The sequence below is a fragment of the Erithacus rubecula genome, assembly GCF_903797595.1.
Source record: "Erithacus rubecula genome assembly, chromosome: Z".
Lineage (NCBI taxonomy): Eukaryota > Metazoa > Chordata > Aves > Passeriformes > Muscicapidae > Erithacus > Erithacus rubecula.
This window is the reverse complement of record NC_136661.1, coordinates 849,303-921,391: the sequence shown is the minus strand read 5'-3', so window position 1 is coordinate 921,391 and position 72,089 is coordinate 849,303. Positions and strand designations below refer to the sequence as shown.

General features: G+C 42.2%; 2 protein-coding genes and 1 long non-coding RNA gene across 6 annotated transcripts; all 3 read right to left on the bottom strand.

Moving 5' to 3' along the window:
* Window positions 1-33,368: 33,368 nt before the first annotated feature.
* Window positions 33,369-34,970, bottom strand: HAUS6 (HAUS augmin like complex subunit 6; the record flags this gene model as incomplete). The annotated part of the gene is given in 10 exon segments (XM_079329881.1): window positions 33,369-33,521; window positions 33,525-33,698; window positions 33,702-33,749; window positions 33,755-33,797; window positions 33,799-34,058; window positions 34,060-34,146; window positions 34,150-34,164; window positions 34,168-34,216; window positions 34,218-34,377; window positions 34,952-34,970. Coding segments are annotated over 10 exon segments (951 nt in total). The 3' UTR covers window positions 33,369-33,425.
* Window positions 34,971-38,812: 3,842 nt separating this feature from the next.
* On the bottom strand, window positions 38,813-46,952 carry LOC306814272. Of its 2 annotated transcripts, XR_013777123.1 has the most exons (4): window positions 46,615-46,952; window positions 44,884-45,781; window positions 43,047-43,195; window positions 38,813-39,014 (listed from the first exon to the last, which is right to left on the bottom strand). It is a non-coding gene; the product is annotated as an uncharacterized lncRNA (long non-coding RNA). The 2 variants fall into 2 exon arrangements; XR_013777124.1 differs by lacking the exon at window positions 46,615-46,952 and having other exon boundaries at window positions 44,884-46,082.
* Window positions 46,953-47,034: 82 nt separating this feature from the next.
* On the bottom strand, window positions 47,035-60,125 carry PLIN2 (perilipin 2). 3 transcript variants are annotated; one of them, XM_079330174.1, is made up of 9 exons: window positions 59,979-60,123; window positions 57,913-57,970; window positions 57,637-57,832; window positions 56,866-56,948; window positions 56,088-56,373; window positions 55,586-55,770; window positions 54,689-54,823; window positions 53,666-53,956; window positions 47,035-48,271 (listed from the first exon to the last, which is right to left on the bottom strand). In XM_079330174.1, the coding sequence occupies exons 2-9, from the start codon at window positions 57,940-57,942 to the stop codon at window positions 48,137-48,139; spliced, it is 1,341 nt and encodes a 446-aa protein (XP_079186300.1). In that variant the 5' UTR covers window positions 57,943-57,970; window positions 59,979-60,123; the 3' UTR covers window positions 47,035-48,136. The 3 variants fall into 3 exon arrangements, with proteins under 3 accessions (XP_079186300.1, XP_079186301.1, XP_079186302.1); XM_079330175.1 differs by lacking the exon at window positions 54,689-54,823 and having other exon boundaries at window positions 59,979-60,124; XM_079330176.1 differs by lacking the exons at window positions 47,035-48,271; window positions 54,689-54,823 and having other exon boundaries at window positions 52,685-53,956; window positions 59,979-60,125.
* Between the last annotated feature and the right edge of the window lie 11,964 nt (window positions 60,126-72,089).

The following is a 72,089-nucleotide window of genomic DNA, read 5'->3' as shown; positions in this document are numbered from 1 at the left end:
CATAACTCGTTTTAAAGGGCAATAATTATTGCAACCTACCTAGTGTGTATAGGAAATACAGGAGAGAGGCAACAACAGCCTTCCCAGACAACATGTTGGATACCAGATCAGCCAGGTTGGGGAAGTAATATCAGAACAGTTTTACAGAAGAACACCAGTTGGGCAAAGAAACACCAGCATGGATAGATAGTCAGGTTTTCTCAGCTATTGCTTTAAAAGAGCTGCTTAAGATACTGGGGTAGTGTTACTTAACTCTAGGACAACCTTGCAGAACCACAACTTTACCATCCAACATTCAGTGTCCTGGACCTATTTCACTGCCCAAATCCTTTGGTACAGGGCAGAGAGTCTGCTGCCTGGCACAAGAAAATTCACTTCCTTACATCAGAAGTATTTGTCCATTGGTATGCAGATCTGTTTAGACCATTGGCAGCCAGCCAGGAGAAACAGTAAGTATAGCAGCTCTTGTAATATTAAAACTGCACTTAGCTTCTGCAGAGATGCTGAGTGGGCAAAAGCCTGAGCCTCTGAACACACTGTATTAGTGATACATTTCAGCAAAACATACAATGATCTCAAAAATCTCTGTGTAAAGCAGAGAAAAAGAGAAATTACATTGCAAAAGTATTAGGTACAGTGCTAAAAACAGAAACGCAGAAGTTAAAAATAACCAAGAACATCAAGGAGTGCTTAAGTAGATGTCATGCAGGATCCAGCCCTTTGGCATACTGTTTTCAGCAATCTAAAGCCAATGTATTTTTTAAGAAAAGACAAGCTGGAACACAACAGACATTCAGCATCCTCAGCAGCAGGAAGAACCCTGTAACGGAGAGCGTCTTTTCCAAGCCAGTCACTGTAGTGTGAAACAGTCAATATGTATCAGAGCCAAGTAACAGATCATAAGGTAGGCAATACTTCACCAGGACGATGAAGTATTTTCTGGGAGTAGGTATAAGAAAGGGAAGGAGTTAGTAGAGTTTTGCATCAAGATGGTACTGTCAAAGTTGGAAGAAGTCCCCACTGAGCCACTCTCCATCATTGACCAGTTGCCCTGGCTAACCAACGAAGTTACAAAAGACTCAAAATTAGTAAATATTACCCCTGTCTATAGGAAAGGCTAGGAGGAGGATATGGGGAAGTACAGGCCTGTTAGCCTGACCTCGGTGTCTGGGGAAGTCATGACGCAGATCATCTGGACTGTCATTATAAGGCAAGTGCAAGGCAACCAGAGGATAAAGCCCAGTCAGCACTGGTTTATGAAACATAGGTCTCAGATCCTGCTTGACCAACCTGACTGTTTTCTATTACAAGGTAACCTGATTAGCTGATGAAGGAAAGGCTCTGGATGTGTCTACCTGTACTTTTGTAAAGCCTTTAACACCATCTCCCAGAGCCTTCTCCTGACAAAATGGATGCTCCTGGCTTGAACAGATACTCAAGATAGGTAAACATCAGATACTCTTTACTGGGTAAAGAGCTGCCTAAATGGCTGGGTCCTGAGCGTGTTGGTGAATGAAGTTAGATCCAGCAGGGGCCCAGTGGCCAGTGGTGTTCCCCAGGGCTCAGTATTGGGATCAGCCTGATTCAGTATCTTTATCAATGATGTGAACGAAGCAATTGAGTGTACCCTTACTCAGTTTGCAGATGACACCAAGCTAGGCAGGTGTGTTAATCTGCCCGAGGGTGAGAAGGCTCTGCAGAGGGATCTGGCCTAGCTGTCTCTATGGACTGAGGCCAATTACATGAGGTTCAACAAGGCCAAATGCCAGGTCCTGCCCTTCAATCATGTGAGACACTGAAAACCTGAAAGACTTCATGTAAACCTGAAAGAAGTAATGTCTCAAATATTTGACAGAAGAGAAAAGGAATGTTACCATGCTAACTAGATAAGCTGTGGTTACAAAAGAAGGTTTTGCAAAGGCAGCATAATGCTTCTCTGGGACCAGCATCCTTATCTTGGGTAACTATTTTTAAATACAAATTTGAAACTATCAGACTGTACAACAACTTCTGAAAAGTTCTAGAATAACAAAATGTACATTCAAGGACTAGTCTACAAATAGAGAAACAGAGAGAGGCCAGGGTGTGCACCCATCATCTGTGCACCTGCCATCCAGAGGAAAGACACTAGGGGCAGTACGGGAGCCCTGGGTGGTGACACAGATCTGTTCTCTACCTCTGTTTTCCTATCTTTCCTTCTTTCTTTCTATCTTTACTTAAAAGTTCAAATCACTGCTGCTGCAGGCTGCTCAAAGGTCACTATTGTCACATGCTGTTCAGAAAAGTTTAATCTGTGGCCATCCAGAAAAGTTCAAATCATTGCTGCCACAGACCTTTAAACCTGCCATGAGATTTAAATTATTCCTACCATAAATAAAACTTTAAATTAATCTCATGGCATTGTTTTGCCATAATTCAGCCCATGGGTGCCCAAACCTGGGCTCTCTCAGAGCAGGCAGTGTGGGACTGCCCTTTGGGGACCCGACATATTACAACATCCCCAGGGAGTGCTGCAGGCTGAGGGCCGAGTGTCTGCAAAGATGTCTGAGGCAAAGAACCTGAGGATGCTGGTCAACATTGGCTGAACATGAGCCAGCATGTGCCCAGGTGACCAAGGCCAATGCCATCCTGGCCGGGATCAGCAATAATGGGGCTAGTAGGTCCAGGGAAGAGATCATCTCCCTGTGCTCATGACTGGTGAGGCCACACTGTATTCACTTTTGGCCTCTCACTCACTACAGGAAAGACACTCAATTTCTGGAGTGTGTCCACAGAAGGACAATGGAGGTGGTGACAAGTTTGAAGCACAAATCCTGTCACACTCTACAGCTACCTGGAAGGAGGGTGCAGCCAGCTGGGGGCCAGTCTTTTCTCCTTGATAGGAAGACAAGAAATGGCCTCAAGTTGCACCAGTGGACTTTTAGAATGGATATTAAGAAGAATCTCTTTATGGAAATGGTTGTTGAAAAGTGGAACATGCTGCCCAGGGTTGAATCCCCACTCCTGGAGGTATTTAAATGCCATGTAGATGTGGCATTTAGGAATATGGTTTACTGGCAAATTTGCATTTAATGGCTGGACTTAAAAACTAGGGTTTTTCCAGCCTAAAGGACTCTCTGAGGACAAATCGGTGCTGTTAGCTGGTAAGACTTCAACAGCCATTGTCTTCTCTTTGGTCTTCAATCCAGCAAGGGCAAGAGTGATATTACTCAAGATTGTGCCTCTGCTGACGAAGTAAACATCAAGATCAGGCAACAGCCACCATCTGAGGAAAGGAAAGCTGTCAGATCTGTTTTAAAGGATCAGATTCCTACTTTCCATTAGTTGCTTCTATACACAAATACTTGGAATATCATTCTCCAAGGAGCAGAGAAAAGCCTCAGAAGTAAATTCCATCAGGGAAATGATCAGAGTGTAAGTACAAGGACTTCTTCTAAACATCCAGACTGAGGAATAACATGGATGAAAAAAATAAACAGCTCAACAATCCATAGTGACTGCCTTGAGGAAAATATCCACATCTTTTTTCCAATCATCAAAATCTACCACACTAAGACCTTCCTGAAAATCAGGCACTAATGTTACAGTACACAAAGTACCATACAAAACACAGGACAAAAGGAAAATACTCCTCCAATATCCTCCAATATAAATACTTTCCCAGACAACATTCCTTTTGGTTCACCAGAAACCTTCCCCAAAACAGCCAAGATATTGATCGTGCTTCTATGGTCCCTGTATTCTTTGATTAGATGGCATCTCAACTTTCAGGAAGTGCCACACCCAATAAACAACTCTAATAAACTGGTGATAATTTTACTTTTAAGGAAAAAGCTGAGATAGTTTATTTTGCCTCATTCTTCAATGGCAACCTCTTTCCCTACAGCATTCAAGTGGACAGACAGCAGGATAGGGACTGGGGAAGCAAGGTGCTTCCCACTGTAAGCAAAGATCAGGTTCATGACCATCATGAATATCCATAAGCAATTTATTGGACGGTGACATCCAGAGGGTAGTGGTCAACAGTGAAAAGTTGTATTCCTCAGAGCTCAATCACACCTTGGCCTGTGGGGGACTGGGGATGCCAGTTTTATGTTCCACTCCCCACTGCTGGATAAACTGTAGGAACATTTTGGATGTATACACTGGGCCATTATCAGTTTTGATTTTCCTAGGGATCCCCAACACTGAAAAGGCTTGCACCAGGTGTTGTTTGGCATGCACAACCTTTTCTCCTGCATGGGCAGAAGCATAAACCGCACCCGAGTATGTGTCAATGCTTACATGTGCATATTTGAGGCGACCAAAACTGGAAATGTGTGTGTTGTCTGTCTGCCACACTTCACAGCTGCCAAGGCCTCGGGGAGTAACCCCCATACCCAGTGATGGCATGGCCTGGAGCTGGCAGCTGGGACAGGTGGCCACAATGACTCGAGACTGACTTCGTGTTAGCTGGAACTGACGGATCACACCTGGCACATTCTGGTGGTATTGCTGGTGACTCAGCTTTGCCTGTTGGAAGATGTCAGGGAGGCGCGCTTTCTCAGCTGGGGCAGCAACAGAGTCTGTCTTATGATTCTCTTCTGTGATTTCACCTGGCAAAGCAGTGTGTGACCTTACATGCAACACATAGAACAGATGCTCTTGATGTGAAAAAAAAAAATTCGTTTTGAAAGCAACCTGAAGAGATGCTCATTCTCAATGTCTTTGAGAACTGCCTGCTTTGCTCTGAACACTACCCCCACCACATAGGCTGAGTCAGTTACCAAATTAATTGGCTCCGAGAACTTCTCAAAGGCTGCGGCCAGTTTGGCTACCTGGGGCGAGCCATCCACAAACTCAACATCAGCTTCCCAGTGCTGAGTCTGGGAATTTCTCAAGTCATCATTGACTTGTGGGATGCCCCCAGATGCATCCATGAACCTTGTGAGAGCTTTAAGAAGCCTATGGCTTCTCTTCTCATGAGGAATGAGGTGGAATTCCTCATTTAACAGTTTTTGAGATGGGGCGTGGACTGATATTTGTCCACTGTAGCTGTCTAGAGATTCCTGGAGGTTGGCATTGCTCTGGAGGAAGCGCTCAAACATCTCTTTGATCAGCATTCAGGAGAGTTCCTTCCCTCCTCAGAAAGTTTGACCGGGAGGTGAATGCATGCAAAGTCGCAACCAGCCAGCTCAGGCACCTCATCCTTGCCCTCCAAATCAGCTGAGCTATCAGCTCTTGTGGCTTGGTGATGGTCTTGGATCTTTGGTGGGAGAAGAAAACCCATTTTGTGATTAAGAGTGGATCTTTCTGCCCCTCGATACATGAAAATATCAAACCATGCAAGTCTGGCAGCTTTCCCAGGACAATGAATTTGGAAGGCAGCTCAGGCTGATAATGGTGAGCCTGCCTCTCAGCCAAGGCCTTCTGTGCTTTTTTGATTGCAGCTTTTGCCTCTGGGGTCAGTTTCCTGAGAGAAAACAGCTCTTTCTCCCCCTTCAATAAATTGAGGAGGGGGTCTAGGTCATCATTGGTAGGCTTAACCAGGGCCTGACCCAGTTCAAAGGTCCACACAAGGAGTGGAGATCTGCTAGGGTTTTGGGATCACTATGGATTTCCAATTTCTGTGGAACAATGGTCTGCACAGTGATCTCCAAGTCCAGATATTTCCAGAGTGACATCCCTTGGACTTTGTCCTCCTGTAGTTGAAATCCAGCAGAGGTTAAAACTTCAACCATTAGGTCAAGTGTGTGTTGGAGTATAGAGTCATCAGGGGCACACCCCAAACATGTCATCCATGTAGTGTAAGATGACGACCTCCCTTTTTTGGGCATGTGCAGGGGACAGCAATGAGGCCACATACCACGGGCAGATGGAGAGACTAAACTTCATTCCCTCCAGGAGTACTCTTCACTGGGGCTTCTAGGTTGATTGAAGGAACCAAAAAGGCAAACCGTGGGTGGAGGGGAATTTGGAAGAAACAGTCTTTGATATCCAGGACAACCAATTGCCAATTTTGTGGAAGCATCATTGAGGAAGGCACCCCAGGTTGGAGTGACCCCATGTCCTCAATTACTTTGTTTAACTCCCAGAGGTGGAGCAGTCACCACATACTTCCCTGGTTTCTTTATTACAAACACCAGGGAATTCCAAGGGCTAGTTATCTCTTCCATGTTATTTTTAGCCAATTGTTCCTCCAAGAGCACCTCTAGCACCTTAAGCTTTTCCTTACTCAATGGCCACTGTGCTACTCATTTTGAGGTGTCATCTAGCCATGTTAATTTTTGGGTAGGGTGCTCCACAGTGGATGCTTCTAAAAATCCTGGGGAGTCTTAGGGATAATTAATTTTACTCCCCAATGGCACATGGTGTCTCTCCCCCATAGGTGGCACTTATAGTCTGTAACAAAGGGACAGACACCAGCCAATTTTACATCAGGCCCCTCAATTTGCACGATGCTTTTTGAGATCTTTGCCAATTTGTTCCCTCCTGCACCTTGGATTTTGCCAGCTACGGGTTTCAACTCCCATTGTGAAGGCCACATCCTCTTGGGTATGACTGTCACATTTGCCCCTGTGTCAAGCACCCCTCCCACATGGAGATGGTCTGATCTATGGGTTAGGTTGCATGCTATAGATGGTTTTTCCTCACTCACCACTTCTGCCAAGTAGACTTCAGGTGATTTTCCATCTACTGTGACCTCCTTTGGAATGGAAATGGCCTGGGCAAGGATTTGCCCCTCAGCCAGATAGAAGGGTGGCTGAGGGCAGTGCATCAAGAGAATGAGGCGAGTTATGTCTCCCTTGATGGTCATGGGAGCCACCTCAGTCTCCAGGGCTGTGTGTGCTGTGTCCCCAGTAACAAAATTCCATGAGTTCCGTGAGGATTGTCGTCACGTCCAGTAAGTTGTTTGGCAGGCCCACTCCAATGACTGTCCAGTCAGTAGACCTGAAATGAAAGCCTTTGGTAGTCATGAACCTAAAACAGCCACAAGGTTGCCAAATCTTGTTAAGCAGACATTTGACATTTTCATTTTCCTGCATCCCCACACCCTGCTTCCCTTCCTCCCCCTTTTTTATTAAGAGAGAGGCTTTTGCCAGTGTGGAGCCTGCTGCATTTATATCTTTGCATGCAATTGTCAATGGCAGGTATGCGCTGTGGGCTCAGATTTTTGTTTGTTGGTCCTCTTCTGTTTCTGGCTTCAGGACAGTCTCTGGCAAAGTGTCCTGGCATTTTGTACTGGAAGCAGATGACATGTTGCAGCTGCTCTGGTGACATCGGTTGCCTCCTCACCCCTGGTATTATTACAGCAGCAGTCTTTGGGTGTGCCAGTCCCAGATTCCTCTCATGTGCACCGAACAGTTCTGCTTTTCTAGTGCAGGTTTCTCTCATCTGTACAATACTAGGCGAAGGCTCAAGGGGAAGGCTCAGAATGACCCTGTGGCAAGTTTCATTAGCATTTCTCTGAGCCATCTCCTTAAACAATTTGCCCTGTATTGTTGAGTCATGCACTTGCCTCTCCACCTGCGTTTGAAGATGATCTACACACTGCAAGAAATTCTCTGAGGCAAACTGTTTAATGTTAACAGAACTACCCTTGACTTCAAGGGTACCGTTGGTTGCTGTTGGTAACTGGTTAGAAATCTTTTCTCTAATGTTACAGATCTTATCCAAAACAGACTTGGACAACACCCAAGTTTCTGCCTCAGGGCAATGCCAATTTCCTTCACCATATAGATGTTCATAGGTAATGTCATTCCCATCACTATCTTGTGCATTGTCAGAGCTTTGCTGAAACTCCTGTAGTAGTACTCTTAGACACCTTCTCCACATGTTCTCCCACAAATCATACTCTGAGGAGGTTAACAAACACCAGAAAAGATCCTTAATATTAGTTGGTACTCACTCATTTGAATTAAAGGTGGCTCTCATTATTCCTTTAAAAATTTCACTCCTTGGACTTTACAAGTTTCTTTTTTATCTTGAGAGGACAAAGGCTGATAACTTCTCTTGCCATTTCTCCTACCAATATTAAATGACAGGGACTACTAATGGAAAGTCTTCCTTTTCCTGATTCTGACCTCGAGGTGATGCTCCTGTGTTTCCACCCACCTGGGAGGTGGGAGGCAATCCACTCTCCATCCCACGGGCTCCGGGGAGGGGCTGGGGTTTTGGGAGGGTCTGGCTTCCCCCTTCCTCCTGGGGTCCTCGGAGGGTCTGGTCCCCTACTCCACCCTGGAGGTTTGGGAGGGGCTGGGCACCCCCTACCCCACGAGGCCCAGGTGCTGCAGGGACTGGGCTGGGGCTCACCCCCTGGTTGGAAGGTAAACCACCCTCTTCCCTGCCTCCACGCCACTGGGGAATGGGGCTTGGGTACCGCCTCGCCTGCAGGGGCTGTGAGAGAGAACATTCCCACCCCCACCGCACCGCCGCTGGAGCCCGCAGGGGGTCCACTCCCCTCCCCGCTCCCATGGCAGCTTGGAGGGCAGGGTCCTTCTCTCCTGCCCCCATTCCCGTGGCAACCCTGAAGGTGGACATGAGAAAATGGAGAAGGGGAGGGGGCAGAGCCACTTGAATGGGAGGGACAACCATGGGAACCAGGATTGCAACATGTGGGGGCAGGGTTGCAGGGTGATGTCATACAGGCCGGGCACTTGCAGGAGGGAGGGGCAGGGCGGCTAAGGGCTGAATGGGTTGTGGGAGGGGAAAGGGTTGAGGGTGGGGACGAGAGGGTAGAAGAGGTTGTGAAGACAATAAACCCAGGGGTCTAAACACGTGGCTGGCACCACTGTAGACCATCCCCATGCAACCGCGACTGCCAGGGGATCTGCCACATGGCCAACGCCATGTTTCCCATCTCCCTCATAGTTGACCATGCGGCCACCACTCTGAGGGGAGGAAGGGATCATTTTCAAAGCCACCAAAACACTGTTCTTCAGGGAAAACAGCTGGAATAGAAAGATATTGGAAAGTTTCTCTGACAATCTGCAAAAAATTGTCAGAGCCAGGGTACTGGGGGTGACTCGAGGGCCCAGAAGAGTTACAGGCAAGCTGGGTGCTCTGTGATTCCAGGGATGGCCCGTGGGTCTCTTCCAGCTTAAGGATAGAAGGGCTCAGAGAATGGGGAGGGGAAGCTGAAATACTTTGCTCCTGTTGTGCTCTGTCTTAAGTAATTGTTTGCAAATTTGCAAAAAATATTGGAATGAACAGGAACGCTGCTTCATCCCCCTTTTTTGCTTGTAATCTTAATAATTCTATTTTATCCCAGAACATTATTGACTCTATATTTGGCATGTTAAAGTCTGAAATTTCACCAGACAACCAGCAGACAAAGTATTTCAATAGTCTTTTAGAAACTGTAACATCTCCGCTATTTAAGATTTCCCTAAATTGGGAAAATATTCTCTTGCTGAACGGAAAGCTGCATGCTCATTCTGATGTTTCAAGGCAAATCTGCACAGGCTATCTAACTCCTTCCACAGCAAAAACACAAATACACACAATTTCTCCTCTCCCCCCAACCCCAGGTTGGCAAGAAAAGGCCATGTAACTTTTGTGCTGCATCAATGAGTCTGCATTACTGCAGCTTCAGAGTGCCGATGGTCTGGAGCTGTGCTGGCACCGGCCACATTGCCACAGCTTGAATCAGGCACCACTTCAAAATGCAGGCACACAAAATTGTGGCTTTGGCACTGCTGCTGTGGCGCTGCGGCAGGGCGGGTCATCACTGCCAGCTCAGCACGCCGTGCCGCTTTTTGCAGCTCCATTCACTACACCACCGGTCGGGGCTGCCCCTGCTACTTGGCACGCGCTGCCACTGTGACCACGTGCCCATGCGCTGCTGCCACTGCCGCTGCGTCCCCACGTCACAATGCCGCCTGTGACCACATGCAACCCGCCCCGCAGCGCTGCTGCACGTGCCACACCACATGCTCTGATTGGTCCACTGGGGAACCTTCCCCGCATCACTGGGGCAAATTCCTGCCAAACACAACACAATCTTACGCTTGTCCCACGGACCTTGGCTGTCTGTGAAGCTGTGTAAGAAGCTCTCGTTCCCAAGCTGACCCGCTTTGGCACTGAAGCGACCTCCCGGCCTGTTCCTCAGCCACTGAGGCAGCACAGAAAGCAGCTCTGAGTGACTAAGGTAGCTGAACAGTCCAAAAGACTGAATGAATCCCTTAAATGGGACTCCAGGCACGTGTGAGGCTCTCTAACGTTGAAAGCCACCACGTTGCACGCCAACTGAGGTGATTTCCTGTGCCTTCCCTCTGGTCCCTCGTCTAGCTCAATACCAGGAGGAGGCCTGGGAGTCCCATAGGAACGAGATAAAAGATCAAAGTCTCCTTTTCCTGGCATAATCCAAGGTTTATTCCCAAAGGAGTCCAGCGGAAAAAGAGGACAAGCATGGATAACACGGGGAATTTCAAACCTTGGGTCAGGGGAGGGGAAACTGAACTGCAGCCAATGGGGTTGCACCAGTGGGGAGGGGCTAAGGGAGGGCTGAATCAACTTCACAGAACGTCAGGGGACAAACCATTTTTCTCAGTACAAAACATAAAACAAATCAGTGAAATACAACAATATATAGTACTTGGACCTTATAATACAAAACCAGACGTGTGAAATGTAAGCTCCAGAAGCAAAAAAATACTGAAATTAAGATTGTCTATAGCAGATCAGTCTGCTGTCAATATGGAGTTTGGTACAATTTAATTTGCACAACAAACATCAAATTTTTCACAGATGAAGAGAGACACTTGAGAGCCACAGTTTAAAAGCAGTTGGATTTTTTACTTTTCTTGAGTTTTTTGGTGAGGCTATCATGTTTTTTTGTAAAGAGGTCATTAAAGACAACTGCAGGCACATCACTCCTTTGGATGTGGATAGGGGATCTACAGGTAGTAATGAATGGCAGCTGCATGAAACACTTAGACTGCAGCATTTTGGACTCAATCTGTAGTTTGTTAGCAGACAGGTGGGTCTGAGTAAGAGCAAGGGACCTTAACCTGGTTACCTCTTCATACATGCCTGCCATTGTGCAAGTTTAGGACATATTTGGGGAAAAAGAGCTCCAAAGGGCCCCCCCCCCCCTTTTCTTTTTCACAATTCCTTCCTTCACTGAGCTCAGAAAGAATTGTTCTTCTGGTGAAAGTGGAAAAAACATTTTTATTAACAAAAATACAAAAGAAACACTCCCCAACCCAAACCCAGATAAGACGAACTCAGCCGGTCCTCGCCGGGGAGAGCGGCAGAGCCTCCCAAGCCGACCTCCAGCAGCGGCCCCCGAAGTCCAGATCCTCGTCCTCTGGAGTCGGTGCAAATCCCTGGAGCAGGGAGAAGGGAGAGAGGGGGAGGGGCAGCCGGGAGCAGGCCCAAAGCAAGCCCAAGACAAGCTAAAGCGAGCCCAAGACAAGCAAAAGCAAACCCAAGACAAGCCAACACAGGGGCACAGACAAAACAGCTGGGGGAAAAAGGAAAAAAAACGGCCAAAGCAGCCAGGGGAGGGGGTTAAAGCTGAGCAGACGGCAGAGAGCAAGACACAGCCCACAACCGAAGCGCAGCAAGAGAGAGAGCCGGAAAACACCAGCCTAGATAAAACCGTCCGAGGGAGGGATCGGCAGCTGCACGGGGGAAGCAAGGAGAGGAGCCAGTCCAAACATCAGCCCATAACATTCCACCCCTTATCCCACATCGTGATCATTGACACACGAATGGGATACACACTCATTAAACATGATATGAAAATTTCCTCTGACTTGCTTAAACCTTCAATACTTACACATTTCTTCCTATTCATAGAATCTAGTATACAATGGTGGCAACACTCAACAATAACATTTGTCTATACTTCATCCTATAGTCAGATCTCCCTGAGGTACACAGCGGGTTGTTCCATCCTTCTGCATTATCCACCAAGTACATCCTGGTCCTTGAGCAAAGGCAATCCCACGAATGGATTTGCCTGTACTTGGGGCAGGATGAATCCACACTGTCTTCCCTAGCAACTCTCTGACATGAGCTACTGGGACTTTGTCTCCGTCTACTACATTAAGGCCCTCAGACTGGGCGGGACCTGCTCAGTTGGTGGAACCTCGAGTGTTGACTAACCAAGTGGCTTTTGCCAGGTGCTGCTCCCAGTTTTTTAGAGATCCCCCACCTAATGCCTTTAAGGTGGTCTTCAACAATCCATTGTACCTCTCCACTTTACCTGCAGCTGGTGCATGGTAAGGGATATGGTACACCCACTCAATACCATGTTCCCTAGCCCAGGTGTCGACAAGCTTATTTTTAAAATGCGTCCCATTGTCTGACTCAATTCTCTCAGGGGTACCATGCCTCCAAAGGACCTGCTTTTCCAGGCCCAGGATGGTGTTGCGAGCAGTAGCATGGGACACAGGGTAGGTCTCCAACCATCCAGTGGTGGCTTCTACCATGGTCAGCACATAACGTTTTCCCTGGCGGGTCTGAGGCAGTGTGATGTAGTCAGTCTGCCAGGCCTCCCCATATTTGTACTTGGACCACCGTCCACCATACCAGAGGGGTTTTACCCGCTTGGCCTGCTTGATGGCAGCGCAAGTGTCACAGTCATGAATGACTTGGGTAATGCTGTCCATGATAAGATCCACCCCTCGGTCTCGTGCCCACTTATAGGTGGCATCCCTACCCTGATGGCCTGAGGCATCATGGGCCCATCGAGCCAGGAACAACTCTCCCTTATGTTCCCAATCTAAGTCTATCTTTGAGACCTCTATCTGTGCAGCCTGATCTACCTGCTTGTTGTGCCTATGTTCTTCATTAGCCCGACTCTTGGGAATATGGGCATCCACATGACGGACTTTCACGGGGAGCTTCTCCACCCGAGTGGCAATGTCTTTCCACTCATCAGCAGCCCAGATTGGTTTTCCTCTATGTTGCCAGTCAGCCTTTTTCCACCTTTCCAGCCAACCCCACAGAGCATTGGCTATCATCCACGAATCAGTGTAAAGGTAGAGCTTTGGCCATTTCTCTCTCTCAGCAATGTCCAAGGCCAGCTGAACAGCTTTGAGTTCAACAAGTTGACTCGATCCACCTTCTCCTTCGGTAGCTTGTGCAACCTGTTGTGTGGGGCTCCATACGGCAGCTTTCCACTTCCGGTTCATCCCCACAATGCGGCAGGAACCTTCACCTTCTGGCCAGTTTGTAATTATCTCTAAAATCCCAGGGCGATTTGGGTTACCAATACGGGCGCGCTGCGTGATGAGGGCAATCCACTTGCTCCATGTGGCGTCGGTGGCGTGGTGGGTAGAGGGAACCTTTCCTTTGAACATCCACCCCAGCACTGGCAGTCGGGGTGTCAGGAGAAGCTGTGCTTCTGTGCCAATCACCTCTGAGGCAGCTTGAACTCCTTCATAGGCAGCCAAGATTTCCTTCTCTGTGGGAGTGTAGTTGGCTTTGGACCCTCTGTAGCTTCTGCTCCAGAATCCCAGGGGTCGGCCTCGGGTCTCACCAGGCACCTTCTGCCACAGGCTCCAAGACAAACCATGGCTCCCAGCTGCCGAGTAAAGTACGTTCTTCACATCTGGTCCCCTCCTGACTGGGCCAAGGGCTACTGCATGGGCAATCTCCTGTTTAATCTGAGCAAAGGCTTGCTGCTGTTCAGGGCCCCAGTGGAAATCATTCTTCTTGTGGGTAATAAGGTAAAGAGGGCTCACAATCTGGCTGTACTCAGGAATGTGCATTTTCCAAAAACCGATGGCACCTAGGAAAGCCTGTGTCTCCTTCTTGTTAGTAGGTGGGGACATAGCTGTAATCTTGTTAATAACATCAGTAGGAATCTGACGCCGTCCATCTTGCCACTTCACTCCCAGGAACTGAATCTCCCGAGCAGGTCCTTTAACTTTACTCTTCTTGATGGCGAAGCCGGCTTCCAGGAGAATTTGAATAATATTTTCTCCTTTCTCAAACACTTCCGCTGCTGTGTTTCCCCATACGATGATATCATCAATAAATTGTAGATGTTCCAGAGCTTCACCCTTTTCCAGTGCAGCCTGGATCAGTCCATGACAGATGGTAGGACTGTGCTTCCACCCCTGGGGTAGTCGGTTCCAGGTGTACTGCACACCCCTCCAGGTGAAAGCAAACTGAGGCCTGCATTCTGCTGCCAAAGGAATGGAGAAAAATGCATTTGCAATGTCAATGGTGGCATACCACCTTGCTGCCTTGGACTCCAGCTCATACTGGAGTTCCAGCATGTCCGGCACGGCAGCGCTCAGTGGTGGAGTCACTTCATTCAATGCCCGATAGTCCACAGTCAGTCTCCATTCCCCATCAGATTTACGCACAGGCCAAATGGGGCTGTTAAAGGGTGAGTGGGTTTTACTGACCACCCCTTGGCTCTCCAGCTCTCGGATCATCTTATGAATAGGAATCACGGCATCTCGCGTTGTTCTGTACTGCCGGCGGTGCACTATTGAAGTGGCAATTGGTACTTGTTGTTCTTCTCCCTGCAGAAGTCCTACTGTAATTGGATTCTCAGATAGTCCAGGCAAGGTGTTCAATTGCCGGATGCGCTCTGCCATCACAGTTGCAATTCCAAATGCCCATCTTAGTCCCTTTGGGTCCTTCAAATATCCACTCTGAAGGTAATCTGTGCCCAAAATACATGGGGCCTCTGGACCAGTCGCAATAAGATGTTTCTTCCAATCCTTTCCAGTTAAACTTACTTCAGCTTCCACCAGGGTGAAGTCCTGCGATCCACCTGTCACACCAGCAATTGAAACAGATTCTGCTCCTACGTGTCTTGATGGAAGTATCGTACACTGTGCACCTGTGTCCACTAAAGCTTTATATTTCCGTGGTTTCGAAGTGCCAGGCCATCGAATCCACACGGTCCAAAAAACACGGTTCTCCCTTGCCTCCCCCTGGCTAGAGGCAGGGCCCCTCTAAGCCTGTTGCTCCTTCTTTTCTGAGGCATACATCTTAGAAGTTCCCTCAAGAGGGTCAGACATGTCATTATCAGTATCACATTCAGCACTTTGGCTGCGAGAAACAGGAGCGGCTTTCCTTTTGGAAATTTTTTCTTCCTTCAAATCCCGCACTCGTTTTGCCAGAACAGCCGTAGGCTTCCCATCCCATCTTCTCATGTTCTCTCCAGAATCTCGCAAGAAGAACCACAACTCAGCTCAGGGAGTGTACCCTCTCTCCCAACTGGGGGAATGTCTGCGTTGGATATCAGGATTTCTCATCTGTACAGCTGAGATTTGGAGGAGGTCCTCCTTAATCTCCTCCCTGAGTTTCCAATGATTCTTTTTTATCTTATCTTCTAAGTCTTGCAAGCGTGTTTCCACAGCTGCAATTCTAGCATGGGTCGGGCCGTGTACTGAATCTGCATATGCACGAAGCTTCTTTGCCGTATCGAGTACTGTCTCATACACCTCATCTCTCTTCATTATCGCTAGGGCAGATGCATACTCAGGTGGCCCAAGCCGCATGAGCTTTCTCCACATCACCGGTGTGCATGGTACCAGGTCTGGATTTCTAGTTGTTACATCATCCGAAAAAATAATTTCTGTCACTGCCATTTCCCTGAGGCGTTGGACCCCCTGCTCTATGGTTTTCCATCGGGTCTGCTGCACATACAGGTCATCTGCACACAGATATCTTTGTGCCACACTATCTAGGACCCGTTCCCAGAGACTTTGAGGGTTAGCCCCTCTCATCACGCCCTGGTCGATAACAGGATCATGGGACAGAGACCCCAAATGTCTCGCTTCAGAGCCATCCAAAACCGTAGCCTCACCTGCCGCATCCTAGAGACGAACCAGCCAGCTGATAATAGATTCATCAGGTCTCCGGGTGTAATCTTTTCTTAATCCACGAAGATCCTTCAGGGAAAAGGACTCATTATTGGTCTCTGCTCTCCCACCAGTTGTCTTGACTCCTAATTTTACATCAGGAGGTGTCGAGGGTCCCTCTCCAGCATCATCATCATCTTCCACCGGCCGATCGGTCTTCTTGGTGCGTTTCCCACTTCTTGTACTGGTAGCCACAGCCATTGGTTGGGGCTTATTCTCCAGTTTAGTTGCTGGGTTTCGGCCTAGGGTGTTGGCAACAACCTGCGTAACTAGGATAGGAGACAATTTATCTCCCTGTTCCCTCTCCTCTGTCTCCTGCTCTATAGTGCCTAGCAGGGTGCGATATGCATGTGCTAGGGCCCAGCTCACTGTAATAATCCTTTTCTCTTTAGAACCATCCTGGCACTTCCCTTTTAAGTAGCTTGCAACCTCGATTGGATCCTGAATCTTTTCAGTTGGGAATTCCCAGATTATGGGGTCGGAAAATTCCTTTAAAATCTGGCCCATTTTCTCCCATTTGCCATTCCACTCAAGATTCCTCCTGGCCAGCTTGACTCCCAAATCAGGAGTCTTCCCAGCCCCTTTAGAAATCTCAGCCTTCATTCTATATAGACTGCAAATGGTGCAACAAAGACTTACTAAATTAATTGCCATAAAGATGATTTCCTTAATACTCAGGGAGATCTGAATGTTTTCTAATAAAGATGTAACCGATTCAGAGGAGAGGAAAGGAAATAAAGGCAGGAAATCTTCTTTGCCTGCTTCTCCTCTAATAAATAACACAAACCATGATTTATACATTCCTGAAGCAGATTCCAACATTCTCATAAATCTCCTGTAAGCCATTGCAACCAAGCCTAGCCCGATGAGCATTTTCATCAATATCCCTTTCATACAAAAACTACGCATCAAAGACAACACCGGAGCTATCTCCGGATGAGTAAACAGACCCATTGACCACAAAGGCATCAAAACGTCAAAGAAACCTAATGAGCCGACATACAAACAGGCCCCCACAACGAAAGACATTATGGATTTAAGAAACTTAGCCATGCCGACAGCTGAAACCAACATAGTATTAGATAAAAGTTTTTTCCACTTTTTTTCTGGTGCTGGTAATCTGAAGGTCGTGAGTTCGATCCTCACATGGGGCACCAAAAAGTATGTGCAAGTTTAGGACATATTTGGGGAAAAAGAGCTCCAAAGGGCCCCCCCCCCCCCTTTTCTTTTTCACAATTCCTTCCTTCACTGAGCTCAGAAAGAATTGTTCTTCTGGTGAAAATGGAAAAAACTTTTTTATTAACAAAAATACAAAAGAAACACTCCCCAACCCAAACCCAGATAAGACGAACTCAGCCGGTCCTCGCCGGGGAGAGCGGCAGAGCCTCCCAAGCCGACCTCCAGCAGCGGCCCCCGAAGTCCAGATCCTCGTCCTCTGGAGTCGGTGCAAATCCCTGGAGCAGGGAGAAGGGAGAGAGGGGGAGGGGCAGCCGGGAGCAGGCCCAAAGCAAGCCCAAGACAAGCTAAAGCGAGCCCAAGACAAGCAAAAGCAAACCCAAGACAAGCCAACACAGGGGCACAGACAAAACAGCTGGGGGAAAAAGGAAAAAAACGGCCAAAGCAGCCAGGGGAGGGGGTTAAAGCTGAGCAGACGGCAGAGAGCAAGACACAGCCCACAACCGAAGCGCAGCAAGAGAGAGAGCCGGAAAACACCAGCCTAGATAAAACCGTCCGAGGGAGGGACCGGCAGCTGCACGGGGGAAGCAAGGAGAGGAGCCAGTCCAAACATCAGCCCATAACAGCCATACTGAACATGTTAATGTAACTCAGCCTTCAGCACACAGGAAAATACAAAGGTTTGACAGCAGCCATCATCAACCCATGGTGCAATGGATCACATCGGTTGGATTTGCTATTTTACTTCTAATCTAAGAAAAACACCTGCATTTTCCTGTTTACATTCTTGAACAGGACGGGTTCACAATGGTGAATTTATTCTGCCATATTTGAATATATTGAAAATAGAATATTCTTAAGTGTATCTAACTCTGACATTTTGACATTAAACATGTACTATTGCAAAGATTAATCTCTCGCTAGGGAGTAAAACCCATCTTTCTTTCTCTGGCTAACCTAGCTTATTTTTCATTGAAGATATCACAAAACAATTGTGAGCATTGCTGAATTCCATGTACTTTATCATTATTTACATAGGCTTTTCACTGAAAACAGTAATTCTTTTTGCACCATCCAATATCAGCCCTAGTCCTTTCTCCACTTTTGCTGTTTCTGTCCCAGAAAATGTGCATTCCCACTTAACTGAAGTTTACTGTCAGAAAAATTAATTCTAGGAACAGGATGAGTTATTTTCTTGAGCTGAAACGCAATATGTAACAATTCAAACTACTTAAAGCAACAGTTTTACCTGCTCTGATTTTTCTTCTAAAATAAATGCTCTTGAAAAACTGTCAAGTGAAAGGACATCATTGAACAATGGACAGGACTTGCAGAGTACTTGCAGGCCAGTAGCCAGAAGAGCTGGAAACCCACAAAAAGGCTTAACATTCCACACTTTATCATGTCAGCTGTCAGCTCTGATAAGTTATTCGGTTTCAAGTATCTAGCACTATATCCAACTTTATTATTATTATTATTATCCACACTTTTCCATTAATAAGCGGTAATATTTGTGACTAACATCAGCCTACTGCCATCTTCTGGTGAAAAGTTCAGAACATTAAACAACAGCAGGTACAATTGTTTCCATTATCTTTGGACTTTTATCCCACAGGAAGACAATGTGATGTTAGTTGTGGAGTAATTACTTAGAGAGAAACAAGAAGGTTAGTGATCTCACAGGGATTAAGGATCATTTTCATAAATTCCCTGTAAGTGACCCTTTTACCATACATGGCAATAACCTGGACTGTCAGAAGGACAAGGTGTCTTCAGCATCCCTTCTTAATCCACTTGCACTACAATTTAGTAAATTTATTTTTCTATTCAGTAAGTATTTTCAAAATTTATATTTTGAAATAACACATTAAAAATATTAATTTAGCCCTCCTATTTATGCAATAAGTTTAAAAATTACTGCCAGAGCATTGAACTGTAAGTCCTTAATAAAGTCAGGATTTTTAACCACTAGCACTTCCCACTAACTGAAAAACTATGGTTGCAAGAAATATTAACTGTAGAATAATACAGGCTTCCAGATTTATACCTTCTAAGCAGCAAGGAGAGGACTTAGAGGCAACTGGTGAGTAAATAATCCTGGAAAATCAGTTCCAGACATTGGCTGTCAAGTCAGCTGGAGGAGATCATTTGGAGTGGTCAGCATGAAGGGGAAATCCTGCTTAAACCAAACTGAAAACCTTCTACAAGAAGACTGGGTTGGTACAGTCTTCTGTAGGATGAGGGACAGAGCAGTAAATACTGCATATCTTGAGTTTGGTAAGGTTTTTGACACTGTCACCCACAACAACCTCATAAAAAAACTGATGGAAATACAGGCCAAGTAAGTGGACCGTGAGGCAAATATCAACTCTTTAAACAATTACTAATGTCCCAACACCATGGAAATGATTGTGTCACTGGCCCCTGGAGTACTTTATAATAAACATGAGAAACTTATCTGCAGCTTTCTCTGACTGATATTTCTATATGCAAACTAGTAAAAGTATACAGCTATAAGAGACAGACTGCCAGAAATACATAAATGAGTGACTATGGATTAGATTCGCACCTTGGGATGACTGCCTACGTATAAATGAATCAGAAACCAGTGTTCATGCCACTGAAAAATACCATCCAAAGTAATACCTTATTTAGAAATTATAAAATGCTCACAATAGAGACAAAAAGGTACTCAAACGCTATGCAGTTGTGCTTTTTCCCAGTTACACACAGAATGTCCCAGCTATAAGTCCATGCACAATCCAGCAGACACAGCTGAACGGGTCCACATTGACTGGAGTGTGGGAAAGATGGTCTGAAAGCATTCAGATAGAGGAGCTACCTCCAAACGGTGCCCACCTGGAGTTAACCCAGCTGAAGACAGGCATTGCAGAGAATAAGATAGAGCTCTCCTACAGTGCTTTGGCATTGCTACCAATAGAGTAGTTTCTGCCAAAGTCTTTCCAAATTATGCAACACAGAAGACTGAGCCAGAACGATCAAGCCATGAATGTAATTCAGGCTTGCTAAAAGATTCTTTGTCTGAACTTAATCTAAGTATTCATATTTTAAGTCCCTATTCATCTCATCTTCTCCCAATCTGTTTTGGCTGGGGTAGAGTTGATTTTGTTCACAGTGGCTGTTATGGGGCTCAAACCACTAATGTGTTAGTTTTTACCCTTCTGATTCTCTCCTATTACTTGCAGAAATTCATGATAGGACTGTACTTGTGTTTTTCAATGTTCAGTGAATTAGTGGCATTCAAATGTTCTTTCAGCTTTATTTTTCAATAAAAATAGACTGATGTATGCTCAGTACAGAACATACAAAGCATAAGACTGCAAAGTAATGTGTTATCCTGTATAGAAGTTTAGAGCAATTTATGTTCAGCTACAAACTGATTATTGCATATGCTACCAGACACCATGACACTTAATACAATCACAGAATGGGTCAGGCTGGAAGTGACCACAATAGGTCACATAATCCAACCTCCCTGCTGGGGCAGGCACATCACAGAGCACATTGCACAGGATCACATCTGGATGGGTCTTGAGTAGTTCCAATGAGGGAGACTCCACAGCCTCTATGTGCAATCTTTTCCAGTGATCTGTCACTGCACAGCAAAGTTTTTCCTCATGTTCAGGGAAAAATAATTGCATCAGTTTCTGCCCACTGACTGTTGCGCTATTGCTCAGCACCACCAAGCAGAACCTGGATCCATCTACTGACACCCTCCCCTCATATGCAAACACTGATGAGGTCCCTTCTCAGTTGACTTTTCTTGATACTGAACAGGTCCAATTCTCTCTGTGCATCACATTGCTCATACAATATAGTCCTTGGAGGAAAGATACTCCAGATACTTCCTCAAACCTTTGTGAGCAATACATATAACTGCTACAAACTGTAACTTCTTTCTATGTATCCATAAGAAGGAGCTAGGCTTAGCATAGAGATAAGCATGAGGTTCAAAAGAGTGACTCCTTACGTTTCTTTATTTCATGGTAGTGCCAGGGCAAAAGAGACAGAGGATCTCAGGTCTTGGCTTTTTCTAGGAAAGGGTCAGGGAGGGGATTTTTGGCTGTCTGCCAATAGGATAGGGACAGGAGGGAACAGGTAAGACCTTCCTTATATTTCTGGTATCAGATTACAACATCTCACTATTTTCTGTTTATTAAGTGAGGGTAAGATATTAAATTTATTTTGATTGGGATTATGATTTTGCCCACCATTTGTAATTGGTGGGAGAATTAGATTGTTTTATGTTTTGCATTTCTATGTAATTGACTTCAGAGGTAGAAGGAATGATACCATTAATAGCTTTGAAACTAAGTGACGTAGGATCCCGAATGACATTATTACAAGGAAAATAACGAAGAATAACAAAATTATTTTAACAATAGAAGCCCACCACCCTGAGAACCCCCAGCCTTTGAACGGTTCATTGAACCAATCTTCTGATTCTTGTTAAGAAGAAGACAACTTGGAAGGGGTTCTTTACGGGGTTGAGTGGAGGGTAGATTTTCTCTAAAAGGAAAAACAAACATTTTAAAACACATTAAAAGTCTGTCTGCCGGAAGGCCCTTCTTTATGAAGATTTTTCCTCTTCTTTCCAGCGGCATCTTCTTTTTGAAGCAATGGCAACTTGCTTCTCACCTTCTTCTGCTGGAGCTGGATTTTTTGGAACAAAAGGTTTCACCCACTTTTGGGGAATCCACCGAGGGCCTGAGGGAGTGGATATGCACGCATAACCATGTCCCCAGGTAACAAGCTCATAGGGACCTTTGGTTTCCCACGTTTCTGGGTCCCTAATCAAAACTGGTGGATGCTGAGACAGTTTGAACTGTTTACTGCTGTTAAAGTGACATACCACAGGAGGACTCATGTTTTCAAATGAACAATTCAAGAAATTGATAGTGAACAGGGCTTTACAGAGCTTTTGCTGTGGAGACATCCACACAGTGGAACTGCTCTGTCTAGCAAGAACCTGTTTGAGCATCTGGTGGGCACGCTCAATCACAGCTTGACCTGTGGGGGAGTGGGGGATGCCAGTTTTATGTTCCACTCTCCACTGCTGGATAAACTCCAGGAACTCCTCGGATATGTATGCTGGGCCATTATCAGTTTTGATTTCCTTAGGGATGCCCAGCACTGAAAAGGCTTGCACTAGGTGTTGTTTGGCATGAACAACCTTTTCTCCTGCATAAGCAGAAGCATAAATTGTTCCTGAATATGTGCAATACTCACATGGACATATTTGAGGCGACCAAAACTGGGAATGTGTGTAATGTCTGTTTGCCAAACTTCACAGCTGCCAAGGCCTCGGGGATTAACCCCCATACCCAGTGATGGCATGGCCTGGAGCTGGCAGCTGGGACAGGTGGCCACAATAGCTCGAGCCTGACTCCGTGTTAGCTGGAACTGACAGACCAAACCTGGAGCATTTTGGTGGTATTACTGGTGGCTCAGTTTTGCGTGTTGGAAGATGCCAGGGAGGCGTGCTTTCTCAGCTGGGGCTGCAAGGGAGTCTGCCATTAGATTCCCTTCTGCAATTTCTCCTGGCAGCTCTCTATGTGACCTTACATGCATCACATAGAAGGAATGCTCTCTGTGTGAAACCAAATAGATTAGTTTTGAGAGCAGCCTAAAGAGATGCTCATTATCAATATCTTTGAGAACTGCTTGCTCTGCTCTAGATACTACTCCAGCAACATAAGCTGAGTCAGTTACCAAGTTAAATGGTTCTGAAAGTTTCTCAAAAGCTCTTACAACTGCAGCCAGCTCGGCTATTTGGGACGAGCCCTCCACAAATTCAACATCAGCTTCCCAGTGCTGAGTCTGTGGGTTTCTCCAAGTCATCACCGACCTGTGAGAGGCCCCTGATGCATCTGTGAACACTGTGAGAGCTTCAAGTGGTCTCCAACTCCTCTTTCCACGAGGAATGAGGTGGAATTCCTCATTGAACAACTTATGAGCTGAGCCGTGGACTGATATCTGTCCACTGTAGCTGTCTAGAGATATTTGGAGGCTGGAATTGCTCTGGAGAAAGTGCTCAAACATCTCTTTGGTTATCCTCTCAGGAGAGTTCTTTCCTTCCTCAGAAAGTTTGACCAGAAGGTGGATGCATACAAAGTCACAACCAGTCAGCTCACGCAGTCTCATCCTTGCCTTTTGAATCAGCTGAGCCATTAGCTCCTGTGGCAGAGTGATGGTTTTGGATCTTTGATGGGAGAGGAAGACCCACTATATGATTAAGAGTGAATCTTTCTGCCCCTCAATCCACTGGAATATTAGACCATGTAGGTGTGGAACTTTCCCCAAAACAATGAATTTGAAAGGCAGCTCAGGCTGATAGCAGTGAGCCTGCCTCTCTGCCAAGGCTTTCTGTACCTTTACAATTGCAGTTTTTGCTTCTAGGGTCAGTTCCCTGGGAGAAACCAACTCCCTTTTCCCCTTTAATAAATTAAAAAGGGGTTGTAAGTCCTCATTTGTGAGGCCTAGCCAGGGTCTTACCCAATTCAAAGACCCACACAGGGAGTGGACACCTGCTAGGGTTTTGGGATTACAAATAATTTCCAATTTCTGTGGGACAATAGTCCGTGCAGTAATTTCCAAGCCCAGATACTTCCAAGGTGGCATCTTTTGAACTTTGTCTTCCTGCAATTGAAATCCAGCAGAGGTCAAAACTTTAACCACTAGGTCAAGTGTGTGTTGTAGTATTAAGTTATTGGGAGCACACAATAATACATCATCTAAATACTGCAAGATAATCGCTTCCCTTCTCTGTACACGCACTGGGGACAGCAATGAGTCTGCATACCACTGACAGATGGAAGGACTGCACTTCATACCTTGTGGAAGCACTTTCCATTGGCAGCGCTTCATTGGGGCTTCTCGATTCATTGAGGGAACTGAGAATGCAAACCTTGGGGCGTCCTCAGGGTGTAGGGGGATTTGGAAAAAACAATCTTTAATGTCTATCACAGCCAATTGCTAATCTCAAGGAAGCATTGTTGGAGATGGCATACCAGGTTGAGGAGACCCCATGTCCTGAATTACTTTGTTTATTCTCTGAGGTCATGTAACAACCTCCACTTGTTCTTCCCTGGTTTTTTTAATTACAAAGACCGGGGAATTCCACAGGCTTGTTGTCTCTTCAATGTGGTTTTTTGCCAATTGTTCCTCTACTAGCTGCTCAAGCGCCTTAAGCTTCTCCTTTTTCATTGACCACTGTGCTACCCAGATTGGGGTGTCACTTAGCCATGTTAATTTCTGAGTAGGGCACTCCACCACAGTGGCCATTTCTAAAAATCCCGAGGAGTTTTAGGGATAATCATTTTAATAACCCACTGAGACATGGAGTCCCAACCCCATAAGGGACACTTGCAATCTATAACAAACGGATGGACACTGGCCAGTTTTCCATCCGGTTCCTCAATTTGCACAATGTTTTTTGATATTTTTGCCAATTTAATTCCTCCTATACCCTGCATTTTTCCAGCCATGGGTTGCAGTTCCCAGTGTGAAGGCCATATCCTTTTCGGTATAATTCTTACATCTGCATCTATATCAAGAACACTTTCCACATGGAGATGATCTGATTTATGTGTAAGGTTGCATACTAACGAAGGTTTTTCCTCACCCACCGTTTCTACCCAGTAGGGCTCAGGTGATTTACCATCTGTGCCCTCTGCTGGAATGGGAATGGCCTGGGCTAAAATGTGCCCTTCTGTCAGGTAGAATGGTGGCTGAGAACAGCATGCTAATATTGAGGCAGGATATTTTTCCTTTTATAATCATAGGAGCTATTTCAATTTCTAAGGGTGTGTGTGCTGTGCCTCCCACAACAAAATACTCACTCTCCATTTCCATGTGAAATACCGTCATGTCTAATAAGCTGCTTGACCGGGCCACTGTAATAATTGTCCAATCAGTAGACCTGAAATGAAAACCTGTGGCAGTCTCCAGCCTGACATGGCCACAAGGCTGCTGGACCTGGTTAATAAATCATTTAATTTATTTTGTATACCCACACCTTTTATCCTGTCCTCCCCCTTTGTTTTTGAGAGGCTTTTGGCAAGTAGTGCTCGCTGTATTTATGTCTTTGCGCTGAATGTTAATAGCGAGCTCGCGCTTTGTACTCAGTTTTTTTGTTTGTTTGAATTCTTTTGTTTCTGGTTAAGAGGGCAGTCCCTAGCAAAATGTCCTTGCTTTTTACACTGGAAGCAGGTGACATTCTGTAGCTGTTCAGGTGGCACTGGGTGCTTCCTCACTTGTGCTTCAGCTGCTGCAGGCTTGGATGGTGCTGGCCTTGGATTCCTTTCTTCACTGAACAGTTCTGCTTTGCTTGTGCATGCCTCTATGATTTGTGCTAAAGTTAGTTCTGGATACAGAGGAAGGCTTAGAATAACTCTGCGACAGGCTTCATTGGCATTTCGCTGTGCCATCTCCTTTATTAATTCTGCCTGGATTGCTGGATCATGCACTTGTCTTTCAACCTGTGTGCGAAGTCTATCTACGAACTGCAAAAAATTCTCAGAAGCATATTGTTTAACATTAATATAACTACCAGTTACTTCAAGAGTTGGTATTTGATTAAAAGCTTTTTCAGCTATATTGCAAATTTTATCTAAAACAAATTTTGATAACACTCGAGCTTGTCTTTCAGGGCAATGGAAATTCCCTTCACCACGTAAATGATCTAACGTAATTTTATTATCATCAGAATCTTTGGAATTGTCAGGACTTTGGTGAAGTTCTGTTAAAAGAACCATTAAAGAACATTTCCAAATATTAAACCATAAATCATATTCTGAGGGAGTTAGCAGACACCTGAAAAGATCCTTCAATTCATGGGGAACTAATTCATTTGAAGTAAGAGTTGCTCTCATCATGCCCTTAAAAATTTCACTCTCACGGCTGAAATCCCTCTGCATTTTGCAAATTTCTTTCTTATTCTGGTAAGACAAAGGTTGATAAACTCTATTACAATTTTTTCTACCCATATAAACAACAGGAGCAACTGAGGGCACATAGTTTTTCAAGTTCTGAGCTGTAGAGCTAGGTGTATCTTTATCTATCAGCGTGGGAGACAGGTAGTTTCTCCCTCCGGAGAGACAGAGACACTGCTGTTAACTGAACTTTTTTTCCTTCACTGTCTGCAGCCTCTGGGCTATCACTGTCTGTCTGGCACTCGCTGTAATCAGAAGGATTAGAAACTGTAACCTGAGCCAGGAAGAAGCGACTAGGTAAACCTGTAGGTGTAGAGTTACACGGTAGCAGGAACAGGTTGGGAGTGGGGGAAGGGAAGGGGATTGAGGAGAAGAAAGGGTTAAGAGATGAAGAAGCCAAAATAATGGTTGCCGCCATGAGCCATGCGGTACCCCCCGTGAGACAAAGGAAAGTTTCCTGCCAAACTATTATTGCAGTGGTCCTGAGGTAAACTGAGGGAAAGAGGCGGGAATACAGAAAAGTCTGTAGCAGGCTGTTCAAAAGTTTCAGAACTTGGGTATATGGGAGGGGGGAAGCTTAGTATTTTCCTGAGGTATTTCTCATTTTTCACTATTTTCAGGGACAGGGGATTTTGGAGGAGAGGAGGGGTAGTTTAAAGAATTTGTTTGTGGCTGTCTTTTATTCTCTGTTTCTAATAAGCATTTGTGTACTTGTAAAAATATTGGAAGAAACACAGCAACATTAGAAATAAATTTTTCTACTTTAGATGTTAATAAATTTCCCACGTTATCCCAAAATGAAACTGAATTTATATTTTACAATTCGCAGTCTGGAATTTCAGAAAACAGCCAAAAAACAAAATACTTTAACCGCTTTTCAGAAACTGTAATTTTTTCAGCATGCAAAATTCTTTGAATTTGAGAAAACACATTCTTTTGATGTGCAGTTAACCTTGCGCCCATTGTTGTCTTAAAGAGATCTGCACACTGCCTCTTACTTCCATGCACCCCACACAAACACACACGACTCTTTTCTGACCCGAAATTTAAAAAAAAAAAAAAAAAACAATACTCCAGGAGAAAGTGAACACGGGGGTTTTTGTCACGTGTCCCACGTCCAGCGCTGAACCTGGGGAAACCCTGCAGCCTTGCACTGCTTTTGGGGGGCTTCCCAGTCACTGCACAATGCTGGAGCCGTGAGCAGCTACTCTCCGAGCGAGTTTATTTTTGCGGTTTCCGCAGAGACAGCGGAGGAGCTGCTCCGCTGAGATGGCAGCCACTGCTGAGTGACGCCGCAGGATGCTAGCCCACCCTCCCGCCGCACCGCTACTGGCCCGCGTGGGGAACCCCCCTCCCAGGGGCAATTCTTGGGGTTCCCGCCTCCCACGAGGGACTTTACCTGTCCTGCAGACCTGGCTGTTGTGTGGTTCGTGAAAGCTGCTTATCTTCGAGCCGACTTACTTTGGCGCTAAAGTAAGGTTACCGGCTCTCTCCTCCCTGCCTAGGTCTGTACAGAGCTACCAAGCATGGAGGCACTCGATCGAACGAACGAGCGTAAAATCCTGAAACTGAGATTCTAGCTACCTGTGGGTTCTTAATTTAAGCCCAAGACTGTTCGGCACCAACTGCTATTAACTGTTAACTTCTTCCTATGTATACATAAGAAGGAGCTAGTCTTAGCATAGAGATAAACACGAGGTTCAAAAGAGTGGCTCCTTGCCTTCTTTACCTCATGGTGGTGCCAGGGCAAAAGAGACAGAGGATCTCAGGTCTTGGCTTTTTCTAGGAAAGGGTCAGGGAGAGGATTTTTGGCTGTCTGCCAATAGGATAGAGACAGGAGGGAACAGGTAAGACCTTCCTTATACCTCTGGTATCAGATTACAACATATAACCTCTGGCACGAAAACCTAAGTATAATCTTCCAAGGTGGGGAAAAAAAAAAAAATCAAGGAATACAGAAGTTCATAAAGCTATCCTTTTGGAGCTTACCTGGTAATAATAGGCAAATCTAAAGTGTGAAACACTGGCTGCTCTGCAGTGCTGCACAAAATTACAGCATATTGTCCTCTGGAAAGGAAAGCAAGGTACTCCACCTTGTACTGTATTTCAGCTAATGATAGTACAGTGCACTTAACTTCAGAAGCCCAAATTACATACTTTTAGGATGAATCTTTCGATTAGGAAGTTCATGAGAAACTGGATTTCCCCAGGTTTAATGGACAAGAACTTCTGATAGGTATATTAAGATACTTAACACAGTACATTAGGAATACTGTGCTCACCTTCAGCAGCTGTTGATGTATCATACAGATGTTGATGCATCATACAGAGAGCTGTATTTCTGGCTGCTCATAATACCCTGCTCTTCTCAACTTCCCCTTACTAATCAGGAAATTACTGCTTCAAATGAGAATTTTATCTAGAATTTCAAATTAATTATGATGGATTTCCAATATAAGCCTAACCAAAAATGACCTAAATATCCAACAAAAACCAGTGGACAGGAAAGCTGCTACTTATAAAACAAAAATCATAGTGTTACATTTATGTGAAAGAATGAAAGATTCTGCTTTTACACATAACTCAATCAAGGCCAGGTCTTCACAGGAAACTCACAATTTTTGGTTGCCTTTTTAAAAATCCCAAATGGTCAATGCAGCAGCAATACAAAATGCAGTTTAACATTTCTTAAGATAGGCTACAGTTTTACTAGCCACCTCCTTACATGTAGCTAGCCTACAGCCTATCTAGCTACCTGGGCAATGTTTGTGAAGTCACCAGTGCCAAGCTCTAGAACCCAGGCCTGGACAGAACACAACTGGGCCTGCCAGAGCTAAGGTGGTAACAGGATCATAGTACTTACATTGGAAAAGACCTTTAATATCAAGTCAAACAACCAACCTAGCACCACCACGACATCCACCATTAAACCATGTCAAGTGCCATATCCACACTTTTTTCAACACTTCCAGAGATGATGACCTCACCAATTCCCAGGCCAGCCTGTATCAGTACTTTATAACCCTTTCCATTAAGAAATGTTTCCTAATATGTAAACTTTCTCTGTAGAACTTGGGGCCATTTCCTCTCCCCTGTCCCTTGTTATTTGGTCTCCCATGACTGATGCCCACCTGCCACTTGCCAAAAACAGCTGATTGATTCACTGTCTGACCAACATGTAAACTGGCTATTAAGCAACACTTCTCTCTTACCTGCTAATGTACACTGCTACATTACACATACTACACCTTCCGCAACCACCTATACGCCTTTTCATAGAGTCTGTCAAATTCTGCTTTATAAGGAAGATGTCAAATACAAGTGGAGCTTCTTCTTAAAACCCAAGGAACCTGTTTTGGAAGAAGGGAGGAAGACAATCCAGAAAATAATAACAACTTTATTTAACAATGCCTCTAAACTTATTAGGCTAGGAGTCAGTACTTTTACAAGAAGTTTACCTCTTGGAATCTCAAGTTGTACTTTCTCACCTTAACACAGGCTCTATTTCCTGTATTATTATTACAACATAATGAGTGCATGTTAGTTGTTAAAATCAAGTAGCATTAACACTATCACAACCAATTAATTTTCATCACTTTAGTGTAAAGCATTTATTCGGTAATACAGCTAAAGAAATATGTACTTCAGCAAAGTTTAGAAAAAGGGAACAGCCTCTATCAACAGGTAGCAACAGGTAGAATTGATGGCAATACAGACCTGAAGTTTCAGTAAGAGAGATGAATGCAATGGAATGTAGGGCACCAAATTTGTTGGGTATGAGATGTGGATTAGGAGCAAATTAAAAGATTTCACTGTTTCTCCTTTGACATTTCATTTTTTCATTTTCTAGGGTTATGCCATTTACTCAATATTTGCTGTTTAAAATATGCTTGAAAAAGAAAATACAGTTCTGTATATAAATGATGGGCTGTACATAGCCACAGTAGATGATATTAAATTGGCACTGTCAGTGATACTTTTAAACAAGGAGACTGAAACAGTCTCCACCAAAAGGAGTGCAACTTCCCAACCCAGACAATGCTTGGAAAAGATGCTACATGCTGAAGTGAACCATAAATGCACTGCTGTGGTTACGCTGCTGCTTTAAAGACTCCATCCTGATGAAGGTTCCTTCGTGCCCAGCTTTTAACTCAACTGTTCTTATCTGAAAGAGGAAACATACTAGTTTGCACTCTATAATATTCAACTATTAAGATAGAAATACTTAAGTTGTTTCACACGTATTAATAAAGCATATATGAAATGGTACTCTAATTTTGATAAGTGCTCCAATCAGTTCCTATCAACCCATCTAAAATTCTAAATTAAACCTATGTTGCAGAAAGTTTGCACAAAGACGTAAATTTCATTACTCTTGAGACTAGTTTATGTTAAATTCCAACTACTTCATTAAATCACAGAATCACAGCATAGTTAATTGAAAAGGACCTCTGGTGATCATTCAGTCCAACCCCCACACCAAGGAAGAGTCACCTAAAGCAGGTGACACAAGAAATGTGTCCAGGTGGGTTCTGCGTGTCTCCAAAGAGGGAGATTCCACAACTTCCCCAGGCAGCTGGTTCAGTGCTCTGCCACCTCAGTGTAAAGAATTTCTGCCTCGACTGATGGTGGAACTTCTTGTGCTTTAGTTCACAGCCATTGCTCCTTGTCTCTTCTCTGGGCACCACTGAAAAGTCTGGCACCATCCTCCTGACACTCACCTTTGAGATATTTCTATGTATTGATGAGATCCTCCTCTCAGTTTTCTCTTCCCCAGACCAAACAGACCCAGCTCCAGCTCCCAGAGTCTCTCCTCACAAGAGAGAAGCTCCAGACCCCTGATCATCCTTGCGGCTCTCCACTGGACCCTCTCCAGCAGCTCCTTGTCTCTCGTGTGCTGAGGAGCCCAGAACTGGACACAGCACTCCAGGTGTGGCCTCACCAGGGCTGAGTAGAGGGGAGGGATCACCTCCCTCCACCTGCTGGCCACACTCTTCCCAGTGCAGCCCAGGATCCCCTTGGCCCTCCTGGCCACAGGGGCACTGACAGCTCATGGACAGCTTGTGATGCACCAGAAGCCCCAGGTCCTTCTCCACAGAGCTGCTCTGCAGGAGCTCAGCCCCAGCCTGTGCTGGCACTTGGGGCTGCTCCTCCCCAGGTGCAGGACCTAGCACTTGCCCTTGTTGAGCCTCATTAGGTTTCTTTCTGCCCAAACTTCCAGCTGATCCAGGTCCCATGGAATGGCAGCAGAGCCTTCAGGTGGATCAGCCACTCCCCTCAGTTTAGTGTCACCACTTGCTGGGAATGCATTCAATCCTTTCCTTCAGGTCATCGATAAACCAGTTGAATAAGATTGGTCCCAGTATTGATCCCTGGGGTGTACCACTGCCTGCAGGCCTCCTGCTGGACTTTGCTCCACTGATCATGACTCCCTATGCTCTGCCATTCAGCCAGTTCTTGATCCACCTCACTGTCCATTCCTCTAACCCACTTTTCCTGAGCATTACCTACGAGGATGTTGTGGGAGACAGTATCAAAACCCCTGCTGAAATTAAGGTAGTACTGATACCATCTGATCCATGAAGATGGACACCCAAGCTGATGACTGAGATGTAATCTGAGCTCTGGGTGGGAGCCTGAGACAAGAGGCTGTGAACTGCCAAACTTTAGGATATCAAGGGGCGTGAATATGGGTAACAGCAGCCATGTGAATGGACACTGAGACACATCAGGAGATGGGAATCGCCTATCTTCTAGATAACAAGAGATGAAGACTGGTGACACCATTCAGATGGATGGACACACAGTGCAGACAGAATATGAATACTCAAGAGGAAGAACAAGACTTCCATGCAGGGAGAGTGAGGATGTAAAAAATCCGGGGTTCCTTTGCTGGGGGTCCTGCTCAGAGCTACCAGCTCAAGCTGCTTCTGTGCTACTGCACCAAGAATAAATGGCTTTAGGGACTGAGATGTCTGAGATACATTAAGGGAAACCTGGGGTCAAGCCTGAAAGGAAACCTGGTCTGACTGCATGTGAGTGTGGCCTGTGTGAGGAATCAAGCAGGCACTGGAATCACCCACTGCAAAGGGGCTTCACTCCCAGCAGTGAAAGTCTCTGACATTGGGAATATCACTGCCAGAGAGCATAATGAACGGCCAGACTGGGAAATTTCTCTAACAGTAAACAACATCCACTGCTCTTCCCTAGCCAACCCATACTGCTATTGATAAAGTATTCCTTCTACCTGTCTTCTCCCAATAGCCATCCTGACTACTTGGTGAATCCCTCCGGACTGTTCCTGATGACCTACATTTCTTCTACATACTTGGTGATGATCTTCAGAGTGATCTGTTCCAGGGATGATGGTGAGGCTGACTGGCCAGCAGTTTCCTGGTTCCTCCTTGCTGCCCTTTTGGAAGAGGGATGTAACACTGGCTCTTTCATCCAGTCATCAGGCACCTCCTGTTCTCCATTTTTCAAGCGTAATGAAGAATGGCTTAGTAGCAGTATCTGCCAGCTCCCTTGGCATCCACAGGAGCATGCTGTTGGAGCCCACAGGTTTATGGGCATTAAGTCTGTCTAGCTAACCTCTAACTGAACCCTGTATGATCAGCAGCAATTCTTCCTTTCACCAGCCTTCCTCTTTACCTCTGAGGTCTGGGATTCCTGAAGGACAGCCTCAGCAGTAAAGACTAAGGCAAAGAAGGCATTCACAAATTCCACCTTCACTTTGTCTTTTATCACCAGGACACCCATCTCCTTCAAAAATGGCCCCACACATTCCCTAATCTTCCTTTTCCTGCTGATGTACTTATCATTGACATACCTTGCCAGAGTCAATTCCAAGTGGGTGGTGGCCTGCCTCATCACATCCCTGCATACCATCTATTTTCATGGAACTCCTTCATTACTAGCTCCTTTTTATCAATCCATGTCAATAATTTAACCTCACATGTAACTAAATACTGCAATACAGGTTAAACACTTGACCCTTACGTTGGAATTGGGATAAGGGGATAGGCATGCTGGAATGCAGGATATCAACACCTTAACGAACTCACAGAAGTTTCAATGACCATGACATTTCTAAATAGCCAAACACAAAACTTTAAACTACCTTTGTGAATTCTAAAAATATAACTTCAGATTATTCAAAATCTAACTGCAGATTACAGTTAATACACCTTAAAGCATTTTTCTTTTTAAACTGGTTCAGATTATGGCAGAAAGTTAGATGAAAATCTTCTCTCATACTTGAAAGATGCTGGTAGAACTCTATAACTAAAGGAAGCATGTTCCCTTTATTTTAGTGTCTCATCCTCTATGAGGAAAAAGCATATAAACAATTTGTTTCCCTCCACTTCAACAGCACAGTTCAACTACTCAAGGTAGTATAACCAGTGATTATTGCCAAAATCTTGATGCATAAAGAACACAGACACCCTTCAATTTATGTATTAGGTCTAATGTGACTTCATATACTATTCCTCTGTTGAAAGGATACCAGCAAAGTTGATAGGGAGTATTTGCTTTCATTAGGAGAGGTGGGCAATGCCATCTTGATAAATCCTTAATCTATCAAAGGATCATCTAAATTTTCCTCTCTTTTTTCTGGTATCGTGCTTAGTTCAGCTCTTTCATATTTGTCTCTGTTATGTGTTTGATACAGCTCCTCTTCACTTTTAGATTCAGTATTTTTTAGCACTTCACATGAGTTGGATAGGTACGGTATACCTAAGTCCATTTTTTAAATAACCTCATCCTTTTCTGAGTCATCCATTGAATTTTCACTGTCCATTCTAAAAAGTCTGAGCATGCAGATATGCTGCAATCTGTATCGTATTCTGAAAGTCTCATCCAATATCCTCATGCCAGTAGTTTCATGACTGACATAATTTAATGCAGATGCATTCTGGCATAGCATCTCTTTCACTAGAAAACTGTAACAGTGGTAAGAAGGTAGTGTATTTGTTCTATTGTCACTTTTCAAACAAGTATCTGGAATATTCATGCTCTTCTCTAAATTTTGCAAAGTCTGGCTTGGATCTTCTACAGAACTTCCACTTAAAGCAGAACAACCTAGTTCCTCTGAGTCAGTTCTCTCACTTTTCTTGAATTCCAGATGTTTTTGAATCTGAAGACTCAAATGTATGACTTATGGTCACCTGCTCCTCAGAACTAGATTCTTTAGAACTTTATTGAGACTTCTTTTCTTACACAGGAGGACCCAAGTCAGATACAGGAGATAGATCTTCAGAGCACAGAGGTAGAGTCCACCTCCTCCTGTAAACTAGGTACTGCATTCGTTGAAGATTCTTCAGTTGAGGACAGCTTTAGGTCTAATAAGCCCTCAGTCTGAATAGCTTTTCTCCACGAACTTCTAGTTTCAGTAACTAAATGGAACAAACCAAGGTAAAATCTTAGTACTTTCAATCAGTCTGTTTTTATTCTGTCCCCTCAGTGACATAAGAAATTCAAGAGGGAATATGTATAGCTGCTTTAAAAAGTTTATGTTTCCTCAACACAAAGGGGATTCTACATATCTCTTAAATCAAATTTACAGTATTCACATCTTACTGGGTCTACTGTGTTGTGTTACAGAGTGAGCCATTAGAAAAACATGCAACATCACTGAAATAATTATCTTTTTCTTATTGTGTGACATGTCAATGAACTAACCAAATGTTTTATCAATGAGCATTTAAAAACAGAGTTTCAGATTCATGCAGATTTTCTGGAGTTTGAGGTATTTGTTTCCTCATTAAAAATAGGTTAGAATGCAGTGAGCTAATGAGATCATCTAATGCCATTCCTTTTTCTTCACCACTGTCACTTGACTCACACACTGATTTTGCAATCTGTAGGATGGTGGAGAACAGTAAGTTCTGAGAAAGCAAAACTATAACCTCTTCATTTCTATCAGTTATGGTTCAAAATAAACCTCATTCTCCAAATCATCTGTAGAATTTGGAATATCCTAACTTTTCTGTTATCTACTACTTAGGTTCACAATGACCATAGTATCCTACAAACACAAAATGAAGATAAGACTGAAATCAGGTTCTGTTCTCAGTTCACTTATCTATGAATCCACCATTCAAGTAAGAAAGTGTGCTCAGACAGAATATATTCTAAGATATTAGCCAAAAACTTCATAACCATTAAGAGATATATTCAGATATATCAAAAACTTTAGCACATGAGAAGTAACTATAATTTCAGTGAAAAATGCAATTTATTTTCCAAAATAAGACGTGGCATATTTTACAGTAACTCTTGTGAAGGAACTCCTTCATCAAATATTAAATAAAATACCTTTAAGGAAAAATACTTTGATTCCTGCTTAAAATTACCAAATCCCTGTTAAATATTAACTTGTGTAACTTAAGAATTAAACAGCTGTTTTTGTTTCTGAATATATGCAGTGTACTTTACAGACTGAAATGTGATCATACCATGATTCTACTGAACATGTTATCCACTTCACTATGATTTTAAGTATGATACCTGCACAAACTTCATGCTTTCAGTGTGTACTTTATCAATCCACTCTAAAATTACATGACTCTGATAACTAGCTAGCAGAGAAAGGTAACTTTCAATGTATGCGGATTACAAGAGATATTTTTTTTTGTTATAATTAGTGATTTGTTGCCTGAACTTAGAGATCATTTACTTAAAAACAAACAAAAAAAATTTACTAACCTCTTCTACCAGTTCATCTCTTGCTTTCTCAAGAAGGTCATTGTTTTCCACAGGAAACTTCAGCTGGATAACATTTTCCCCTGCATTTTCCTCCATTTGTGAAGTGGGGAATTCTTCCTTTCCATTCTTCAATATTTTTGAAGGCACAGGCTTTTTATTTCCCACACAAGTATGCAAGTTCTACAGAATACGCAGGAATTATTAGTAATTTTAAAATCAAGGATATTAGTATGAACTGCTGTAAAAATTCTGAACTGCAATGGCCCCAGTATTTAGTCAACAAAAATACTTTCTTCTTAAATTCTAACTAAATACAAAGTATTTTTACAACTGTATTCAAAGTAGGACCTAAATAGTGACTAGGATAGATATAACATACAAAAAAGATGATTCATTTGCAACTACCTTGATCACAGTACAGTGAACAGTTATGCAATGGACAACAAAGTACATCCAAGTTGCTTTTACACCACATTTTAACCCTTAAATTTCACTTACAACATAAAAGAAACAAAGCCTGACCACTGGTTACATCAAAAAGACTGCTTCAGCAAACAGGGAATCAGTCACACACTGTATGTTATACTGGAAGTCAGATACAAGGGCACCTCCTTTCTACTGCTCTTCCCTAAAACTTAACCAAGTTATCAAGAGTTAGCTATTACAATTTTGCCAGATTAATTCAAACGTGTAAGAATATCACTCAAAAAACAAAAATATCCCCAAAACAAACCAAAGTCCCCAAAAAACCACCCCAAAACCCTTTTCCACTAAGTCCAAGTTTCACCTAATATAAAAAGGACACGTCATAAGTTTAACTTATTTCAAAAATAGGTTACATTTTCAACAGGTCTCCATTTTCAGACGCTTCTGATGATGATGCCACTGATGAGCACCCCAAGAAGGGAGAGAGGAAGTAATTAGACAAAAAAATCCAACAATTTTAGAGATAAATTAAACAACTTTTAATGCAAATCTTAGAAGGCTGTTATATATTGTGTGCTCCGTATCTGTCCGTTACGATTTCTCTCAATTCGTCCCGGTCATCAGAAAGCAATTTTTACTATAGGGAGAACAGTGTGACAAATAGAGCAGCTTTAGCCCTAGTTGTGTATCAGCCTCCCAAAAATAGTAAATTAATAAACTCTGCTATTGATTAGCACACAGAAAACCAGATTGTTTTAATACTCTTGTAAACAAGTTTTCTGCATTCTGCTATAAAAGAGAAGTGGAAAGTATTATGCAGACTTGACAACATTCTTTTTCCTGGGCTGTCTGACTGAACCATTTCTGGCATATACAGGTCTGTTCCTATATAAACTTGTTGATACTTAACTATCACCTGGCTACCAAAAACTTCAGTCTTATCACTTCTGGTAAGTTTTGTGCTAATTGCATAGCTCTCAAAACTGCACAGTCCTCACTTGCTAGGAAATGCACACCTTAAAATGTTTTTGATGTTACCTGTCTATTCTCAGAAGCAAACCAACATCCATGCTGTACGAAGTCACTGAAAGAAACCTATGATTTAACTCTTAACTACTCTCACAGCCTCTGAGACTTATATGCAACAACATCTACTGATGTCTAAGAATGGATAGCATTTGCTAACTTCCCTTGATGTCTTAGTAGGTAATGTTGAAGCATTTGTAGGAGTCATATTATGAAAGACAGAATTATTCAAAAGGTCATAAAGTATTCCTGGACTAAACAAATGACAAATGGGAAAAAACTTCCTAGGATACCATTGTTCTGTATTTAACCCTTTGATGGTATTGTAGGAAGAGCAGCTACAGAAAAATGTGACTATAACTCTCAAGAAGAGTAATAAAAAAAAACAACTTGTAGAGAATGTTTAGCTTGAGAAACAGAAGTTCCTGTTCTCTCTGTCTTAGAATATAGTTAAAAAGCAAGGAAAAAACCTTCCAATTTGACTGTTGCTCCTCCTATTCAGCAGCAACCAATTGATCAATCTGTCATCAGCTGGAGAATGAAGCTGTTACTTTAGGACTATATTGCTAAAACAAATTGCTGTGATATAAGTGGGCTACTGAAATATTTCACTTAGACTCAAGAGATGCAAAATACTCAAGTTCAATAAACGAACTTCTACTTTTCTACTGCTTTTTTATCAAATTCTCATTAGGCATACCTTTTTGAGAGTATTAATGCTGTATCCTTCATGGTTTCTAAAGCCCCATCATTCTTCTCATGGCATTCTTCATTACAAGAGTCATAAATAAGTATCTAGAAAAGCAACTCAAAGGTTTTAGTTTTGCTTGCATTTTCTTCACTTAGGTTTCCCATGTAACACAGCCCACTTACACTACTTCTATAACTACTCACTGGATGGATTGAGGTAGAGCAAGCAATTAAAAAAGTAATTAATGAAAGTTATGTCTTCTGTAGTCAAAACCAGGACACGGTATAAATTATACTTAGATTTAGGTCCTGAGAGTTTCATTTTTCAAAACATCCATTCTATGTTAAAGCAATACAAGCCAAGAAAACTTCAACCAATGAGGTCTTCTGTTTGAACACTGCTCCAAAAGATACAGCACAAATAGCACCAACTCCAAAACTGAACACCATCATATACTACAGAATGGAAACAAAAGCCAATTAGCTGAAGCACCGGTTAAACCAATCAACAGAATTCTAATGTCTTTTTTGTCAACAAAAAAGTCAAATACTCTAAATAGATAGACTTATCAATGTATTTACTATTTGTTTAGTATTTACTAAACTGAAAAAGTTAATCAGTTAGACATAACAAATACAAAACAACATTATAATAACAAGACATTTTTGCATACAAATTCTACATATTTCATGCATTTTTCTGCATTCATCTCTAATAACCTATTAAGTACTTGTTTAATTTTTTAAGGTATTTAACTGCATCCCTGGGGACTGATGAAAACAGTTTAGCAATTTAGCAAGGACAAAAACCACTTATCCCATATTTATTACTTTCAATTGTGTAAGTCAACAACACTGGTACACTCAAAACAATATCAGTTCCATCTAGAATACATGGGTTAACACAGTCTTCAAGTACAGAATCCACAACTTCCTTTTCCTTTTTCAGTTTCCTTTTTCTAAGTGTCCACATGCTGTGGACCTTAATAGGAAAGGACAAAAGCATTATGTTAAAATGTTTGCTGTAATACCTATAATGGCAGAGTATGAAGGCAGATAAAAATGCTAGCATAATCACGGATAAAGTGCAAATAACATTAACTGAGAGTAGGTGTTAGAGAAATGTTACAATTCAATAGACTGCCACAACAGGAACAAAATGCTCACCTGAATTTTCTCAGTCGTGTCACTTTTGTTTTGACCATTTTATTTCATCCTGTACGCACATGCAAAACAAAAGTTCAAGTGGGCTACTCTGAAATTATAGTTCATATTTCATAAAAATGAGCATCTATTTCTTACATCCTAACTTAGTTACAAGGAAAAACACCTGCGTAACTGCTTCTTCACAACTTTATATTCAGTTTGTGTGTTGTATTTCTCTAACTAAAATCCTAGGAAAAAATTCAACAGCTAGTACAGGCTTATCAGAATTGCTTACAGCCACTAACCAATCATGTCCATTCTTTCAAAATCTACATACTGAGGCAGTTGCTTCTTATAACCAGCAGCAATAAGTAAGTTACTGTAAGTATCTATCGACAATATGAACTACAAATATATTCAGCAATTCTACAGCACCCAAACCCCTCACTTTTAAAAGACCAGAGAAGAGAATGCTGAAGTACAAGCAGCTGGACCACAGAACCTCTTTTGTCAAAGTGCTTTCATTGACATTTTAAGCATGTAAAAACATAGTAGTATTTTCAGGAAGGCTGGGTGCCTGAATCATGCTGCATTGAAAAGGATCTTCAGAATTTTGATGCATTGTCAAAGAAAAAAAACTACATAGAAATACATTTTTGAAGACTATCACTCAAACAGCAGTAACATTTTATAACCTTTCCTAAACAAGGGCATAGGAGACAGAGAATTACAGAAATCAGAGAAGTTCAGGAGACTTTGACATCTGAAAACTGTATTTTTGAACCTTCCATTGAAAGCAGAGCCTTTAATTACGCTATTCAAAGTCCTGTCAAACCAAGTCTTGAGTATTTCCAGGAACTGAGATTCCACTTCTGATGGCAACCTTTTTCAGTTTAATTGTTCTTACAAGAGATTTTTTTAAATCTAGATGAGTTTTTTCCCTAAACACCTTGGGCCTATTGCCCTGTCTTGTCAGGACATATTCTTGTGAAGAGTACCTCCATGTTCTCTACAACTACTTTTTAGATACTAAAACTCTGATTAAATCCCTAGCATTGCATTTTTCAAGCTAAACAAACTGAATTTCTTCAGCTTTTATTTACACATTTCACACTCTGCAACCCTCTATCCATTGCAATCTTCTGCTAGCATCTCTCCCATCTTTGACTCCCAACCTCCCAACTGAACACAGTATTCTACATGGGGCATTAGAATTGCCAGCCCCAGCCAGCAATTAAGTACCACACAGCTGTCCACTCACTTCCCACCTCCTCACCCTTGGTGGAAGAATCTGAAAAATGGTAAAATTTATGGGCTGAGGTAAGAGCAGTTTAATAACCGAAATAAAAATACTGTAACACAAATGGTAAAGGAGAAAGAGAGAAAATAATAAAACTGAATAAAAATGGGTGATGCATAATACAATTGCCCACCATCTGCTGACCAGTGCTCATTCCATACAACATGGTATGCTGCTGGTCCATTACCAGGACACACTGTTGACTCATGCTCAGCTTATGGCCCCACAGTACTTGCACTTCTGATTCTTATCAGAGCTACTCCCCAGCTATCACCCACAAACTTGTACTGCTGCTGGGGACTATTCTCTCCCAGGTGCAGGACCTCACACTGGCCTTTGTTAAACCCCACACAATTTTTGTTCTCCAAGTCTCCAGACCCAACAAGACTCTCTGTGAAATGTTTCCCCACTGCAGTGTATCTTACTTCCTCATAGTTTGGCACATCTGCAAGTTTGATGGGTTTGTATTCAAGCCTGTCATATATATTCCTTAAGAAGACACAGCACTAGCCTCATAGGAACTCCACTCATACACCAGTTAAGACTTTGAGGCACTATCACCCTTTGGGCTCACTTCTTTAACTGGCCTTTTATCTTTCCAAATATGTCAGATTTGTTCTGAAACAACCTCAGGTAAGTATCCCTGTACTCTTGAATGAAAGCAATTAAACCTTTGCTTTATCCTCTTTTGCTATCAGTGTTTTGTTGCTGCTTTCACCCATTGCTTCTTGGCAAAGAGACTGGGCTACTGATCTTTGCCATGCATCCTGAGGCAAAGTACATACTGCATAATAATTCCAAAATTACGTAGTGGCTTTCCTAGCTACATCACTGCACACCCAAGAAATTTTTCTGCATTTGTGTATTGGAGTCAGTTCCCTCTTCTATATTCCATATGCTGCTACACTGTCTTAGGCTGAATCCCTATTGCACCAGTTTCTTTTCTGACTTAAGGAGATGGATCACACATGAGCTTCAGCAAGGATCTCTGAAAGTATTCTATCACTCATGAGCTTTCCTGCTTTCCACAAGATGCCTTCTACAGTTGCCCAGGCCAGTAGAAATACACTCTAATTATAAGGCCAGTGTTATCAGTTTCTTCTTGTCTTCCTCACATTCCTTTGGATTTAAAGTTTTACAGTCTTGACTGCAGTGACCATAAGAGCCCTGTAACATCTCCAGAGAAAAAGTTTCTCTCATTTACATGCAGTGAGCTCAAAAGAGTACTGCTCCTACTCAGCATACTCAGTGATTGCATTACAAAGTCATCTTCTAGGTACTCCCATTTCCTACATCATTAACGCACCACTGAACTACTTTCCCAGCAAATACCAGGGTAAGCTGAAGTCCTCTGTAAGAATCAGGGCTAGCAGAAACATACTATGAGGTGTACATCTCTGGATGCTAAACCCTCATCCAAAGGCATGAAACATTACTGGTCATCCTCTATACTACATGCTATAGTATATACTATCCTATAGCATACTACGTGCGCTGACACTGCTCTTTTACCTACTGCAACCCCTTGCCCTTTTCTGCCATATACTGAACAACCCCCAACTGTCCATAACAGTGCTCCAGTTATGTAACTACCCCACACAAATTCTGTAAATTCCACTGACACATAACACTCCGCTTGGAGAGAAAGTTCCAACTCTTGACACCTCTCAAGTTGGGAGTGTCTGCCATAAACATGAGCTAAGAATAGCATACTTTTGGTGAGATAATTAAGGTTTAAGTAAATAGAATATGTCTCACAGGCAATAAACAAAATCAAAGGTTTCATCCTGACAATGTTATATTTTAGGATATGACCCTTCAAAAGAAATCGTACTACTATGCATGTAGAATTCCCTATTTCTATGCCTAAGTAACATATATCATCTCCTAAATGATTAATTTCTTTATGCTTCACAAAAGATCTACAAGCAGTAGAACTGTTGATGAAGGAAGGTAAAGGGAGGAGCTCAGCACAATGAGTTCTGTGACATAAAGTATATACAGACTTTCTAAATTCTTTTAAAACACATATTGTTGGGGGTTGAGTGTTTTTCTGTTACTGTGTCAATTGAAAGAATTTTTCCCATTATCATGCCAATGGAGCTGGCCGGGCTACACCCAGGATATCTGATGAGTCCAAACAAAAGGGGTGGGGGGGAACGGCTCCCAGAGGGGCCTCTGAGGCTTCCGAGAGGGCACTCGTGTTTCCGGCGAGCTGGGAGGAGGACGCCTGGGATCGTTCAGCCACGCGGTGGAGCACAGGAGAGCCAGACCCTCTGCGACCACCTGCCCTGCATCAGCCCCGTTCCAGCCTCCTGCCTCTGCGGACACAGCTGATCACCCGCACACACACAGTGAGTGAGGAGCCGCCGCTCCAGCCCATTCCCGCCTGGGACCGGCGTGGCCGCTGCCACCCCTCCCCCCCCCCCTTCCTGCCTCCGTTCCCGCCTGCCCTTCAGCAGATCCGGGCTGTGGACTAAGCACAGAAACAGCGTGCTTGCATCTAAAGGGACTGACACCGAGTTATCTATTCTGTTCTGTTAGCAATTTTAACTGTTATTGTTCTCTGCTTGTACAGTTAGATATATTAGTAAAAGAGCTGTTATTCCCACCCCCTTATCTCTGCCTCAGAGTCCTTGATTCAAACAATTATAATACTTGGCGGGGGGGGTGGAACCAAAGTCTCTATTCCAAAGGGAAACTTCTGCTCTTACCGGCAGACACCTGTCCTTTCAAACCAGGACACATATACATAAGTCAGCTTTTATGAGAAGACTCAATTCCTTTCAATGCACTACTTACCCTGCTCTTTTCCTGTATTCTTTCAAAAGAAAGTCTTTCTGTTGAAGCATTTGCAGCAGTTTACTGTACGCAACACTGTGTCTTGCTTTTAGCTATGGACATATCCTTAGGTCGCCATGTTACAGCATCAGCAGAAGGTATACCAGTGTCTAAACAGAAGTCAGGATTTGGATTAAATTATTTGCTTTTAACAAATGAGTCAACTTCCTAATCTATCTAGATCAAACTGCAATAATGACAAATCAAGATGCTCATTTTTACCTGGACGGAAATATAGCATGCAGTGTACTGCCTCTTTTGCCCGTTTCTTCTGTTGTATACATCTTCATTCCCTCGCACTCACTCCCTCCCTTTCTGTATTCTTTAGGTTACAATAATACAAGATGCCTGAAACAGACATATCTGATTCTTCAAAATTCCTCAAGCTCTGGAAAAGAAAAAGAGTGTAGCCATCCAATTCTTTTGAACCAAACCATTGCTTGTGTGGGTAATGGTGCAGAGCACTGCACAGGTGAACCTTGGAACAAGACCCATAAAGCCATAGAGAGCAAAACCATCTGCACTGTTCTACCAGTAGTAGCTCTATGAAAATGCACAGAACCCTGTGAAAGGCTCTGACTTGAGCATCCAACTAAGAAGTCCTTAAAGCCCCTGTCATATATTAAAGACTTGACAGATTAACAGACATAACAAATGCAGTATTTATACTGTCCCATACAGCTTACCTACAGAGAGATTTTTCATGTCCTCAGTCATTACCTATCTTGCAAAATAGCAGATCATGTGAACAAACTTAACACCACCAGGACAAAGCAGTGCAGAAGGGGTAATTCGTGGAAGATCTATATCTATTTCCTTTTGCTTCAAGAAAAGTACAATAATTTTAAACACAATACTAATCTAAGAAGTAAAGCTATCAAATACTTGCATACCAAAATTCTGCAGATTACCCACTAGCAAGCCTGATGCAAAGCTAATGACTTGCCACCACAGCTGACACCTACTGTAGTCAGCAGAAGAGAATAAAACTTTTTTCAAAGTTCTCAACACTGACCTAGTTAAGAAGACGGTTTCAATGCAAAGATTGAAATCAGTGTTGGATAAATGTTAAAAAATAATGCCCTCCTCATTCCTAACTGGTAATCCCTACCTTTGAAAACACATTTATATTTTCTTTCATATTTTCTACTAAAGTCATGAATCGGTGTACTTTAACATTATGTAAAGATACTGCATCTTTAGTTTTACCTTACCCACTATTACTAAAATACTAAAGTGTTGAAAAACATAAAGATAAGATTTTTAAAACAATAATTAAAACAAAGGCAGCATAAGAAAGCAACATAATAACCAATGATACCTGAAGGAATCAGTTTTGCTTTGTATTTAAAAAGCTTACTTACATTTTAGCCCCTTTCCCAATATACAAGAAGATACTACTAATTTTTTTCATGTATGTGAATCAGCTTTCACAATAATAAACACTTTCCCAGGCAACTTATACAAACACCCCTCAAGCTGAAGGAAGTTACTCTCACCCAGGGCTAACAGACACTCTATACTTTCATTTATTCAAATACTGTTACTTAAAAGTAAGCCAAAGCAGTTTTAGGACCCAACCAGGCCTCTGTCTTCTAAATCCCCCAATGCCAGTATCTTTTCTTCAAGAAAGTCCAAGACAAACAATATGGAAGAACATACTTCCATATAGTAGGCAAAACTGAATTCTTTGATAAAAGAATTCCTTATTTAAAACTCTGATATAAAACAGTTTCCTCAAAGAAATAACGTCACAGAAACCTGTAGAGCATCAACTTCCACTTTTCATAATACTCACTGAAATTTCTCTTAGCCAGATCCAGCAGGGCTTCCTAAATCTAGGACTTGGTAGTTTTCTCCATCCAAATTGTCTTTCCATTTAAAAAGGATGAGGAAGAAAGAAAAAAACATAAGTCATGTCAAAACACATTAAAATATTCAGATACCTAATTAACCATTGCAAAAACAAGAGTAAGACACAGATTTCTTATTGATGGCAAGTCAGAAAATGAGGAACATAGACTCTACACCAAAAAAAGATAAAAGTTTGTTAAATGACAATGTTTTCTTTCCATAAATTAATTATAGATTATTTCAGAGAGAGATTTGTCTGCAGCTCTTTCTAACTTGGGACAAGGGAAGACGGAAAAAGAGAGACCAGAACCCTGACCATTTTCATATTGCTCATCTTCCTACTGCCAAGTCTTCAAACGCATAAGCTGGAACAGCTCTGTTATACATAGGAAACCATTAAGAACACAGAGCTCTTGCCACATTGAAGGTCTTGGCAACAATCCATAAAAGGCAAGTGTTATTTTCTGTTTGGTCATAAAGAATGGGACAGGTAGATTATTTATCAGCTATTAAAATTTATATCAAAGTTGCTAAGTAGCAGATAGTAACAGAAACAACTAATTAAGGCAAGGTTTCAGACTGATCAAAGAGGATTGACTGAGTTATGATCAAAAGGAAACAAATTCTCTGATTGCTCTTGTTTCAAAGTATTCCCCAATAAGCCACTTCCTTCCCCTCCAGCAACTGTATACAAAATATTCTTAATTAAGACCATAGCAGTAACCTAACCTCATAAGCCAAGCACTTACTTGAAAACTTGTCTTGCGTGGTGTTTATTCAGCTTAGTAAACAAGAAGCGGACAACAGAAAACCCTCTGCCATTTGGTTTAGCACACATAGCCCTAATACACAAATGAACAGACACATCAGAAGTAGTTATGGTGACAAATTAACAGAACACTTTTACTGTCTGCTAAAGACTGCAAATAGTATTATGTTACAGAGTAATTAATTGCTTTATTTCCCATGTAAAAAAAGTCTGCACCTTTCATCCTACTTAACACAGGTGAAATCTAGGGATGCAACAAAAACAGTGAGGCCAGCAGGTCTAAGGTGGTGATTCTGCCCCTCTGTTCTGTTCTTGTGAGACCCCTACCTGAAGCACTGCATTCAGTTCTGACGCCCCCAACAAAACAAGGGCATGGCGCTATTTTTGGGGAAAAACCTTTTCGGTGCCAGTAGTGAGGCACTGAAACAGGCTGCCCACGGAGGATGCACATACCCCGACCGTGACAGTGTTTAAAGCCACGCGGGTAAGGCCTTGAGCAACCTAGTCTAGTGGGATATGTCCCAGCCCACGGGAAACGGGGATACTGGACCGGAATTCTGTGTGATCCATTCCAGCCCCCTAACAATCTACGACGCTACGAAACAATTCGGCAAAGGGAGTTATCTTTCAAGGCACATTTTTTTAAAGCACGCCCCTAACATCGCCTTCCCCACAGGACCGTGCGAGTGAGCAGGAGTTCTCACCATTCCTGGGTTTCATCAAACAGTCTGAGACAGCGTGGGCCGTGGCGGCACTGCGGCCATTTCCCGGGCGCTGTATGTGTCCAGAGGCACCGAGCCCCTCGGCGGCCATGGCGAGACGCTCCCGCCTCCGCTCCCGAGCGAGACCCGGGGCCCCGCTCGGACCCCCCGCCTCCGCCCTCCCCCGGATCTCCCTAGCACTAACCTCCCTAGTCTTACGCCTTCGTGCCATTTCGGATGGAAGCGCAAGGCCAGCAAACAGAGTTAGAAATGATCGCGCTCCCACTTGGCAGCTCTGGGCAGCGGGCAAGCAGCCAGCCGCGACAACCCCGCCATCTTCCCGAGCCCGCCAAAAACTCCGGCGCGCGAGCCAGCCCACATCACTCGCCTACCCTCGCGAGACTTCCCGCCCGCCCCCGGCGCCCGAAGACGAGGCGAGCCGGCAGAGCTGCCTCACGGGAGGTGTAGTCCCGGTGCTGATGTTCCTTCAGGAGGCCCTGCCATTTAAATAGGGTTTCTGTAATCGCATTGCAGAATTTTCGTGGTGGGGAGGAAGAGGAAACAACAAAAAAAAAAAACCCCACCCAAACCCTAACAAGAAAAACTCCCACCGGCAAGCGGGCTGTGCGGTTCAAACTTTTATTCCAAGGCATTTCATGACCAGACTTCCAGGCCCTCACAGCCACATCACCCAGCCGCAGCTCCCGGGACTGCGCTGCAGTCACACCGATGACACGGAGAGGTCTCTGCGGTAGCAGATCGGCCTGGTCCTCGCAAAGAAATGTTAACAAGTCTGCCTGAAGTCCCGTTCCCACCCTCCCCAACTCCTAGAGAAGTTACTGTGCGCAAGCAAATACAGACTCACCAGCCCTTACCAAATAACTGATTGAGATTTATTAAAACGTTTTTTAAAAATCACTGTTGCCAGAACTCTCCTTACATTCTATTCCCTTTTCCCAATTTTTTTTTTTTTTTTTTTTTTGGTCCAAAGTCTTTATCTCTTTACTCCCTATTTCTCCTTTCTTTTTACAGTCTCTTTCCCTTTCTTACTTAAATGCTATCCTCATACCCAAAACACTTCAATATTGAATCATTTACTCCTCTTTAGTCTCGAGCACCACATCTGATAGCATCATGATGGTCAAAATATTTGCACACAGAAGGCATGTGGAAAGAAAGGAAATATTTTTGTGCATAAAGCACTCTTGCCAAAGGAAAGCCCTCAGCATCTAAGCTCTGTAGGTGCAGAGCCTAACAAAAGAACCTGAGAAAATCTGAGATTAGACAAAGTCTCTTACCCCTTCCAGCAGCGAAGAGGTAGATGCAGCACTGCTTTTCCCATAGACTGAAAGGGGAAATGTTGTGGGCAAATACTCATCAACTCCTTTTGTTGGCAGCCCTTTATGCAAAGCACTGGGGTGTTCTCATGGTTGCTACCAGCAGGAGAACAAATCATCAACAAAGATCAGATTAGTTGGATACACTGGTTAGGCTATACCTGGCTTGTAAAATGAGAGCCTGACACCCATGCTAACCAATTAATGTACCATGCAGTCCTTCCATTGAAAAACCCAGATTTTTGATGCAGCTAAGTGAAACAGTACTGATTAAAAAAAAAAAAAATATCCCCATAATCCCTAAACTAGGCAGGTTCATCTTTTAAAAGGAGAAATCTAAATTAATCATGGCAAAGGTACATTGTATCAAAAAGACGTGTTTATGCTTCTCTATTCAGCTCTTTGCCCTGTAGTGTAAGGGCCATTTGTGCGTGAAAAGTCCTGTTGATCCTCTTCATCCAGATCCAAAATGTCTGGGACATCATCTGACTCTGAAGACAGGTCTGTAATAGTGAAATCTGGAACCTGTGTAGGAATGAAACTTCAATCAATTTAAAAGCAAAACGAAACAAAATTGTGCAGTACTCCTTCACTAAAGACAAGACACAAAGATGTTCAGCACCTCTAGAAACCAGACCAAACATCTGGATTACAGAGTGAAATATGCTGAGACTCATAGGAAAAATGAACCATTAAGACAGATCAAATACTACACAAGACTGAAATCAGTAGCTTAGGAGGTAGGATTTTATAGTAGAGATGGAAAAGAGCTGAACGTAGTGGACTGAATTTAGTGAAACTAAGAAATGAGAAATAAGAAATTTTGCCTTTCTTCTTTTCACAGAAGCAATGGACTATACAAAGTAATCTGCCCTGAGGAGATTGATATAGATGTCTGTGTTGCTCTGCCCACCTACTGCATCAGGCCTTTTCTGATTGAACAAATACCTGGAACTACAATCTCCCTTTGGCCTCTGTTTTAACTGCATGTATAGTATTCTGTACTGCTAAGCAGCACAGGGCTTCAGAAATTGCCAGAGAGACATCAGTGGATGGATGGATGTTACAGACTTCTAAAAATGTTGGCTAAGACACTTAGGAGCTTAAGTCCCAACCTTTAAGTCCCCTTAGTAGGACTTAGATTACTTAGGCACTTCTGCAAAATGGGATAAAATTAAGTAATTTACTAGTAATTTTTTTTTCCATGTGAAAAATGCATCTGCAATATGATTTATGGTTAGTTTTAATGTTAGTGATGTGACATACTTGGAGCCAGACACAGTATCAGCAAATAACTACTGCTGTGTTTTGACAGGACTTTGGTTCTGCATGTTCAAAGCAACAGCAGCTTGTAGGCATTTGTGTAACTTAAGCTCAGCACTGACTGAAGTGGCATTTTTGATGCATTGCCTAACTGCAAAACACCTTGTGACACACTTTAATGAAAGACAGTAAGCAAGTAAAATCTATGCTTTGCCTGCTATAAAGACAGGTGAGAAGGGCAGACCATATCAAATACAGGGACTACTGCTTTAGTTACCAGGTTGTACAGAATACAAAAGCACTGCAAGTTTTTTACTGGTCTTACAGACCAGTCATTGTACTGTAACCATTGGACACCAGAGATCTTTGAAATACTAATTATTTATTAAAACTGATCTTTGGAAGGCTTAAGCAGACACCACTGTGAATACCATGAACTGTGTGGACCACTTTGAAAACTTCAGCTTGATCAAAGTAGGATCAGCAACTTCTGTTTCCCAAAAGATCAAAAGGCACTAGAAATGCAGGAAACACATCTTTCTACCAGCAAGTATAATCCTTCATCTTTCTGCTTATGGCAGTTTTCCTAAAACTCTCATAAAACTTAGAGAAAGCAACAAGTTTCCCCATTACCAGCACATGATCTTCTATTTCATACTGCAGTACAAATACACCTATCCTAACAAGACTATGTAGTCCATATGCAGTTTTTAAGAACATGCCCAAACAGATCATTGTATGTATTTACACTGACCAGGAGATGGCCGTGTTCAGTAAGTGTCTGACCAGTAAGGATTTTCAGTATCATAGATTTAAGAAGTTTTTATTACTTTTATCCATTTTGTTCTTAGTGACAGAGTAATTGCTCAAATTTATGTTGTCTTCATCTCCTTAATGCATGCAGTAGAAGAACCTGCATCCTTTAATGTAATAAGATTTTGACAGCCATGACAGAACTTAAAATTGGAGTGTATCTCAGTATGAGTAAAACAGACTGGATGTCAGTTTGATTCAGCTCAGTTTTGACTGTGCTAAATTGTATTAGGATCACATTTTTTGCCATCTGCTTGTAATTTGGCTTTGACCAATGCTGTAAATATGTTTGCAAAGCTTGCATAACATATGGGGCTATTTAAAAATGCTAATATTGAAAGCTTTTCTAAAAAACTATTATCAGCAATGACAGAATAATAGTTGTCTGTTAAATTCACCCAGGAAGTGTCAACTAGCATGAACAATTTTTGAGTGATGTCTAAAAGAGAAGAAGTACTTTTCTTAATTCTAAATAAACCCTAAAAAACCTTGAAAGTTATGATGATGTTAGTATTCTAACCTTTACCATCCCAGGTTTTGTGTGACTAGCAGCCTTTTACATTCTTCCATTTAATCTAGTTTACCTGCCTTGCTGAAAATAGTTGAATCTACTTGCTTTCATTTTCAACACATCTGGTCTTACCTTTTTTAAAAGGTTTCAGAGAAGCCTCACAGTTTTCTAGCCCAACCTATATCCTCAAACATGATTTTAGACTAAGAGGAAGCAAGCTTCTGTGCAGTGCAGCTGAGTTGTTTAATACAGGAAGTTAGAGAGAAACAAGTAAGATGGCAGTATCTCAGTTTTCCCTCTTTTATTTGTGAGGAAGCACATCAGCTTCAGTTGAAAACAGTGGCAAAACAACAAGTAAGACTGGAAGGAAAGCATCATTCTTGCCTCCAGTGGACATATTAATAGTCACTCTCTCTAGCTTTAGCTGCACTAAAGAAAAGTCCCAAGTTCTGTCTGTAGAGCTGCAGTTAGCCTGGAGTGTGGAATACCCACGCAAATACAGCTGGAAATCAATTTAAACATTCAAAGCTCTCCTTATTAGCAGAGTCTAATAATCTTAATCAGAGAACTTTATTCTATATTAAAAAAATCAGGAACATACCAATTTGCTATTACTTAGCTGTCTCTTCCATTAGGGAAGAGTTCCTAATTCTGATGGGGGGGGGAGGGGGAGGTTGTGTGTGTGTGTGGACAGAAACTTAAAAACATTTTGCAAAACAGCATCCAACAAAACAAGCACCTATGATAACAGCATGACAGAGGAGTCCAACCATTAGGTAAGCATTTAACCAGGTCTTGCTCTGTTTGCAGCCACCAGCTGTAGGTCAGCTGCCAGAATTCCAAGTAACTTTTGAACACAAGCCACCCAACACGGCATGGTAAGAAAGAAGTGCTTTGAAGGTCTAGGCTGGTAAAAAATTTTCCTTGCTTTCTACTTCATCTGCTTGCTGATATTTAGTAAAGCTGGACAGCCATGAAAGAATACAAACCAGTAACACAAGACAGAACAGACACAATGTATTGCTCCTGCAGTAATGCTAGATGATGCTGTTTATTTCTCAGTCCTCAAATGACATTGAAAATTTCGAGTGTCTTACTTGATTGATCACCTCAGGATGAAGTCCCAGAGCACTGAGACTTTAAAAAACACACAGAAAAAGGGAATTTCTTTCTTTGAATAGCCCACTGCTTCCACACCTAATTAGTTCCATTCAATTCCTGAGCACATTTACAATAGTGGATGCATTCTGAGAGTATTATTTCAAATGGAGATAAAAAGGATATTCTTGCTGGACCTATACAATAGTAAAGTAAACTTAAAAATAAATTAATTCCTGAAAGTGTCTCCAGAAGTCTTAACTCAGACTCTAGCTGGAAAAGAGTCTCACCATATCATGTTAATTTTACATTAAACACCTGCCTTATATAAAGTGAGTATTAAAAGCACTAAGTTACAGATTCTTTACCTCTAATCCTGTTTTGCTACAGTTTAGTTTAATACTGTGTTTAAAACTGTCTATCTCACACTTCTAGGCCAACCCTCATCTAATAACTAACCCTCTCACACCAGTAGGCTGGACAACATGTAACTTGCTTTAGTGCCTACATCATGTGGAGGTATTTGGTCCATGTAGTGACTATGTGATAAGCTTTCTTTGAACTGCATTTGTGCCTAACACTATTTGGTGACTTCCTTGAAAACGGTGGCTAACATTGCTATACTAGATGACTGCAACCCAAACTTGTATGGGGCATGCATCAGGGAAAAAGATGGAACTTAACCTGGACAGCCCTAACCCAAGAAAACTTATTTCTTAGTAACTACTTCTTTTCCAGTGGAGTGGTTCACAGGACTTATTGAGAACAATTCCACTGAAGTAGTTGAGTGTTAACATACACTTGTCACTCAAGTTCAAGAGGATAAACACAGTTAAAACTGATGATGCAGCTGAGAAGTAAACATTGTTTATATGGAGTCAGAAGACAAAGCAGGTAGATGGCCATGTCATGCACACTCAACACCTACTGTGAAGGGAAGGAGGGTTCTTTTGTCCATATCCATCTCTTTTCAATATTAGAATATCCAGCAGCTCACAGCTTATATCATCTTTAAAGGTGGCAACAGGAAAGATCAGTAAAAGCAGCACTAAAGCTAAGACTCAGTGGACGGATACACAAAAATTCAAAAGGAAGAAAATGCTGCAGCAGTATCTTATCTATCTGACAATACATACACAAACATTTTCAACTAACATCTACTTCATTTGGATGTCAAACTTGTTTTCTGTTGGACCCAGTTTGAGGGAGTCACAGAAGAGCAAGTTAGATTGTTTTAAAACAAAGGAGACAAGTTTAGGCTGCTAAAGCATTTATTACTAACATACAAAAATGAGTTACAAAATGATAGCTACAAAAACACACACAACAGCAGGCACCTGGTACAAACAGCATGAATCTTGCCTTTATACTATATATTAAAAATGTGTTGATAATTATTCAGTCAGTCACTGGAACAGTGTTCACAAATCATCTTGATGATGCTCTTACTCATGGTTTAGTTTTTAGGTAGTCCTGCAAGAAGCAGGAGTCAAACTTGATGATGCTTATGGGTCCATTCCAGCTTGAGATATTCTACGATTCTTTGGTAAAGTTACTGTGTTATACAATAGTTAAGTTTATACAGTTAACACTGTCACATTCAGAAACCCTGCTTTCAGCTTTGGCATTCTGCGCTCACAGAACTTTTGTCATGAATGATGTAGCGATAGAATCTGAGATAGATGCATAATTATCAAATATGTGATCAGCAAACATACTATTTAAGTGTAATAGCTAGATTGTAGAGTTTTAAAAGCATATAAGGCTGCTACATCATTCTGGTAGAGATTAAGCAACAAATCAAAGGCTTTCAGTGATGGTGGGTTCACTCAGACTAATGGTATTAATACCACTGAAGCACAATGAGGTGCTTGACAAACAAATAGGGCATCTTAACAAATATCAGCTGCCAATACTCAGGCACTTGAGTCTAGTTTAAGTTTTTAAGTGTGGCTTAACTACACAGGACAATACAGCCCATGCATATGTGTCCTGGCCTGTAGATTCCCCTATTCCTGTATTTATCTATTGTTCACCAAAACATGGTGAAAATAGATTTTTTTGACAGCTACACTTAGTAAGGCCACTTGTTTGGTCGGCAGAGTATATTCATGCTATGCAGTTTATTCAGCAATGTGTTCAGGCTGTTTGTCTTTCTGGCTGGAACCTTCCTCCCCTTCACCTTTGCTTTCAGCATGCTGAATGCCAAGCAGTTGCGGGTAAAAGGGACCTACCAGCCAGTTGAGTGGTGTGTTGTTAACAAGATAATCCATCACATCATCCAGAGACTCCTTCATTTTCTTCAGCTGTCCTTTGCTAGCTGCAATAAAGCTGTCTGATAATTCTTGGAAGGAGGATGCTGACCGAAAGCTCTGGTAGACATCACCTGCCATTGACCCAACACTGTAAACCTGATCCTGTACATTCTGTGGCAGCCCCTGTAGGCTTGAGACCAGTGTGAGGCAGGTGGTCTGAAGCTGCTGAGTGAGGCTCCGTGCAATAGCTAGAGTTCTTGACTCAATGTGCTAGAAAGAACAAGCATAACAGCACATTAATGTCTTTTTATGACTGTAATTTACGACATTTATGACTGTAATGTATGACATTAGTGGTTTTTTATGACCATAAATTAGTGTCTTTTTAGGACTGCAGCAGCTTTGTGTTGATGAAGATACATAAAGAAGCAAAGAAAAGGGGATGTAAATGAAATAAAGCTATAGCAGATAATAAACCAGGGTTTTAGTCTGAAGCATCAAAGACTAGAAGTACTTGATATTTCTTCAACACTCAAGTACTTTGTGAAAAGAAACTGATAGCTTCTACCCAGTAACAGTCAAGCAGATTCTTGTTCCAACTCTGGATAAGAAGTCACAGCAGGTAAGTAAGTACATGCTAATCAATAACTTATCCCTGAAAGCTATGTGTAGGACTCAGTGAGTCTGTGCCTAAGACAACTGATAAATCATTATTTCTGGTCTGGACACATCACATAAATGGTTTCTAGCTAATCTACATACAGATATCCCAACATGGGTTCACATGCTAAACAGGATGAGCATTTCTCAAGAGAGGAGAATGAATCTCCATAGTGTTTGCAGAAAGTAGGTTCATTTCAAAGAGTCCCCTACTTCTCAGAAGTCACCTGTCCCTTAGCTTCAGCATCCAGCCTCTGTTGCACACTTCAGGGACTGTTAGTTTGCCATTACCTTGATGAGATACAATACATTAATTTCTGGTGTATATTTACATCTATTTACCTCAGCACTATGCAGATCATCACCATCATTTTGGCCTGTATTTTTCTTCCATTCTACCCAGGATTGATATAGCTTTTCCTGAGCACCAAGAAGCTTCTTATTGGCACTATTCACGTTCTTTCTGGCATACTCGATCTGAAATACAGCCAAATAAGAGACCAGACAGTTCCTTTAGGGCTTCTCTTCCTTGACTGTTTTATAACTTTTTAAAATACTTCAGAAATTCAGTATAAGCAACTTGGGTGAGTATAAAAGTGTGTTTAATCTCAAAGAATTGAAAACTGAAAGCAGTTTTAAGATGTCATTTAGTTTTTCCCTCTGCCTCAACTATTTCCACCTCTCCCACTAGCATTCCATAGGAGGAATTGAAAGTGCATAGAAGGCCATTACTATATGTCCAGTTTGTCATGTACATAAAGGTATTTGTCAGGATAAAACTACTGAAGTACCAGAAATGCTCAGAGATAGAAACAGCAAGAGATCAAGTCCCAAAAGAAGTTGAAATTTTACCAATGAAAAGGACTTAAAGGACCAATGTGTTTCTAAATTGCACAATTTTCTTCACGGAATGAAGTATGTGTCAAAACCAGCACTACAAAACAGGGATAAATTTAAGCATGTCACTTCTATTTCTGCAGTGCTTGCAGTTACAGGCAATTGCTCATTAAGCAATTAATTGCTAAGTTCACAGCTTAGCCTGATTTAGAACTCTCTGAATGGTGATGAAAATCTCATAATAGCAAACTATTTGTATTTAATGTAATACACATAATAATGTGTTTATGCATTTAATCAGAGAGCAATCCCAGTTTTCCTCTGACTTTCTGAGCTGTTTTCTTCACTCACAACCAAGGCCAACACATGTGTTTTATGTATCAAGTGAAAGCTTGAACTTACCAGACTAACAGTGTAGTGAAGCTGAGAGATCGTCTCCTGGCTTTTCTGTTTAGCATCTCTAACTTTGTTTAAGGCTTGTTGGTAGGCACGTGTGCGGACCTTTGAAGACAGGGATCCTAGTCTAACATAGTAGCTTGGCTTTTGGACTCCAACTTCAAAGCCTTCAACGTTTGCAGCTTCTTTCTCTACGTATGTAGAAAGGAAGCAGACTGATCACTAGAGGAAAACTTAAGAGGTCTGAGACAGTTTTATCTCCCCAGTAACAGCTGAACACAGGGCTTGTTGAGTAGTCCTTTAGCACCATGATTAGGCTAACACACCACCTTCCAGAAAATCCTTACTTTCATTCCGCTTCCTTGTGAAGATGCTGCTATTACAATCAGCAAGGCAAAAGGCAGTTTGGGAAGCATGCACTCCCTTCCCCACTACCAATAAGCAATAAATGGATGACTTCCCTCCAATATAAGCATTCCAACAAAATCAAACTTTCAGTTGGTCTTACCTAATTCTGCTTCTGTAAGTGGAAGATACTGGTCTACAAGGGTCTCTGATTTTGTGAGAGCACTGTCCACACCACTGCTCACCATCTGCACCACACGACTTCCCAGGACAGTGTTAATGCTGCCATTGACAACTGACTTGGTCATTTCTACGCTGTCTTGCACTGCTTCTTTAGTCTTGCCCACAACTCCAGTGATCGTGTAAGCAACAGTTTCCTTGGCACCAGTCACAGTAGTTGTTACAGCTTCTCTAGCTCCAACAACTACATCCTTGGCATTGGCAACAATCTGCAGTAGGACATACATGGATTTACTAAAAGTATTAACTAGCAAGAGCTACACAATACATTAAATAATAAACTTATGCTGAAGTTTGTATAAATACTGGGTATCTAGAAGAAAATTTGCCCTGAAAAAATATGTACAAGAGATAAATGAACATGACTGCCACACAACTTTCAGCTCAAAAAGCTCCAGTGAATGTAATCTAGGCACTTCACACTAAGAAAGAGACTCAAGTTTTAAAAGACACCCACCAGAGAACTGCACTCATAGAAAGACGTGGTCAAGTGGTGGGCAATTTAAATTTTTTTTTTTTTTTTTAAAAAGCTTAATGGTCTCCCAAAGGCAACAAACAATTCTACAAACAATTGACTTTCTCATTGTTTCCAAGCTGTGCTTCAGGCAGAGCCTTTTGAAATGTGTCTCCCTGTGGAGTGATAATAGAAAAGAAGGGTGCATAGTTCTTCTGCTGAGCATATATAAATGGAAAGAACTTACCTTGTCAGTGGGTTGATTCAGTATAGGCAGTCTCTCTTCAATTTTGTCTAGACCTATACAAGCATAGTTGTTGGCAACTACAACTGTAAAAGAAATTACAGGAGTTAAGTTTCTTTAGTTTTGCCCTAGTAAAACAACTCAAACTGAAAATTCCTCTTGAAAAAGAACTCATGCAACACCCTTGAAGTAGTTTCCTCCTCTTCTCAGTGATAATTGAGGCAGCAAAGCCAAAGAACAAGGTAGATTTACAGTGCCAGAAAAAAAGAATCCTCACTTGCAGGCAAAGAAAATTAATTTGATAAGCAACTGGTAGAAGAGGCTGAGACACCTGGTCCTCTGTCATTCTATGAAACCAGGCTTTTGGGAACAACAGCCTTGCGACACAGCTTCCAAATTTAACCCGTTCTCAGTGTAAGACTGTAGCTTACACTGTAATCAGTGTAAGATGCTACAACAGTAGCATCTGAAAGCAGGTGAAAGGTGAGGAATGTGTTGAGCAAGAGACTGTGCAATCATCTCACATATCAATAGACATTCATCAATTTAGTATTATGAAACCTGGAATCTGCTTTCACTCTGGATTATTACCCCTTTTTTTAAAGTCTCATCAATATGTAATAGATTATGCAACAAGTCAGACAACAGGTTCAGTCAGCCCCACAAAATAGCATTCAAGACCAGTGTGGCCATGTTAAGCCATAAATGCATCTGGATATAAAAAAAATAAGATTAGTTGAACTAAAGTTATCAACAGCTTCATCTTCGCCTTACTTTGTGGTTCCAATTTCTGAATGATAGGCATAGCACTTGTCATGGCTACTGATGTAATCGTCTTCACTCCTTTCTCTGCTATCTCGCATACTGACTTCAGGTAAGGATGGTTATCCTTTGTGGTGCTGTAAGCTGTGGACACCATATCATAGGTGGAGCTCACCAAAGGAAGGTTGGCAACCCTCGATACAATGTTCTGTTTAAAAGAGAAAGGTGTCAGTTGACTGCTATTTTTCTGATCTAGACAAAGAAATTATGAGACTAACTCAGACATACCTGCTGTGGATCAATTGCTGCTAGTGCCATTTTTTTTGAATCCTGAACCTTACACAGCCTGTGAAAGAAGCATATATGAGTTATAGCATTGTATCTGCTTCATCTAAGCACCAAACTTTGAAACCAACCTACCTGTGATCTACTCCCTTTACTGGGATCAGGATGCTCACATTTCATGCATACAGGAATTAGATTTTATTGTAACAATTTACAAATCCAAGATTTGGTTTAGGTAATGCAAGTACAGCATGTGCATGAGACAGGCTTTGAGGTATAGCAGTTCACTGACAAATAACCAGGTGGTGGGATAATTTATTTTTTCTAGAAGAATCTAGAAAAGTCATATCTGCTGAGCCAGGACAAACAAAAGCCAGCCTGCAAATCACTAAAAATCTAGTTTAGAATGTCTGAATGTCATCACCAATAGCATCAGACTAGATCTTCTAGGGAGCCCACCTAAGGCCCACTCTTATGCTTGCTAAGGAGTTAGTACTCCTATGACACAGAGAGCATCGGATTTCCCTACTGCAGAAAATAAATCTCCTTTATCTCAGACTATATTACACATTTCCCACTGAAAAAAATTGCAAACATTGGTCATTCAATAAATCTACAGTACTCAATATGCATTCCAATATTATTCCCATGGAGAAAATACTAACAGCTCTCTCCACAAGAACCTTATAGAAGGGGCAAGGTATTGCAGTACAACATAAGGAGAACATACTGAAGCTCACTGTCATCCTATGCATGAAGTAAATCTGCAAGAAGCACCTTTTCCATTAGTGATTTCACATAATGCTTAAGTTCTAGAAGAATCTGCATGAATAAAGGCAGTAAAAAGGTAAACTAGGAGTCCACCCTCAAAAGGATTGTGGTTTACAAGGCCTTTTGCTAGGCTTGCCAAAGAGCCAGTAGAAGTTTTCTGTTTCATATGAATGACAGCAAAAAAGGAACATGTTAATATTCCATCTGAGATAAAACTTTTCCCCTTTACATAATGGGGAAGGAGAACAAAGGCATCCTGTTAATATTTTGCAGGCATATTTGCACATATTAACATTCACATGCCATAAAGTAATACCTGTAATGAGATTACCCACTACTACTACTGTACAGGAACACACAAGCATGACAAGTAACAGATAATGGTTACAGTGGTAACAAAGAAGTTCTCCTTTCATTTTGCAAGAACTTAAATACCCGCAGGAACATGCTGTGTTTCTTACACAGCATTACAAGCCAGATCACTTGGAGTACAACTGAATTTCACCGTGAACTGCAGAGCATGCTACAGAACAGGAGAAGATGCTAATGGCACAGAATCTGGCCACTGAAGGAAAAAGGGCCATTGCTGTAAGGATGACTCAACATCTGCAATGTGTCTCTTAAGATCCATGCACACAGCACATGCATTTGAATTCTAGTCAATAAACCAGCGCAGTTAGTCTGTGATGTTATTCCTGCTCCTAAAGACAAGGAAGATAACTAGAACCTTGCACAATTTCAGAGACCCTCGAATAGGTTCAGCCCTGGCAAAAGTGGGATCCACTCCCCTGGCGCAGGTGAGTGAGACGCCTGGAATCCAAGTCCAAGCATATTTCAAAGACAGCAAGAGGCACTGGAGAGGAAAGCACACAGGCTGCGTCACAAACCCCATTCCACTCTCCCTGCTCGCTATGGAAAGAAGTTCAAAAAAGCAGATGAGCGATGGCGGTGAGCCGCGCACACCAGCCGCGGCGCCGGCTCCGGCTCGCCGCAGTACCCAAAGCAGGAAGGCGCACCGCTTTCCCAAGCACCTCCACGGGCGGCTTCCGGGACGGGGCATTCCGACAGCGCTCCCGGGGGCCAGCGAGGCTCCCGGGACTCTCTGGTCCCGGGCGAACCTCGGCCAGCGCACCGAAACACGCCAGGCCGCGGGACCGGGGGCAGCGGGCGGTCATCGCCTCACACGGGGCCGCACCCCCGCCCGCTCCACCGCCGGGCTCCACCATATTGCGGAGTCAGACCCGCGGGGCGGGCAGGCCCCGAGAGCTGCACCGCAGCACCGAGGCGGCCGTACTCACCCAGGAGGAGGAGCCGGAGCTGCCGCCGATGGGGCACGGGCAGGGTCGCGGGCACGGGCGCCGCCGCCGCTGAGTGGAGAGCACCGGGCTCGCCCCGCTACTTATGGGGCGTCACCGGCGGCGCGCGTCACCGGCGGCGCGGGGCGGGGCCCGGCACGCACGGGGCGCGACGGCGGTCAGCGGGAGGGCACGGCCCCGCGCCGGCCGAACGGCCCGCAGCCAGCGCTCCTGCACGGGCAGGTCAGGGCGGCGAGGATAGGCCGCGTTGGGAGGGACTCACAAGGGTCACCGCGTCCAGCTGCTGGCCCTGCACATCCGACAGTCACACCGTGTGCCGGAGAGCACTGTCCAAACGGTTTCTGAACTCTGTCACGCTGGTGCTGTGGCCTGTTCCCTGGGGAGCAGGGAACTTCCCATGTCCAGCCACCCTATGGGTGAAGAACCTTCTTCTAATATTAAACCTAAGTCTCCCCTGACAGCAGAGCAGAATAAATGCAACAAACAAGAATTTTTTTACTTCAGATTTTTTGCACCGCTGCTAGCATGCATACCAAACGTTTACACGTATTCTGTTCATCACATTATTGAGAGCTCTCTTAGTTTCTTTTGCTGGTCATGTGGCTTCTCAAGTGCAAACTATTCAGCGTGCCCATGACTACCACAAAATTAATTAAGGCCTTTGTCAGGAGTTTCTCCACTGGGAATTCTAGACTGTTCCAGGGATTTATTTACTAAGAAGTAGCACCATTATTTGTAGTACAGAAACACCCAAGACTCGCACAGCTCAGTAACACACTGCTAGAATGCAGTAACTAGAGATAGTACCAACCCCTTTACAGTCCTTGGCAGGCTAAGAATGTAAACTGTGGTTATGTTTTTCTTCACAATTAGATGCCATTTTGTACTTTATAAACTTAGAGGGGCTTATCTGAAGTTTTGAAAATCTGCAACCTTGTCTCTTGAGAACTTTGCTTTTGTTACAGGAAGAAGGCAGGGGAAGGAAGGGGAAGAGGATGTCATTACATCCTGGGTTGACCAAATTCCTCAAATATCATAAAACAGAGAGAGCAGTGGCATGGTACTTGTCAAGACTGATGAAGAGGAAGGCATAGGAGCATCAAGAAAAACAGTAGTAACAGATAACACAAAATCATGACACACCAGCCTTTGTTAAGAGAGGAAGGCAAAAATAGTATACGCTACCCTTCTCTTCCATGACACCAGGGCAGGTGTTTAAAGTCATGTAATGCATCTAATGAAAGAAGTTTCATTCTTTAAAGAAGTAATACATCAGCACATTCATCCATCCAAATCTACTTAATTAATATTTTAGAAGATAAGTCCATATGCAGAAAAAAAAATCTGAGTTAATTGATCAGACAATAAACAAAATATCTGTCCTTTGGTGAATCTCTTTTAAACTCATTATAATGTCCAGAACACCTCAATTTTCAGCCTCCTATCTCTTTAACACAGCTTTGATAGAGCTAGGAGCAATGGATAACATGGGTCCTTCAGCTTTTCTTACCACTTACAGCCAAGTGGAGGAGCTGCTGAACATCAACCCCAGGGCCTAGTAGTGCTCAGGGGAGTCAGAGAACTTTCCTGCTGTGGCATCACTGGGGCAGGGGCTGGCATGCCCAGGAAGCTGAAATGGCAGGATGTGGGATGCTCTAAGGAAGGCTGGGCAGGGACAATAAGCCCTGTGCATGTCATTGAGGCCTTGACCAACAGTTCCAGGTGACAGGTACTTCCACTTGTCTTGAGACCAAGTTATCAGCAGTTTCTTAACAAGCTGACAGAAAGACCAAAGGGGAGAGCAGTGCTAAGTCTGAAGGGACCAGAGTAGTCTGCTAATACTCCTTTAGGAACAGGTGTAGTCTAATATGCTGATGTAGGGCTGATGACTGCTAGAGTGCTAATGTATTATAACCAGATCTGATACAGGGGTCTTTATCTGACCTCACAGCTGGTGGATGAAGTAATATCTTGAAAGCTCAAAAAATGGGGTTCTGAAAGCCCTTCCAAAATATGGATGCTACTTTTAATTTAAAAGTAGTTATGCTTACACATTGAGATAGGTAGCCATAACCTTTTCTCAGTCTTTAGGATGACTGTTCAAACAGTGAAGTGGTGTTGTTCTCATAACCGGGTTATGCAAAACTATCCAAAAAAACTATCTGTTTGGCAGATAGATAGCCTTCTAGATAGATCTTCTCTGCAAACAGAGAGCAGAGAAGGGTAGCCCTTTGGAGCTATCAAAAAATTATGTCCACTCACAGCCTTAGGAAGCTGACAGGCTTTGAAGGACTGCCTCCTTCAAAGGCATGGTTTTTGATGCTCTCAGTAGGGAGCTAGAAGCACTAGAAAACAGTTCTTGCAGTAGCACCAGCACTGAAGTATTTCCAGCAGTCAGGAAAGCTGTAGGGATACAAAGGAAAAAAAGGTGTTCATAGCTGTGAAGGATGGATGGTTCAGGGTTCATAATATAAATAATCAATTAAATTCATTACACCCATTCATCTGACCTCAAAGATGTCTAATATTCAGAGAACATTTTTCTTTTATGTATTTGTAGATGTCATGTGAAATGCAAGTGATTCTACTGAATTTGGTAATCAACATACTTGTGTTGGACACCTTGAGACTGTTAATTGTGAAATAACACAATTGTCAAAGTCTATTTTCACACAGCTTTCTCACTGTTCCCCTTTCTTTCCAGTCTCACAGTAATTAATTTACAGTCTTTGTAGTCCTGTCTTGCACCATTCTGTCTTTGAACTTGCAACTAGCTTCTTATTCACTTAAACTGTTTATTTGCTTTACTCCTTGGGTGTGGGATTAAGCCTTTTGTATGTTCCTTTGCCCTTGTCTTGGTTAATCATGTCAATAATTTTCCTGCTGTGACTCCCTTAGTTTTCCTGTCTCCAGAAGAGGATATCAGATTTGTGAGGCCTGATCCTCCTTTTTAAAGTCCACACTAGCTGTACTTAGAAAGAATAGCATCCTTTTTCTGCTCTGCCCAGAAGCAAAGCACTCTACGTTTTTTTGTTTCTAACACAAACTGCAGGTTTTCCTATAACATACTCCATACTGTCCAAAGATCATTACCTCTTTCTTCTTCAGCTGTAACAGAACATCTGATTTGAAAGAGTCTAACTGGGTCCAACTTAATTCTCCTCTGAATACTTGAAGAAAGGCAAAAGCAAGCAACAGTATCATCAGTTACAGGTAGACAGGCACTATAAACCCACCCCCTCAACAGATGTTATGTGTTTAATTAAGACAGAGGAGGGAGGAACAAGATGAATTCATGCTGGCTTGATAAGGACAGGGAATCAATTATACATATTTACATATTGTACAGAATTTTTTATTTTTTTTTAATTTGACTACAGTTCATCTATAACTCTGCCAGATGTCATCAGAAGGCTAGGCGCAACCTGTTGTTATGGTGTCATGCTGCACTTCAGAAAGATAACAGCAAGCCTTCATGTCTCATGTGACATACAAAGCCCATCAGCCCATGTGTACCCGTTTAGTTTTCACCCTTTCTGTAGTCAAACGCACTACATGAGGCCATGACAGGATCTATCAATAAAGCAAAAGACAAATTACTTCAGAGTAAGTTACCATCAGAAAGAAAAATGCCTTTGTTTGGCAGTTATCTAGGTACCATCAGTAAAACAATACATAAAGTATTGCATTTATGCTAACAAGATCCTGTAACTATTTAATTGTATTTCATTAATAGTCGGGTGAAGCACCTATTGGTAATTTTGTTGGTAGATACAAAATGCACAGGACAAAAATGTCCAGACCCTGTTCTAGAACTAAGGAACAGTTCTAGGAACTACTAATATAACTATTAAATAATTAAAAAGCAACTTCAAATTAAAATTAATTTTAAAACATAGCTATTAAAACTATAATGGCTATACTATAAGACCTTCCCACCACAAAACCTGAGGTACTTCATGCTATTCTCCACCTAAACCACATTTTTTTTTTAATATGTTTTAGCACCAAGCCACAAATTAGCAGCTAATTATTTCTTTTATCTGGATCTGAGAATTTCCTTTATTAAGTTCCAAAAGATCTAGTTCATTACTAGATGTATATTTATTCTTATACACTACACAGGAATCTAAGATGAAGGCCCTACAAAACATCCAAACTTTCTCTACTTACATTTCCTTTGACTTGATACAAAAAGAGAAAAGAGGGTCCAGACAGCTGCTGGAAATCATTTTGGCATTACTGACTTCATGGGTTCTATCCTGATTTAGCTGCAAAAGATGCAGAAAAAGCCTTTGGAAACATGTCAAGTCTCAGGTTTGACAGTGTGGAAGACATTCTTTATTCTTTTGGAGCCCAAAGAGGCTTTCACAGAAGCTGTACTCTTACTCCACCATGTTTGTGGAGGATACTTTTGATACTAAAAATTTTCCACAAGCTCTTCACCTTAATAGTTTTTTTCTTCCTTGAACAAGGATAATTGTTTTTCTCTTAAAAGCGTTTTAATGTCCCTGGGTAGCACTGGAAATTGCCCTCTTGACACAAGACTTGCTCTGAATACATGCTACTGATAAGTAGCTCATGCACAGAAATGTTCACAAGCCCTGGTTAAGGCCCACTTGGCTGTTTTGCCACAATCAATAAAAATGACTCTTTTATTGCAGTGCAGAGTTTCCCAACCTGCTAAATCAAATACTACTATTAAACCAGGCTATTAGGTGCTTGCTCAATTGTACTGCGCAATGTGTGTACACAAGACTATGTATTCTGGTCAGTGATTCAGAGGAACGAGAAGCAGCAGACCAAGGTTCAAAATCCACTAGTAACATTGAGGGTCTCCCCTAGATTCCATACTTGCTAAACACAAAAGTGGCGAAAACAGAAGTTTTTATTGCTATGTTAGCATGCCATTACTTTCAAATTCATCACCTCCAGTAAGAAACAGAGTTTAGGAATCACATTTTATTAACAGGAGCGTGTGGCTTCCCATCAGACTGGAGCAGAGAGCTGTGGAAACTGAGCTCGCCAGTGTTGACTGACCCTAAGTTACAGAATTTATAACTAGTTACTTTGTTTCTCCATATCATCTCAAAAAAATCTTCACAGGGTCACTGTTTACTTCTGTTTAATTGCTTATTTCTGAATGCTATTCTTGTAGTCTTGTAGTCAGCCACTCACTCCCAGTGCTCAAAACCAGCATAAAATGAACCTAGTAAACCACCAGGAATGCTAATGTAACTGGTTTCAGATTCATATCCTACTGCGATTTATAATGTAGTAGTGTTTTCTTTCAAGTTGGCAAGCCTGGGCTGGTAGCTAACATAGCCTTGAACAAGGGCAAATTTTCCTCAGCTCTAACAGGAGTTTCCAGATATTCACTGCCTCTGAAAGGCATGTCCAACTCAGACATTCAAAATCAGGTTGTGTTAGAAGCTGCGTTCTAGCTCTCTTAGTTTTTTAATTTTCCCAACTGTAAAATTAAAATGATGAGTTCATTTTGTTATTAACAAATGAATATGAGATGCACTCAGTGACCTCCAGTCTTTGGAAAAGTTTTGATCTATAGTCCTATATCTCTGTATATCTTTAAGGTCCTTTCTAATCCAAACAATCCTATGATTCTGTGATTTTATGCTGTGGATCTAATTTAGCACTCTTACAGCTTTATCTTACAACGGGGGGAAAAGTTTTCTTAATCTAAGTAACAAAGTATTCTTCATCTGAGCTAACCAAAATTCCTAGGGAAGGAAAAACGTTTGTAGATTTCATATCAGTGGGATAGTGTAAGAAGACTGATAGTTAATCTGCAAATTTGTGTGTAACCTTTACCTTCATAGACTGCACATTCAGTAGAGAAATCTAAGAATACTTCTTTTCTTTTTAAGAGCATGTGGAAAAGGTGACTTTCCCAATGTTATATAAGATTACTTCTTCCTCAGATTTATTGGCAAAGGACTTCCTGGGAGTGTTTCTTAATTTACTTCTAGCAAGATAAATCTAGCTAAACTCGCCTTGACAGGTTCAAGGCAGAAAATAAGCAACTTGCATGAGGACGTGGGACAATGTTTCTCAATGTTTTGTCATCTAAAGTTCAAGGAAAGCTAGTAAAACAGGCAGATGCTGAAGGTTGTTCTTTGCCAGCTTCTGTTTCCACTTAAAAAAACAGAAGAACAGACATCAGCAATCCTACAAAGGTCCAAATCTGCAACAGAAACTGGAGTCCAGAAGAAGAAAACATTTAGAATAAAACAATAGTATCTCCATAGATTTAGTTGATTTTCTGAAAGTGACAGAAATTCAGCATTTAGACTATTGTGTTAAGTATATTCTGAAGGTTAAAAAATCTGGTCTTCTTTCCCATGTGCTCACAAGGGCAGGATTTCATCAATCATGAACCTTCAAAATTTGGATAGCTCAGCAATTACCCATCTTAAAACATCCACTTGTATCAAGTTCACAAATAATTAAATAATTAAAGGATAATAATCCGTCATTTGCTGTGGAGAGGAGCAACCACATTTGTTTGAGGGAATGATGACAGTGTTCTGAAGCCTGTACTGAAGAGACAAATGGATAGGCATTTAGGTCAACAAAACCACTAAGTTCTAATTCCTCTGAAGCCTTGGCAGGCTAAGTGCAAAACCAAAATACAAAGAAGCAGAAAAGAAATTTCTACTTTAACATTTCCCAGGTATCTCCTGTTCTGCAGGCAGAAATGTCAGCACCTTCTGACATCTACCAAAGGAGAGAATTGTGTAATACTTCCCAACCCATGTCCATCAAATTACACCTGGTTATTTAAGATAGCTTAAATAAGATTAACTCATCTCACATTGCCTCACATGGGTTAATGAATGAATAATTCACATAAGAAGATCAACCTCTAGATTTGAAGCTCTTGTAACTTAGTAGAGGATAAGAATCTGTTCCATCAGCATTGGTGAAACAAAAAGAAGCTGCATTTCCCCTGTACAATACTGTAATCATGCAGTAAAATCATCATAGAAGAGAACTTGGAAGAATTACATTCTCAACAAGTTTAATTTCATACATGAACAGTCTCCTAGGATTTAATTTTGAACCAGCTGGAATGAGGGCTTGGCATAGTACCCTGATAGTCTCTTTGTAAAACCCTGTTCTGTAACTAAATGAACAATAGGTACTGAGTCAACAAAAAACTCTGCAGTAAGACAATGAAACTGTAATCATAAAAAGTTCCAGGGCTAAAGTAAAGCCAACTTGAATTATATATACAAAACAAGGTCATTTTTTGGAACTCCATCTTCCATTCTTACAAGGGAACATGTAAAGAACAAAGCAGGGTGGACTACAAAAGCGAAGGGTGTAATGGAATGATCAAGACCATCAGGCTCTTTTGGGGAGTGTATTACTTCCAGGTGAAACTGCAAATGGATTTTTTTGGTGGATTTTTTTTTTTTTTTTTTATATTTTCTTAGATTATCTTGATACTCCTGGAAGGTATATGTGCCTTCAGTACCAATTACAGACTTTTGTAGTTCCCCTCTCTGGGCAACAGCTTTCTTTAACCAGACTGAAATCTGGTTCCTAATTTCCTGGGTCTAGAGAGAGACACCTTTCATTGTGCTGACTGCTAGGCATGTTCACAAGCACAATTTTCTCCCAGGATACCTATCAGTAAGACTGCTTCAAATGCAAAAATAAATATCAAATTTTTACTCACTAATTAGTGTAATATAGACACTAATTATTGTGTCAAATAGATTAAAAAGCAGAAGACTGGAGAGGAGGATTTGTAAATTGCTCAAATGACCTTGCGGTTGGGAATAACTCTGGATAAGCATATGTGATGAGCAGGCCAGTGACCCTCTAGCATGGACTGAGTTTATGAGTGCCTGCATGTCCACTTGTATACCTCTGCCTGTGTGTTACTTTGGGAATATCCCGGTTGACAGGGTAACAGAAATTAATTTGGTCTTTGTGTTCAAGCCACAAGTTTGTGGTTGTTCCCTCTGCCTGCCTGCCAGCTCATACACTAATGTATGCCAATGTAAGTACTGTAAGTACATCCCTCCTTACAGGCTGACCAGCTTGTGAGTTCAAGAAAGTCTGAGGTCACCATGCTGCACAGGCTGGCTACTCCATAAGAGAGGGAATCTGGGAGCTGAAGGTGACCCCTGAAGCTTGCCCAGAGCCCAGGACATCAGGCAAGGTCAAGGTCATGGACAGGGCTGGGGAGAACCAGGAATACAAGCCAGCAATTATTAAGACCAGGCCCTAGGATAACAAGTGATCACCAGACAGGGCCATAGTGATGAGGAAGGTCCAAGGTCAGGATGGCACATCATCATGTGCCCTAGGGTCTGGCCCAGATTAACAGGCTAAAGCCCAGGCATAGACAGGACTGTGATGTTGCAGCACCTGTAGCTCAGGTAGGATCCATCACTAGATCAGCTAGGTCAGTTCCCACAGAAAAGTAAGGACCTTCTGCAGTGCTCTCTGCAAGGGACGTCTCTTGGAGGGATCTCTTCAAGCTTACCAGAGAGAAGGAATAGTCCTCAAAGATATTAAATCAGCCCTGAGTTAGCCAAATCCCCAGGAGGAGGGATGGTCTTAGGACCCTTCAAACAAGCTTATTTCATAGCTTCAGTAACCAACAACCAGTGAGAGGAGAAAAAAAAAACTAACTCAAGGGCTGAGAACTCTTATTTTTGTCAAGCCAACTTGTGGCCCTTCCAGGTTTCTTCGGTTTTTTTCCTTTCTTCTGCCAGATACTTAAAGTTTCTACAGTTAAGCTTAAAAGCAGGAAGAGAAAACTGAAAGTAATTCTCTAAGTTACTACGTGGTTGCTAAAAAAAGGTAACAGTATGTCTCTTTCTTTAAGAGATTAGGACAATAGGTTTATAAATTCACCCCAATTTAGTTGCTTAGTAAGTAAATAGTGCTAAGGCTGTTACTGCACTTTCAAACATGAATTATGGCAAATAGCCACGAACAAGTATTTCATGAAATTGCTGCTAGCATCACATAAGAATGAACAACTAGAGACCTCTACATGTGATTTTTCACTCAAATCCCAAGAAGCAGGCACTGAATCTAAAGGCATGCAAAGAGACATTTGAATGTCCATGCCCTTAGTACTCCAGCAGTGGGAGAGTTCCAGGGTAACTACTTTGTGAAAACCTTTTTTTCTGAACATCTGCAGACATCTCTCTATAAGGGAGGCATCTCTCTTTAGTACCTTAAGCAAGTGGAACCTACTTTAAGTTTTACTTAAAAAAATATCTCTAGTCTTTTCCCTGATACCTACCAAAAGCCTGTGTTTCTTCAGCTTTTCTTACTTTATCACAATCAGATTTTATTTGCACTAAGTAGGTATGCTTTTGGCTTAGTCAGCACTTCTGTCCTAGCTAAACTGCCTTAAAAAAAAAAAACAAAAACATATAATGTGGAGTTAAAACCTATTCCTTTACTCTCAAAACCTCTGTGTTGTCTCTTTGACTTTCCTCAGAACTATTCAGCTAATTGTGAAGTTCTCATATGGAACCACTTTTTCTCGAAGTGCACAATAGTGAGTCAATGAGTCAGCAGACAACAAGCTTCCTGAGTGAAGTCAGCAGTCCCTACTTCCCCTCTATTCTGTAATGCAGTGGGATGTGTCAGACAAAGATTGCCAGACTGCTATGTGTATTTATGAGAATTACGAAACAGTTAATTTTTGACCTTTCCTCTAGTTTCTCTCTCTGGTCTTTTTGTATGTTCACAGTCTTTTGCATCAAAACCAACACCCCTGATTTTAAAAATAAGGAAAGACAAGGGATCCACAAATTAGGGTATCTTCTTCCTGATTTTTTTTATTTCTCATCCCTCTGATCATTTAATCATAAGGATAGAACTAGTCAGGTAGCAGAAATCCATTAATTTATTCCTCTAAATAATTAATGTCAATACTTCACTATTTGCAAAATCCCTTCAGCATAGCATATTTATAATGCTCTCTTTCTGATAAACCTGCAAAATTATGGAGCTTCTGTCAGAAAACAGACATAACAGCTTCCTTTACAGACATGTAATATTTCTTATAGCAGCTGAAACTAAGAGAAAGAAAGCAAAAAAAACCCCAATCAAACAAGCAAAAAAACCCACCTCCAAACACAAAAAAAAACCAGCTCTGTGTTATTGCTCATAAGAATGACGAACACTGACATTACATATGTAATTCCAAAGAAAAAATAATAACTTTCCAAAACCACATGATCTTCTCAAATGTATTATAAACTACTGAAAGCATAAAACATGGTGTTTAGCATGGAAATTATGCTAATAACAATAAATAATAATGATATTCAGAATGATTTTGCACCAATAATTAATAAAGTGTATAAGAACCTCATTAGGAGCAAAAGAGCTTTTAAAAATTGTTATTATTACAAAAGCATTCCACTTCTGACAGTCCTAATTTTTACACTTAAAAAATACATTAGAAACTTTTTATAAACTTCACTAAACTTTGGATTAGAATCTGTCTAACATCTCTTAATGTGCAGACAGAGATTCCAACAGGCGCTGAATAAATCTCTCAGGATTTGGAGGCCACTCTTCTAGGTCAGTCCTTTTCTGGACCAAAAGGTTCCTATTTTCTTAGGTTATTGGCAAATAACAGTTCAGTCAGGTCTGAATCAAAATACAAAGAAAAGCAATGGATGGTATTTCTAAACTCAGCATCAGTATAAACCAAGAGAGTACATGCAACTTAATAGCTTTGATGTACACTGTTCCCTCAGGTGGACTAGCCTCCCAGTCTTGTATTTGCTTTTGTAGAATGACTTAACTTTCATGCTCACTTTTTAATCCCTTTTTCAAAGACAACCCTTATGAACTTCCTTGCTCAGGTTTGTTGGCTTCTAGAGTGTTTGTTGGCAAACCCTAAAGTGTCCATATTTGAATAAAAATTGAGTGGGCATGACCTATGGTCACTAAGTACACAATTCTTAAGCCTACTAATCTTCCTCCTTCTTAGCAGCTAGAGCTTTATCAGCTTTTCAGCATTTTTCTGTTGATAGTCTTAACCCAGTACTGATCTTCCAAGCTTTTCTCACAAAGCTTCAAAGTACATATATAATTCAATGTGATTAAATTTATTTTCTTGCTTTTTGATGTAGAATCGTAAATCATTAAGGTTGCAAAAGACCACCAAGATCATTGAGTCCAACCTTTGACCAAACACCACCATGACAACTAAACCATAGCACTAAGTGCCACTCCAATAATTTCTTGAACACTTCCAGAGGTGGTGACTCCACCACTCTCTGGGCAACTCATTCCAATGCTTAATAACCCTTTCAGGTAGAAATTCTTTCTCATGTCTAACTGGAACACCCTCTGGTGCAATTTAAGTTCATTTCCCCTTGTCCTGTCACTAGCTGCCTGGGGGAAGGGGCCACTTCCCACCTTGCTACAACATCCTTTTAGATAGTCATAGGTAAAGTCTCCCCTAAGCCTCTTTTCCTCCAGGTTTAACAACCCCAGCTTTCTCAGCTATATCCCCATAAAATTTGTGCTCCAGATCCTTTACAAGCCTCATTCTCTGGACACACTCCAGCACCTCAATATCTGCCTCACAGTGAGAGCCCCAGAACTGAGCACAGGATTGCAGAGGTGGCCTCACCAGTACTGAGTCCAGGGGAACAATCCCTGCCCTGGCCTTGCTGGCCACACTATTGCTGGAACAGGCCAGGATGCCATTGGCCTTCCTGGCCACCTGGGCACTGCTGGCTCATGTTCAGCTGCTGTCACCAGCACCCCCAGGTGCTTTCCCACCAAGAAGCTTTCCAGGCACACTGCCCCCAGCCTGTAGTGTTACATGGGGTTGTTGTGCCCCAAGGGAAAGACCTGGTGCCTGGCCTTGTGTAATTTCATTCAGTTGGCCTCTTAATTTTGCTTACCGTTGCAACTTCATTTGAATTTCCTCCACTAGTCATTATTTAAGGTACCTGCAAGCAACACTGCTAGCCAAATTGTTTAGGTAGTGGAAGTATCACAATCCAAGGCTGTTCAAAAGAAAGCAATTTTAGTTTTATTTACTAGATTTTACTATATTTACTAGATTCGTAC

Coding starts and splice junctions, on each gene's coding strand:
- PLIN2 (XM_079330174.1), bottom strand. CDS start 57,942: ATGGCACTAGCAGCAATTGATCCACAGCAG. Junction 55,771..56,087: donor ACTTACAGAAGCAGAATTAG/GTAAGACCAACT, acceptor CTACATACGTAG/AGAAAGAAGCTGCAAACGTT. Junction 53,957..54,688: donor ATGATCTGCATAGTGCTGAG/GTAAATAGATGT, acceptor TGTTCTTTCTAG/CACATTGAGTCAAGAACTCT.